The 72,089-nt window shown below is 35.3% G+C and overlaps 3 protein-coding genes across 3 annotated transcripts in view; all 3 read right to left on the minus strand.

Moving 5' to 3' along the window:
- Positions 1-3,216, minus strand: part of LOC143587617 (CBL-interacting serine/threonine-protein kinase 24-like) — a 4,500-nt gene extending 1,284 nt beyond the window's left edge. The window contains exons 1-11 of the mRNA XM_077068862.1: positions 3,166-3,216; positions 2,908-2,970; positions 2,755-2,828; positions 2,500-2,605; positions 2,324-2,398; positions 2,200-2,253; positions 1,634-1,759; positions 1,446-1,535; positions 1,215-1,337; positions 944-1,060; positions 103-219 (exon numbers count right to left, since the gene is read on the minus strand). Coding sequence (XP_076924977.1) covers positions 103-219; positions 944-1,060; positions 1,215-1,337; positions 1,446-1,535; positions 1,634-1,759; positions 2,200-2,253; positions 2,324-2,398; positions 2,500-2,605; positions 2,755-2,828; positions 2,908-2,970; positions 3,166-3,177 — 957 coding nt within the window. The 5' untranslated portion in view covers positions 3,178-3,216. The remainder of the gene's footprint in view (positions 1-102; positions 220-943; positions 1,061-1,214; positions 1,338-1,445; positions 1,536-1,633; positions 1,760-2,199; positions 2,254-2,323; positions 2,399-2,499; positions 2,606-2,754; positions 2,829-2,907; positions 2,971-3,165) is intronic.
- An 8,536-nt stretch (positions 3,217-11,752) lies between these two features.
- Positions 11,753-13,128, minus strand: LOC143587618 (CBL-interacting serine/threonine-protein kinase 24-like). The gene is made up of 6 exons (XM_077068863.1): positions 12,722-13,128; positions 12,466-12,528; positions 12,313-12,386; positions 12,058-12,163; positions 11,882-11,956; positions 11,753-11,785 (listed from the first exon to the last, which is right to left on the minus strand). The coding sequence occupies exons 1-6, from the start codon at positions 12,911-12,913 to the stop codon at positions 11,753-11,755; spliced, it is 543 nt and encodes a 180-aa protein (XP_076924978.1). The 5' UTR covers positions 12,914-13,128.
- Positions 13,129-65,165: 52,037 nt separating this feature from the next.
- Positions 65,166-65,660, minus strand: LOC143587619 (uncharacterized). The gene has a single exon (XM_077068864.1). It carries the CDS (start codon positions 65,658-65,660, stop codon positions 65,166-65,168), a length of 495 nt encoding a protein of 164 aa, XP_076924979.1.
- Positions 65,661-72,089: the final 6,429 nt, after the last annotated feature.

Genomic DNA, 72,089 nt, shown 5'->3' on the forward strand with positions numbered 1-72,089 from the left:
AAGGGCTTCGGTTCTTGAAGTTACAAGAATGGTTTTTTAAGTTGTTAGGTAAATTGCCCAAATAAATGAAAACTTTTACTATATACAAGAATTCATATGTACCTTGTAGCCACGTGTAAAGACCTTGAAACCCAATAATTCTGCAGCCCTAGAAATCGCTGAAATAATATCTTTAGCTGGCTTGCGGGAAACAAAACGAGTTTGTCGTTTTACATGATCCTATAACAGAAGAAGACCAAACAATTATACATAACCTAAAAACGCTATGCCATAAGTTACAACCATATAATCCAAATTTTTCAAAGTTACATTTAAGTCGCACAAAAAATTACAAAACATGCCCCTCCACTTTAATTAAACCTACAGCTATTTATGCATAAGTTACAAGCACATAATGCAAGTTGTTCAAAGTTACATTTTAGGCCCCCTTAAAATTACAAAACACACCCATCCACTTTAATTAGGCCTACCATTTAACCCTGGAATTTTACAAATGTTTTTATCTTTTTGTTTTGGCAAATCATTGGTTGACAACTGACAAGTGTCCTATTATAAGCTTTTCCTATTTTTGTTTTTGTTTTTTATTTATTTTTCGTTTATACTTTTAACATATAATGTTTTATAAAATTCCGAATATACCGTTGCAACGTGCTTATTTTTATCCATGTTTTGATGTAAGTTTTGTTTAAAACGGAGTTCGTGTGATAATGTACAAGTCTCTACGCACTTATGCACACATCGTTGAGCTGTATACATAGTCGCAACGCAGCGGGGTGAGTTCACATAAGGGTTTTGATTTTATTTTGTGAAGTTTTGGGTACGTTAGTTTTTTCGTAGTTTAGCTCGCCGCAACGCGCGCAGATTTAATACTAGTTCACGTACATTTACAAAGTAAAAGTCATTGATTTGGATATGTAACAGCAAACAGAAAGTGTAGAGATACCTGACGCCTATCAAACAAGGCAGATAAATTTAGTCCTTGAGAAAGGGTAATCATCTCAAATGCATTCATTGTTAAAGGAGCAACTTTCTCCTCGGATCGTTCCGTTACGTATTGATCCTACAAAGTCATGACCACCAAAAACTATATGTTTACTTGTCGAACAGTTTTAGATCATAATACAAGAAAGCGCATCAATGAGCTTGCGGTAATTGCAGTCTGCTTATATAATCTATGAGTAAGATATTTAAGAAATACCAAAAAAGATAACAACCTGAATGTCATCGAACACAGCACAGACATCATCCAAACTCACATCATATTCCTCTCCCTGCCTGGTCGATACATAGTTCATTTGGAACCACGGATGCTCCCTTATCCCATCAATTGTAATACGCTGCATTAATAATCTTTATGAGAAACATGAAACAAACTTCATGTTCGCAATCCAACATGACAATTTACAGATGGCTAAAAAAAGTAACAGTTAAAAACGTATGCTCACAGTTTCAGGGTTGGGATCCAGTAACTTGTCTAATAGTGACTTTGCACCAGAAGGAAACCAGAACGGATATGAGAAATCAGCAGCACTGACCTATGCATTACTTAGAATAATAATGAATCATCAAACATATAATCATTTGATATACATTAATACATGTTTACAGAAGTCATTTACAGATAACAGCTAACCTTTCTATACAAAGTAGGAAGATCTGACTCCTCAAATGGAAGGTATCCGGTCAACAAGACATAAAGGATGACTCCACATGACCAGATATCAGCAGCAGCACCATCATATCCACGCTTCTTTAAAACCTAAAACCATAGAAATTTGATGCCGACAAGGCGACAACCAAAAAATAATTTCAAAGACACTACAACAATATCTTATGACAATTTGAACTTCAACAAGCACACAATTTGAACTTCAACAAGCACCGATAAATTAAGAAACCAAATCTTTGAAATGATAGACATGAGATACATGATATCTCATTTTATTTCCCAGACCAATGGGAATTATGAGAAGGTTATCAACTAGAAAACGATGCCCTTTTAGTATAATCCAAAGAAGTTTCTTATACCGACATTAAATAATTACAAACTGAAGTTGAAGCAACCACTAATTTTGGCCTGGTTCAACTTTATGTGGATAATTTATCTCCATTAGGTATTTATTGCAGAAGCTGGACTAAGCAAATAAAGGAGGCATTATCTCATTAAATGATGAATGGGTTTTCTTCAAGTCGACGTACCTCTGGTGCAATATAATTTGGGGTCCCACAAGTGGTGTAAAGAAGCTCAACACCCTGCATAATAGTTTAAATTAAATACAATAGCACCAAGAATGCTGTTAGCAGAGGAAAAAAACAGACTTACTTCATATGGTAGTGCACTGAGCCCAAAATCAGAAACCTTAAGCCGTTCTCTAGAATCAAGGAGGAGATTTTCAGGCTATATATTACAAGAATACCGTTAGCATATGGAAATGAACATTCTAAATGAATTCACGCACCTTAAATGATTCATTTATGTCTTAGAACTTCATATTTTACCTTTAAATCCCTATGGTATACACCCTTTGAGTGACAATGTGCAACTGCATCAATAAGCTGTTGAAAGTATCCTCTAGCTTCATTCTCTGAGAGCTTTTTCTTGTGAATGAAGCTAGAGGATACTTTCAACAGCTTATGATAGATCAGTGACAGATTGTCAACACACACTTTGAGTGACAATGTGCAACTGCATCAATAATGTAAGTGTGTGTTGACAATCTGTCACTGATCTATCATAAGTATTAAGTAAACCTTACAATTCTGTCAAAAAGCTCTCCTCCAGTGACAAACTCGAGTATTATATATACCTTTGTATGGCTCGACAAAACCTAACAGAAAGAAAGGCTTATGTCAGTAAAAAACTTTTTATCAGTATAAAAGTATATATCTTGAAGATTTCTATTATACCTCATGAAGTCTCACGATATTGGGATGTCTCACTATCTTCATTATTGATATCTCTCTTTTAATCTGCAAATTAACTCAATAACTGAATAACTAATAAGCTACCGAAATAGTAGAAAATAAAAACTGAAAGCTCATAGGTATATAATTATAATCTTTATGATAATGATGATCAAATTTTCCTACAAACTAAAAGCCGAAAAAACCATCATTCATCGAAAAAAATAGGGTTTAATCGAGGACTGCAAGTGAAACTCGAACCTGATCCACCATTTTATGCTTGAGAATTGTGCTTTTAGCCAGGACTTTAACCGCAACCGCCTCACCGGTCTCCGTATTCTTGGCAAATTTGACCTTCGCAAACGTACCCTCGCCAATCGTCAGGCCAATCTCGTACTTGCCGACCTTCTTCGTCACTCTCTTCATCGCTTCTCCTCGAGACTCAAACAGCATAAAGCATCCGCAATTCCTCTAAACAACTAAAAAACAGCAAATCATCCATCAATTACAAGTGCCAGAAATGATCATTCTGATTCCATTACAGGCAACAGTTGTATAGTAACAAGCACTAGAGTTTAGAACCACACGCTGCTATTTATCGACATCAAGAATCAGAATCTAGACCTAATTGAAAACTACTTTCCAGCATATAACCAATTACTGCTACCTCTGAATGGAAGGAATAATAAAAAGTGAAATTACGATTTCAATGTCAAATTCGACCTAATTAATAAAGTAATAATAATAAGTAGGTCTAAAACAAACATATATAATACAACTGAATGTAACTAACATGGAATGGAATAATAACAATAAGCGGTGATCGGGTTCTTCGAGTACGCAACCTTACTTACACCGGGTGTTAATTATAAAGGGAAGTGAATGTGGGCCAATTAATAAGGACCGAAACTGAAAATAATAATAATAAAAGGCAAGTTTTATTAGTTTTCAACATCACGGTGGCTTTCATGTTTAGCTTTGAACAGTTTTTATATTTCAAATCAAGTTACTTTTTTTAATTAACAGTAACTAAAAGCATTTCCATCATATCCTATAAACTCATAGGGGGGTTTGAAAATGATAGGGTAAGGGTTTTAAATGGTTGTGGGCGTAAATTACAGGATGAAGAGAGAAATTGTATGACTTTCTTTAAATTTGAGAAAACAAAGTCGGGTATTGTTTATTTTTTAAAATTTATTATATTGGTTGTGGGTAAATGATAGATCAAACTGTATTAATAAAAATATAAAAAAAATTATTTAATTATACCAGAGAAAAAATATAATATTATTTTAATGTTATTATATAGATGTGGATGGTAGATATGTTGAGAATGCTCTTAGAGCATTCACATTCAATACATCTAATTTTATGAGGGAAATTTTTATAGTATGAGGAGTGATTTAAGGTAGGGATGAGCATACCCGTATTCGTACTCGTACTCGTACCGATTTAGCTTATTTCGGTACGGGTACGGTACGAGTGCATTTGGTGTTTTTTTACCTGTTTGGAGTATATAAAGGTTTAACTGGTATTCTTCATATTTGATATATAAAGTAATTCTCCAACCATGTTATTATTGAACAAGTACCAAACGTTACTTCAAAATTAAATAATATAGCATCCAATACTCGAACCAACAAACAAATAACTTAAAGTCACGACCGAATTAAGGTTCTTCAATACTATCTTATCATAAAATCGATGGCCAATTTGGCACCTGTACTAATTTGGTACCCGTCACGTACATGTGAAAGTACCGATACCTGGACTAATTCAGGTTGTTTGTTACTCATACCGGTATCGGTTTCAAGATCGTTGAAGATTTGAAAATAAAAAAGTAAAGTGGTACAAAAACAGGTACTGTACCGAAATAACCTGTACCCGTACCATCCCGAAAAATTTGGTACGAGTATTGGTACGCGTTTTTATTGATTTTTGGTACGAGTATAATCAGGTACAAGTACGGGTACAGATACATGTACTGTCCCATGCTCATCCCTAGTTTAAGGTGTTGTAAGTGAAGAGAGAGAAATGCAGTGATTTGTCTGTATATTTGAAAAGTTATTGTTCACCTCTTTTAATTTTTTACTATATTTTGAAAGTGAGTGTGAGTGATGGAAAAAAGAAATGGTAATAATAAATATATATAAAAAAAGTATGTTATAAATATATATTATTATGGTTTTTGAGACGTAATTTTCTTTGCTTTAAAAGTTATTGAGTATTGTGAAATTAAGAGAACCTTCAAATTTTTTGATTTTGTAACTGGTTTACTAAAGTATAATTAAAGAAAATATAATCATCGGTTTAGGACTCCAGGTTGGTTGGTATCTCAGAGAGTAACCTATCAATGTTTTTATTTTGATTTTTATCAACTAAATTTTGTTGTTTTGTATTCACATCCATTTTCTTAAAGTCATGACGCATTGAATAAATATTAGTCTAAAGTTGTATGGAAGCCAAGCATAACGTTAATGGGAAATCAGTTTCATCATATTAATAAGTTGTTTAATAAATTTAATGAACTATTATTGTTTGTTCCCACTTTCCCCACGATTTGAGATAACCGAGTTTGACAATCTGTATAATTTTCCATGTGGTTATTTCTTATATCTCGTTAAATTAATTTACTTTTTCTTAGAGCTCAATTCTTTGATAAATATCCGATATAAATATATAAAAGATTACATCATCTAAATTCATAGAGATAAAATGTTATATTAACTGATTATTGAAATTAAATCTGTAAAAGGTTTTTAAGTGAATTTTAATATGATATTTTGGATCATTAATTACTAGCTTTAGAAACCCGTGTATTACACGGGATAAATTAATGTATAAATCACAATGAATAAGTTAATACAAATAAAAAAAAGGTAATTAAGTCTCTTTATATTATGTAAAAAAAAATTATTACAAATCTAGTCGTTTTATATCATCAAATATATTTGAATTTTAAATCGAGAATGGGTTGTTCTACTATTGGTATACAATAATGAACCAATATAACTGGAAGCAACATTTAAAACAATGAGACATTTCAATGTGAAAGATGTAGCTAAAGTATTTCACAAAAATGTTATACGTTTCATACGCGGTCATAGACAAAAAAAGACAACATATTTTCCTTTTTAAACAACTTTCATGATGTTCTTATAAACACATTGTTACTCAACTATCACAATAGTCTTATAATAAATATAAAAAATAGAAAATTTGTCTATGATTTTTAAGACTAAATATTTGTAAAAGAAAATAAAAAAAAATTATAATTGTAGCTTTCTTCAATATGAACATGTCTTAAAAAATTAAATGTTAATGTATACTTTAAACATAAACTCTTTTATATATACACTAGTTCCCCCCCCCCCCCCCCCCCGTATTACGGGGGTTGTTTTATATTGTTTGTTCTAATATTTATTTATTTTTTGAATTTATATTTTTTTATTGTATGAAAGTTAATAATATACTTATGGTTTGATGATAAATTGTTTCACAAATAAATGAGATGTTATAACCTGATTTAAAAGCTATATGGTTTTGATGAGACCCAAGACCCGTTTATTTTTTTTTACTATAAAATTGGTTTTTTAATTATAAATAATATTTATGAAAGTTAATAATATACTTATGGTTTGATGAGACCCAAGACCCGTTTATTTTATACTATCAAATTGGTTTTTTAATTTAAATAATATATATATCTTTTTTAAAATAAATAAGATATTAATTTTAATTATATCCTATTTTATAGGATTTTTACATCAATAATTTGATGAGAATAATTTTTAATTTAATGAGATGTTATAACCCGTTTAAGGAATATCTGGGTTTGGTAAGACCTATACCCATGAATTCGGGTCAAATGCATGAGAAGTCTCCATTTAAAAATCAAGCAAATCTAGTGACTCCAAAAAAAGGGGCAGCGACCACATCGCGACACGTATGATTTTTTTGTTTTCGTTTATATATATTATAGATTTCAATCTTAAAGAACATATATTTATGACACATAATTATTATATTAATATTTTTTAATATTAAGTATGTTTAGAATATAATTTATGATATTAATAATTCAATCAATGGAGATTGACCAATTAATACTGTATATTGAATTTATAATCAATACTATATTTAGAACCAAGATTTTTTTTTCTTTTCCATCAATAGAATAGAATTGATTTTGGAGGGAAATTGATAGTGAGACTTAACCCCAGAATGCCATGTGTTACAATTATTTTCTTTTATTAGTATAGGTAGATGTTTCAACCAACATGTGTTATAGTGGAAGTCATTGTAATATTGCGTTGATTGAAAAAAAAAATAGGGGGGTTACAATATTTGTGTAATACTAATATTGAGTGATTTGTAACTCAATACGAGTAAAATACCATAATTTTCGTGGACTTGATTGATGTATAAAAAATTCCAAAATTATGAAGATATCTTCAAAGGGAAACAAATTAATTGTGTTTCTATTCCTTATTTAACTTAATACGATTTCTATACGTATAATAACAGTTATTATTAAATTATTAATATACATTGTTAACTAAATATTCTTTTTAGAATAAGATATGATCTACCGAAAAATAGTGTTTTCCAAGTCTCACACTATATGTTTACATATTTTGATTGCATATGTACTGCAAAACTAAATGTTCTTATCATTTGTTTATTTTATTTGTCGGCATACCGAAATGTTTAATATAAACTTATCGTAAGTGATGAGATAATGTATTTCCTTAAAGTTAGAATATCATGCATTGTACAATACTTGCTATTATGTATTTGCATAGATGATATTGAATTGCGGGTTATTACCACTATCATGAAGTACTAAAATCATTTTGGGTTATACTAAAGACTCACTTATAAAATATTTGCCTGAAATATTACATAATTTGGTCATGTAATTTGTTCTCATACAATGTTATGCGAAGAGAATATTAGTCATGAGAAAGAATTGGTTAAGACAATTTTATTGTCACTCATTAATTATGCTCTTAAAATAACAATATTATTCATAGAATATGATGTCTTCGAGTTAACTTCATATGAAAGTAATAATGAGTGACATTACTCTATTGTGATCATGGGCATAATTGAGAAGATTGTAAGAGTGGTCACTTAAAAATCAGACTGACCATCAATGATATTCATGTTATTAATGAGATCGACCATCATCAGTGGCAAAGATAGTGATATTACATGAGAACCGTGATACAACATGATCGTTATACATTGTACTCTTGCATTTCTGTATTGCATTTAAACATGCATATATAATAGATATATGATCATAAACAATAGATATATAGATCATGATTATCTAATGGCATGACCGGTTAGACCACACCAAGTCAATGATGTGAAATATATTGAAGAACCAAATGATTCTTCATGATAATTGAACACGCAAAGTTTGATCTCAAGGGAAATTATTTATTTACCAATCGAAGGAGGGTGTGAATCCCTAAATGTTATGGAATTGAGAAAAAGGATACACATATTCTAACATGATACCACTTAGTGTTTTCAAAATCGACGCATCGTCTAAATGATTATCAAGATAACAACTTCATGTTTGCATGATCTATGGCTTAGCTAATAAGATAGCAAACATCTTATTCTAGATTGGTATATTTACATTCGGTTATAATAATGAATTTGATTCCCAAGTTATAATGATCATTGGAATAAGTGTTGAACTTCATAACTTATGTTATTACATAAATTGTTTTGTTAAAGATGTTTACTCAACGCCTATAATTTGTTGCAAAGGAAATATCACAAGAACAAAGGTTTATGTTTGAATTTGAGTACATATGATGTTACATGTTTTAGAAACTAATTCACATCAAGCCAACAAGTTATGATACTTCCTCCCCATTATAATTGGTTCTTGGTCAATAACAAAGCATTTCTCATCTAATATTTCGTGTGTGTTACATACTGAAATTAATCCACCATAAAACACAAAGATGAGGTCACAAAGGAAGTTGGGAATTTATGTCGGTATTAAATATTATTTATGAGCCACTAATGAGATATTTGCTTATGGCTCATTAGTTTTTACTTTAGTGAATCAATATTCCCAACATTAGGGGGGAGATTTAAAGTAGTTGAAAAACAAATTTAGTTGGAATGAATTATCATTGATCCTCAAACTAAATTATATGAACTAAAAGTTCAAAGGATAATTCATGAATAAAGATTAACGAATGAATTACCAGACGATTCACTGACCAAAAGAGAGTGTCTATCTAAGACACCTATACGAACTGCTAATGCTCCAATTAATAAATGTCCCGCTAGGACAAACGCATGTTGATAATAATTTTAATGCACGCTTGTAGCGTGGTAGATTGATCGGTTCCAAAGTTACAATTTCCTCGAAAATTGGAACAAGTAATAAAGATGGTCAAGTCGAGGTGCAGGAAAAAGGTGTCTTAAAAGAAATTAGACATGATGGTTCTTGAAGAACCTTAGGTACCTGAAAACAAAGAGCTCTCAATAATTATATTGTATCATGTCTACAAAGAGATATGGAATCAAAATAAAGTCGACGTCGTTATACTTTTATATATATGTATAATTAGCGCCTAAAATGATGATGATGAGGATCAAGATTCTAAATCTGCCTATAAAATGATTGGCCAAAATGGAAAGACGCAAAAAGGGTATAGTTGAATTCTATGAATAACGGAAAGTTTGTTGGACCGGCAGTCCGTACAACTAAAGTTTTAAAATGTGTTAGATACAAACGGGTATTGTATATGAGTTATGAAAATTCATCAAGTGATATAAGGCCAAATTGATGGCATAAGAATTTTTGCAAAGACCCATGATTAATTATGAGGAGACACATTCTCCAATGGTGGAAGCAATGACTTTCCGATAACTAAACAGTCTGGTAATATAAAGAGAGAATTGATATGCGTCCAATAAATATTGTTATTCAGTTGATACTGAGAGTTTACAAGAAAATCTATGAAGGATTTGAATTATCAAATCATGTAAAGTAAGTTCTCGAGAATGATTGTTGTGTATATAGTCATATTTGATACTTTACGATTATTAAATATGTTGAACATAAATGGAACTCCTGAAAAGTTTCCTAAGGTAATTGAATACTTGAAAGATTAATTGATTCTGTGCATCAATAAGCATACACATAGAAGAGAATGTACATGATGAGTACAATATCTCAATAAACAAAGAAATTGTAAATGTGAATTTTTGATATTTGATATAAAATGATGTGTTAATGAGCAAGTTTATGCAAAAAAAAAAAATCGTGGAAAAATGAATATGTATGCATAATTTGTCAAGTTGAAAAGAAGTCCATGATGGATTGGTAAATGCATGGATTTATGTTTATTACGTATGGACTAAACTATTCGAATTGAGCTTGGCACAAATCAAGAGATATTTTGATAAAGAGGGAGATAAGTTGGATATAATTAGCCATACTTTTATCAAAATTTCACTCTTGAAAGATCATTATAATCACAGTTTACAATGATGATGTACATATCACCGAGAGAAAATTATGAGCTTTTAAAGAGAAAATTCTTTTTGAAAGACCTTGACAAGGTGTGATTATTACTCGACTTATAGTTCGAGTATATGTGTAATTATATATTTATATGTCTATAAATCCATCAAAGATCTATGAAATGTTGAGACATTTTACCATGGTCAAATTTAATTCTTTTAGCACGTTAAAGGATGTCACACGATGACTCTTTATAATTTTCTATCTAAATATGAAATATTATTGGTTCGAAAATACTATAATTAAATGCATATATGTATTATGATGTACTATCAGCTATATATGATTATTATTTTCTTCATTTATGTTTATTGGCATGTGTCTTGCTAGGAGACATCAGAACGGGTTAAAACATGTATTTCAGGTATGAAATATATGTTTTTATATTTTACTAACCCATCAAAACAAGTTTGGTTCGTCTTGTTGATGCAGAGAAACACAACATAATCATAGTGTTTACCAGATGAATCAGTAGAAGTTTTCACGTGAAGATCATACAACATATTCAACTTAAAGATTCAAATGTCAAGGGACGAAGACGCAAATGATTGACTAAAAAAGTTTTGGGTAACTTTCACAGAAGATCGATATTTACCATTTTAAAGGATATATAAATCAGGGGGAGACAATACGTGCTGCACTCTTTTTCCCTTAGCTATGGTTTTGTCCCACTGAGTTTTCCTAGCAAGGTTTTTAATGAGGCAGCATATCCAAGCGTATTGAGTTGATAACCAAGGGGGAGTGTTATAAATATATATTATTATGGTTATCAATACCTAATATAGATTAGGCTTATTCTTCAAGTTATCTTTTTCTATATATACATATCATTATATCTTATTGTAATACACACCTAATTAATGAAATCTTCATTTTTCTCCCTACATGTTCATCTCTTATTGTTTGGCTATTAGGCTTGTTTTACAACAAAGTATTATTTAATTGAGATGAAAGAGAAAATATTATTTAATTGAGATGATAAATGATAGTGATTTTTAGTATAATTTTAAATTTGAAGATAAAGAATTGAATGTGAATACTCTTGCTTGTTTTAATTCACTGTTTGAGCGTAATTATTGTTTATAATAATAATAATAATAATAATAATAATAATAATGATGCATAAACATTGACTGCAATATAAAAAGCCAATCATGCGTGTGTTTGTGTGAACCGATTAATTGTTGTCTGTCGAAGTGAAATATATAAAAGTTACATAATAATAAGGGTATTAAGGGGATGGAGGTCGGGTTGCCATCGGGGTTGTTGGCAATACCGCGCTTACACTTCAGATAGAAAATCAGGTTGATGAAGCTTAAAAGGTTGAGTCATAAAGCAATTAAAAATACTAATAACTAGTGATTTACCCGACGCAAGAATGCTGTTAGCAGAGGAAAAAAACAGACTTACTTCATATGGTAGTGCACTGAGCCCAAAATCAGAAACCTTAAGCCGTTCTCTAGAATCAAGGAGGAGATTTTCAGGCTATATATTACAAGAATACCGTTAGCATATGGAAATGAACATTCTAAATGAATTCACGCACCTTAAATGATTCATTTATGTCTTAGAACTTCATATTTTACCTTTAAATCCCTATGGTATACACCCTTTGAGTGACAATGTGCAACTGCATCAATAAGCTGTTGAAAGTATCCTCTAGCTTCATTCTCTGAGAGCTTTTTCTTGTGAATGAAGCTAGAGGATACTTTCAACAGCTTATGATAGATCAGTGACAGATTGTCAACACACACTTTGAGTGACAATGTGCAACTGCATCAATAATGTAAGTGTGTGTTGACAATCTGTCACTGATCTATCATAAGTATTAAGTAAACCTTACAATTCTGTCAAAAAGCTCTCCTCCAGTGACAAACTCGAGTATTATATATACCTTTGTATGGCTCGACAAAACCTAACAGAAAGAAAGGCTTATGTCAGTAAAAAACTTTTTATCAGTATAAAAGTATATATCTTGAAGATTTCTATTATACCTCATGAAGTCTCACGATATTGGGATGTCTCACTATCTTCATTATTGATATCTCTCTTTTAATCTGCAAATTAACTCAATAACTGAATAACTAATAAGCTACCGAAATAGTAGAAAATAAAAACTGAAAGCTCATGGGTATAATTATAATCTTTATGATAATGATGATCAAATTTTCCTACAAACTAAAAGCCGAAAAAACCATCATTCATCGAAAAAAATAGGGTTTAATCGAGGACTGCAAGTGAAACTCGAACCTGATCCACCATTTTATGCTTGAGAATTGTGCTTTTAGCCAGGACCTTAACCGCAACCGCCTCACCGGTCTCCGTATTCTTGGCAAATTTGACCTTCGCAAACGTACCCTCGCCAATCGTCCGGCCAATCTCGTACTTGCCGACCTTCTTCGTCACTCTCTTCATCGCTTCTCCTCGAGACTCAAACAGCATAAAGCATCCGCAATTCCTCTAAACAACTAAAAAACAGCAAATCATCCATCAATTACAAGTGCCAGAAATGATCATTCTGATTCCATTACAGGCAACAGTTGTATAGTAACAAGCACTAGAGTTTAGAACCACACGCTGCTATTTATCGACATCAAGAATCAGAATCTAGACCTAATTGAAAACTACTTTCCAGCATATAACCAATTACTGCTACCTCTGAATGGAAGGAATAATAAAAAGTGAAATTACGATTTCAATGTCAAATTCGACCTAATTAATAAAGTAATAATAATAAGTAGGTCTAAAACAAACATATATAATACAACTGAATGTAACTAACATGGAATGGAATAATAACAATAAGCGGTGATCGGGTTCTTCGAGTACGCAACCTTACTTACACCGGGTGTTAATTATAAAGGGAAGTGAATGTGGGCCAATTAATAAGGACCGAAACTGAAAATAATAATAATAAAAGGCAAGTTTTATTAGTTTTCAACATCACGGTGGCTTTCATGTTTAGCTTTGAACAGTTTTTATATTTCAAATCAAGTTACTTTTTTTAATTAACAGTAACTAAAAGCATTTCCATCATATCCTATAAACTCATAGGGGGGTTTGAAAATGATAGGGTAAGGGTTTTAAATGGTTGTGGGCGTAAATTACAGGATGAAGAGAGAAATTGTATGACTTTCTTTAAATTTGAGAAAACAAAGTCGGGTATTGTTTATTTTTTAAAATTTATTATATTGGTTGTGAGTAAATGATAGATCAAACTGTATTAATAAAAATATAAAAAAAATTATTTAATTATACCAGAGAAAAAATATAATATTATTTTAATGTTATTATATAGATGTGGATGGTAGATATGTTGAGAATGCTCTTAGAGCATTCACATTCAATACATCTAATTTTATGAGGGAAATTTTTATAGTATGAGGAGTGATTTAAGGTAGGGATGAGCATACCCGTATTCGTACTCGTACTCGTACTCGTACTCGTACCGATTTAGCTTATTTCGGTACGGGTACGGTACGAGTGCATTTGGTGTTTTTTTACCTGTTTGGAGTATATAAAGGTTTAACTGGTATTCTTCATATTTGATATATAAAGTAATTCTCCAACCATGTTATTATTAAACAAGTACCAAACGTTACTTCAAAATTAAATAATATAGCATCCAATACTCGAACCAACAAACAAATAACTTAAAGTCACGACCGAATTAAGGTTCTTCAATACTATCTTATCATAAAATCGATGGCCAATTTGGCACCTGTACTAATTTGGTACCCGTCACGTACATGTGAAAGTACCGATACCTGGACTAATTCAGGTTGTTTGTTACTCATACCGGTATCGGTTTCAAGATCGTTGAAGATTTGAAAATAAAAAAGTAAAGTGGTACAAAAACAGGTACTGTACCGAAATAACCTGTACCCGTACCATCCCGAAAAATTTGGTACGAGTATTGGTACGCGTTTTTATTGATTTTTGGTACGAGTATAATCAGGTACAAGTACGGGTACAGATACATGTACTGTCCCATGCTCATCCCTAGTTTAAGGTGTTGTAAGTGAAGAGAGAGAAATGCAGTGATTTGTCTGTATATTTGAAAAGTTATTGTTCACCTCTTTTAATTTTTTACTATATTTTGAAAGTGAGTGTGAGTGATGGAAAAAAGAAATGGTAATAATAAATATATATAAAAAAAGTATGTTATAAATATATATTATTATGGTTTTTGAGACGTAATTTTCTTTGCTTTAAAAGTTATTGAGTATTGTGAAATTAAGAGAACCTTCAAATTTTTTGATTTTGTAACTGGTTTACTAAAGTATAATTAAAGAAAATATAATCATCGGTTTAGGACTCCAGGTTGGTTGGTATCTCAGAGAGTAACCTATCAATGTTTTTATTTTGATTTTTATCAACTAAATTTTGTTGTTTTGTATTCACATCCATTTTCTTAAAGTCATGACGCATTGAATAAATATTAGTCTAAAGTTGTATGGAAGCCAAGCATAACGTTAATGGGAAATCAGTTTCATCATATTAACAAGTTGTTTAATAAATTTAATGAACTATTATTGTTTGTTCCCACTTTCCCCACGATTTGAGATAACCGAGTTTGACAATCTGTATAATTTTCCATGTGGTTATTTCTTATATCTCGTTAAATTAATTTACTTTTTCTTAGAGCTCAATTCTTTGATAAATATCCGATATAAATATATAAAAGATTACATCATCTAAATTCATAGAGATAAAATGTTATATTAACTGATTATTGAAATTAAATCTGTAAAAGGTTTTTAAGTGAATTTTAATATGATATTTTGGATCATTAATTACTAGCTTTAGAAACCCGTGTATTACACGGGATAAATTAATGTATAAATCACAATGAATAAGTTAATACAAATAAAAAAAAGGTAATTAAGTCTCTTTATATTATGTAAAAAAAAATTATTACAAATCTAGTCGTTTTATATCATCAAATATATTTGAATTTTAAATCGAGAATGGGTTGTTCTACTATCGGTATACAATAATGAACCAATATAACTGGAAGCAACATTTAAAACAATGAGACATTTCAATGTGAAAGATGTAGCTAAAGTCTTTCACAAAAATGTTATACGTTTCATACGCGGTCATAGACAAAAAAAGACAACATATTTTCCTTTTTAAACAACTTTCATGATGTTCTTATAAACACATTGTTGCTCAACTATCACAATAGTCTTATAATAAATATAAAAAATAGAAAATTTGTCTATGATTTTTAAGACTAAATATTTGTAAAAGAAAATAAAAAAAAATTATAATTGTAGCTTTCTTCAATATGAACATGTCTTAAAAAATTAAATGTTAATGTATACTTTAAACATAAACTCTTTTATATATACACTAGTTCCCCCCCCCCCCCCCCCCGGTATTATGGGGGTTGTTTTATATTGTTTGTTCTAATATTTATTTATTTTTTGAATTTATATTTTTTTATTGTATGAAAGTTAATAATATACTTATGGTTTGATGATAAATTGTTTCACAAATAAATGAGATGTTATAACCTGGTTTAAAAGCTATATGGTTTTGATGAGACCCAAGACCCGTTTATTTTTTTACTATAAAATTGGTTTTTTAATTATAAATAATATTTATGAAAGTTAATAATATACTTATGGTTTGATGAGACCCAAGACCCGTTTATTTTATACTATCAAACTGGTTTTTTTAATTTAAATAATATATATATCTTTTTTAAAATAAATAAGATATTAATTTTAATTATATCCTATTTTATAGGATTTTTACATCAATAATTTGATGAGAATAATTTTTAATTTAATGAGATGTTATAACCCGTTTAAGGAATATCTGGGTTTGGTAAGACCTATACCCATGAATTCGGGTCAAATGCATGAGAAGTCTCCATTTAAAAATCAAGCAAATCTAGTGACTCCAAAAAAAGGGGCAGCGACCACATCGCGACACGTATGATTTTTTTGTTTTCGTTTATATATATTATAGATTTCAATCTTAAAGAACATATATTTATGACACATAATTATTATATTAATATTTTTTAATATTAAGTATGTTTAGAATATAATTTATGATATTAATAATTCAATCAATGGAGATTGACCAATTAATACTGTATATTGAATTTATAATCAATACTATATTTAGAACCAAGATTTTTTTTTCTTTTCCATCAATAGAATAGAAGTGATTTTGGAGGGAAATTGATAGTGAGACTTAACCCCAGAATGCCATGTATTACAATTATTTTCTTTTATTAGTATAGGTAGATGTTTCAACCAACATGTGTTATAGTGGAAGTCATTGTAATATTGCGTTGATTGAAAAAAAAAATAGGGGGTTACAATATTTGTGTAATACTAATATTGAGTGATTTGTAACTCAATACGAGTAAAATACCTTAATTTTCGTGGACTTGATTGATGTATAAAAAATTCCAAAATTATGAAGATATCTTCAAAGGGAAACAAATTAATTGTGTTTCTATTCCTTATTTAACTTAATACGATTTCTATACGTATAATAACAGTTATTATTAAATTATTAATATACATTGTTAACTAAATATTCTTTTTAGAATAAGATATGATCTACCGAAAAATAGTGTTTTCCAAGTCTCACACTATATGTTTACAGATTTTGATTGCATATGTACTGCAAAACTAAATGTTCTTATCATTTGTTTATTTTATTTGTCGGCATACCGAAATGTTTAATATAAACTTATCGTAAGTGATGAGATAATGTATTTCCTTAAAGTTAGAATATCATGCATTGTACAATACTTGCTATTATGTATTTGCATAGATGATATTGAATTGCGGGTTATTACCACTATCATGAAGTACTAAAATCATTTTGGGTTATACTAAAGACTCACTTATAAAATATTTGCCTGAAATATTACATAATTTGGTCATGTAATTTGTTCTCATACAATGTTATGCGAAGAGAATATTAGTCATGAGAAAGAATTGGTTAAGACAATTTTATTGTCACTCATTAATTATGCTCTTAAAATAACAATATTATTCATAGAATATGATGTCTTCGAGTTAACTTCATATGAAAGTAATAATGAGTGACATTACTCTATTGTGATCATGGGCATAATTGAGAAGATTGTAAGAGTGGTCACTTAAAAATCAGACTGACCATCAATGATATTCATGTTATTAATGAGATCGACCATCATCAGTGGCAAAGATAGTGATCTTACATGAGAACCGTGATACAACATGATCGTTATACATTGTACTCTTGCATTTCTGTATTGCATTTAAACATGCATATATAATAGATATATGATCATAAACAATAGATATATAGATCATGATTATCTAATGGCATGACCGGTTAGACCACACCAAGTCAATGATGTGAAATATATTGAAGAACCAAATGATTCTTCATGATAATTGAACACGCAAAGTTTGATCTCAAGGGAAATTATTTATTTACCAATCGAAGGAGGGTGTGAATCCCTAAATGTTATGGAATTGAGAAAAAGGATACACATATTCTAACATGATACCACTTAGTGTTTTCAAAATCGACGCATCGTCTAAATGATTATCAAGATAACAACTTCATGTTTGCATGATCTATGGCTTAGCTAATAAGATAGCAAACATCTTATTCTAGATTGGTATATTTACATTCGGTTATAATAATGAATTTGATTCCCAAGTTATAATGATCATTGGAATAAGTGTTGAACTTCATAACTTATGTTATTACATAAATTGTTTTGTTAAAGATGTTTACTCAACGCCTATAATTTGTTGCAAAGGAAATATCACAAGAACAAAGGTTTATGTTTGAATTTGAGTACATATGATGTTACATGTTTTAGAAACTAATTCACATCAAGCCAACAAGTTATGATACTTCCTCCCCATTATAATTGGTTCTTGGTCAATAACCAAGCATTTCTCATCTAATATTTCGTGTGTGTTATATACTGAAATTAATCCACCATAAAACACAAAGATGAGGTCACAAAGGAAGTTGGGAATTTATGTCGGTATTAAATATTATTTATGAGCCACTAATGAGATATTTGCTTATGGCTCATTAGTTTTCACTTTAGTGAATCAATATTCCCAACATTAGGGGGAGATTTAAAGTAGTTGAAAAACAAATTTAGTTGGAATGAATTATCATTGATCATCAAACTAAATTATATGAACTAAAAGTTCAAAGGATAATTCATGAATAAAGATTAACGAATGAATTACCAGACGATTCACTGACCAAAAGAGAGTGTCTATCTAAGACACCTATACGAACTACTAATGCTCCAATTAATAAATGTCCCGCTAGGACAAACGCATATTGATAATAATTTTAATGCACGCTTGTAGCGTGGTAGATTGATCGGTTCCAAAGTTACAATTTCTTCGAAAATTGGAACAAGTAATAAAGATGGTCAAGTAGAGGTGCAGGAAAAGGTCTCTTAAAAGAAATTAGACATGATGGTTCTTGAAGAACCTTAGGTACCTGAAAACAAAGAGCTCTCAATAATTATATTGTATCATGTCTACAAAGAGATATGGAATCAAAATAAAGTCGACGTCGTTATACTTTTATATACATGTATAATTAGCGCCTAAAATGATGATGATGAGGATCAAGATTCTAAATCTGCCTATAAAATGATTGGCCAAAATGGAAAGACGCAAAAAGGGTATAGTTGAATTCTGTGAATAACGGAAAGTTTGTTGGACCAGCAGTCCGTACAACTAAAGTTTTAAAATGTGTTAGATACAAACAGGTATAGTATATGAGTTATGAAAATTCATCAAGTGATATAAGGCCAAATTGATGGCATAAGAATTTTTGCAAAGACCCATGATTAATTATGAGGAGACACATTCTCCAATGGTGGAAGCAATGTAAGGCCCCGTAACCGGTAGCCCTACTTTAGCGTCGAATTTACTCATAAACACAGTTCTAAATATCAGAGTTAATTAAAACATTTACGCGGAATATAAAACTTTCATAAAACATTACATAATTCATAACTTGTCTCAAAACATCCTTTGTCTTTCAACATTAAAGCATTAAAATTTAAACATCATAAGTTTTCAGACGCCAGACTCTTGTTCAATGCCACGTGTCTCCTCAAGCGAGCTGCCTCATCCTACTCACCTGCGTGCATACTAAAAGTCAGCTACGCTGAGTGAGTTCTAGTTAATCATACACTATACAATACACATAAACTTATATTCTTTCATTCATACTTTCATACTTTCATACTTTCTTTTGTATTAACTTACCTTCATATCTTACGTTATAAAGAGCATTACGCCCTACATTCCTCGAGTATTATTAGGGCTCGGTACCCTCCTTCCTCGAGTATTATTAGGGCTCGGTACCCTCCTTCCTCGAGTATTATTAGGGCTCGGTACCCTCCTTCCACGAGTATTATTAGGGCTCTGTTTCCCTCTTTCCACGAGTATTATTAGGGCTCGGTTTCCCTCTTTCCTCGAATATTAGTAGGGTTCGGTTCCCTAGTTCTCGAATATTAGTAGGGTTCGATTCCGTCTTCGTTACCATACAACCATACATCATACCTCGAGTATTATTAGGGCTCGGTACCCTTTTCGTAACCATACAACCATGCAACCGTCATTTCTTTCTTTTATTAACTTTGTCACGTTCAAACACATAAGCATACATATCATACTTACCTTACACATAGCGTTACAACCTGACAGTACGTGCAATATCCGAAGATCGTTCACGTACCATCAAGCAATCATTCATACATTTCACATTATTCACATAAGGCATACACTTATCTCTTAGGATAAGCGTATTAACAAACATATTAAGTATGCACACAGCCCCGAAAACATAACACATAAATGGGGCTAGAAACTCACCTGAACACGGTTACGTTCACCGTTAATCGTAATCCCTTTCTTCAGTTGTGCACGGCTGACTGTATAACAAGTATACGTATCAATTAACTATCACTTCTCATAATGTATTTCTATCTTTATATGACCCACAACGAACGGGGGTCCGGGGGCAGCGCCCCTGGCAGCGGGGTCTAGGGGCGGCAGCCCCTAGCAGGGTCCAAGGGGCAGAGCCCCTGGCTGGGGTCGAGCTGCCAGGTCAGCTTGGAAAAATTTTATTTCCATTAACTGTCTTAACACATTTTTCATTAGATTTTTAATTTATTTTCTAATCGAACTTGACTTTAGGCGAAGTTAACCCTCGGGCGAACTTAGCTCTAGGCGAAGTTAACCTTAGGCGAACTTAGCTTTAGGCGAAGTTACCAGCTAGGCGAACTTAGCTTTACAGCGAAGTTGCCATCAGGCGAACTTGGCTTCAGGCGAAGTTGTCATCAGGCGAACTTGGCCTCAGGCGAAGTTACCAGTTAGGCGAACTTAACTTTACAGCGAAGTTGCCATCAGGCGAACTTAGCTTGCAGGCGAAGTTCATCAGGCGAACTTAGCTTGCAGGCGAAGTTCATCGCTTTGAAGGCGAAGTTGCCCAGTTGCAGGCGAAGTTGTCCAGATCAGCCGCTGTTCGGTTTCTGACCAGCATTTCGAGCGATTTTAAAACCCTTGCTATGGTTCAACATCACCCACTACGCTTCCCGACCATTTTCGGTCGCTTATACACTAAAAAGCTTGGATCTTTAAACTTCAAAGATCAAGAATCATACCTTTTTGAGCTTGTTAGGATCTCGTTTAACTTGTTAACACACTAATCGCTCTCTCTCTCTCTTGGATCTGCCCGGTTCTTCCCTTGGTCCGGCCGGCGAAGTGTGGTGTGTGGTGTGTGTGTTTTTCTTTTTGGAGTATTAGAAAATGAAAGGAATGAAAGATATCTTGGGTTTAGGGGATATTTATATCCCTTAGATCCCATTCTCATTTAACCCATCTCAATTAATCTAAGTCCATGATCCGCTCCTTACCCGATTTAATTAATAACGCGAAATCACTAAACATAGCTTTCTTTATTCATCATTAAAATTTTAGGATGTTACAAGTCTCCCCTCCTTAAAGAGGTTTCGTCCCCGAAACCTAACTATTACATAAACAAACTAGGGTAAAACTTGCGCATCTCATCCTCGGCTTCCCAGGTAGCATCTGATCCCTTGCGGTGTTTCCATATCACTTTTACCAGAGGTATAATCTTGTGACGAAGCTGCTTCTCCTTGCGATCAACGATTTCTATCGGTTGCTCGATATAGTTCAATTGTTCATCAACCTCAATGTCCATCAACGGCACGTGAGACGTGTCATCAGCTAGACACTTCCTCAAATGAGAAACATGGAAGGTCGAATGAATTCCTTCTAACTCATCGGGTAAATCCAGTTTATAAGCTACTTCACCCACACGATATACAATCTTGAACGGTCCAATGTACCTCGGACTCAACTTTCCTCTTTTCCTAAAACGGATAATCCCCTTCCAAGGCGAGACCTTGAGCATCACATAGTCACCCACGTTAAACTCAATTGGTCGTCGCCGCTTATCTGCATAAGACTTTTGTCTGTCTTGCGCGGCTTTCAATCTTGCTTTGATCAGATCGAACTTTGAAGACGTTTCCTGAACCACTTCTAGGCTTCCCATTTCTTTCTGACCAATCTCACACCAACACACCGGGGTTCTACATCGTCTACCGTAAAGCATCTCAAACGGTGGCATACCAATACTTGAATGGTAACTGTTGTTATAGGAGAACTCTGCCAGATGCAGATGATCATCCCAACTTCCACCAAAATCTAAAACATAAGCACGTAGCATATCCTCAAGGGTTTGGATCATCCTTTCAGACTGTCCATCAGTTTGAGGATGATACGCCGTACCGATGTTCAACCTCGTCCCCATAGCTTCATGGAATTTCTTCCAGAACCTCGAAGTAAACCGTGTATCTCTATCAGACACGATCGATAACGGTACCCCATGCTTGGTTACAACTTCTTTGATGAACAAGATTGCTAACGTTTCTGACGAGATGGCCTCTCGTATGGGCAGAAAGTGAGCACTCTTGGTCAAACGGTCCACAATCACCCAGATGGTATCATGTTGCTTAGCTGTACGAGGTAGCTTAGTTATGAAATCCATGGTGATGTGTTCCCATTTCCATTCAGGTATCTCTAGCGGTTGCATCTTCCCATAAGGCTTTTGGTGCTCGGCTTTGACTTGTAAGCAAGTTAAGCACTTACTAACATAATCCACTACATCATTCTTCATTCCTGGCCACCAGTAATCTCTTTTCAAGTCTTGGTACATCTTTGTAGCTCCAGGATGGATTGAGTACCTTGACTTATGAGCTTCATCTAAGATTCGACTTCTAAGATCACCATAGCGTGGGATCCACATACGGTCGAACCTAGTTTTAACTCAATGAGTGTTTTCCATCAACTCGTCTTGCTGGCCATAAATCCTTTCTTTCTTTACTAACCCTTCATCTACTAACACCTCCGACTGCACCTTGACGATTTCTTCAAAAAGACTCGGGTTCATGATCAACTTGTATGACTTCACTGCTGCAATGACTTCCTCATTCTTACGACTTAGCGCATCAGCGACCACGTTAGCTTTACCGGGGTAATACTTAATCTCACAGTCGTAATCCTTTATCAATTCTAACCATCTTCTCTGCCTCATGTTCAATTCTTTCTGTTCGAAGAAGTACTTTAAACTCTTATGATCTGTATAGATAGTACACTTAGTACCGTACAGATAATGCCTCCATATCTTGAGAGCATGCACTACAGCTGCTAACTCCAAATCATGCGTCGGATAAGTACTCTCATGGACCTTCAACTGCCTAGACGCATAGGCTATCACCTTCCCTCGTTGCATCAACACGCAATCTAACCCTTGATGCGAGGCATCAGCACAAACAACGAAATCCTCGTCGCCATCGGGTAAAGTAAGGATTGGAGCTTGCGTGAGTCTCTTCTTCAATTCTTCAAAGGCTTCCTCCTGAAACTTCCCCCAACTGAATACTATCGACTTTCGGGTCATACCGATCAGCGGTGCGGCTATCTTGGAGAAACCTTCGATGAACCTCCTATAGTAGCCAGCTAACCCTAGGAAGCTTCGTATATCAGTCGGATTTTGCGGAGTCTTCCAATTCGTTATCGCTTCAATCTTAGCTGGGTCCACGGTTATCCCCTCCGGATTAATCACGTGACCTAAAAATTGCACTTCTCTTAACCAGAACGCGCACTTCGAAAACTTGGCATACAACTTCTCTTTCTTCAGAGTCTCCAATACCTCTCTCAGATGCTCAGCATGTTCAGACTCGTTCTTTGAATAAATCAATATATCGTCAATGAAGACGATAACCGACTTATCCAACATCGGTCGACACACCCTATTCATCATGTCCATAAATGCTGCAGGAGCATTGGTTAGACCGAATGACATTACGAGGAACTCGTAGTGTCCATACCGCGTTCAGAACGCTGTCTTAGGGATGTCTACCTCTTTCACCTTCAGCTGATGGTAGCCTGATCTGAGATCTATTCGTGAGAACCAACTTGAACCTTGCAGTTGGTCAAACAGATCATCAATCCTTGGCAACGGATATCTATTCTTTACCGTAAGCTTATTCAACTAACGATAGTCTATGCACATATACCGATCAGCGGTGCGGCTATCTTGGAGAAACCTTCGATGAACCTCCTATAGTAGCCAGCTAACCCTAGGAAGCTTCGTATATCAGTCGGATTCTGCGGAGTCTTCCAATTCGTTATCGCTTCAATCTTAGCTGGGTCCACGGTTATCCCCTCCGGATTAATCACGTGACCTAAAAATTGCACTTCTCTTAACCAGAACGCGCACTTCGAAAACTTGGCATACAACTTCTCTTTCTTCAGAGTCTCCAATACCTCTCTCAGATGCTCAGCATGTTCAGACTCGTTCTTTGAATAAATCAATATATCGTCAATGAAGACGATAACCGACTTATCCAACATCGGTCGACACACCCTATTCATCATGTCCATAAATGCTGCAGGAGCATTGGTTAGACCGAATGACATTACGAGGAACTCGTAGTGTCCATACCGCGTTCAGAACGCTGTCTTAGGGATGTCTACCTCTTTCACCTTCAGCTGATGGTAGCCTGATCTGAGATCTATTCGTGAGAACCAACTTGAACCTTGCAGTTGGTCAAACAGATCATCAATCCTTGGCAACGGATATCTATTCTTTACCGTAAGCTTATTCAACTAACGATAGTCTATGCACATTCTCATACTTCCATCATTCTTTTTCACAAACAAAACCGGTGCGCCCCACGGAGAAACACTCGGTCTGATAAAACCCTTGTCTAGGAGTTCTTACAGTTGGGACATCAATTCTCTCATCTCAGACGGTGCTAGACGGTAAGGCGCTTTCGTGACAGGTTGGGCTCCTGGTATTAAATCTATCTGAAATTCTATCTCTCGCTCCGGTGGCAACCCCGGAAGATCCTCAGGGAATACTTCTGGGTAGTCGCGCACAATAGGAACATCTTTCATTTCTTTCGTCTCGGCCGTAGCGTTGACAACATACGCCAGGTAGGCACCACACCCTCGCCTTAGCAAACCCTCAGCTTTTATCATCGAAATGACATTAAGCCCAGAACTTTCCTTATCACCATAAACTGTCACCGCACTACCATCCAATGACTTTAACCTTATCATCCTACTCTTACACACTATCTGAGCTTCAAACTCAGACAACCAATCCATACCCAAAACCACATCGAACCCTCCCAAGGTCATAACGTTCAAGGTAACCGGGAACTCATGTCCTTCCAATTCTATCTTACAGTTCTTAACCATCTTTGTTATTTTAACCGAAGTGTCACTGGCGGTTTCTACTACAAAAGTTTCAGACACTCGGCAGCCTTTCATTTTAGCTAGTTTACTAAATGGTGTGGCTACAAAACTTTTGTTTGCGCCCGAATCAAATAATACAGTAGCGGAAACACCGTTCACTAGAAACGTACCTGTGACAACATCCGGAATCTGCTTGGCTTGTTCTTGGGTCAACATGTAGGCTCTAGTTCTTGGCCTAGCTTGATCGGCATCCTTCCTTCTACTAACTCCAGCTTCACTCTCGGTACACTCCCTAGCAAAATGACCTGTCTTACCACACTTGTAGCATGCAGGCTTAGAACTGCACTCATGAGCGTAATGACCTGCCTTCCCACACTTGTAGCAAACATTCGACCCAAATCTACATTCTCCGGCATGAATCTTTCCACACTTATGACATGTATCCGAACCCTTTCCCCACCTACACTCACCACTGTGTGCCTTGCCACAAGTCTTGCACGACCTGTTCTCCCAAACTCTCGGCTGCTTGTTCTTAGGGTTCCACATCTGGGTACCGGGTCGTTTAGTAGGAGCGACCCATTTCTTCTCTTTCTTCTCGTCTCCCACCACCACATCATCCGCAGCCAAGTCTGCATAGACCATTTCTGCGAGTTCGACAGCAGAATCGAAAGTTGCAGGTTTACTTGTCCTGACTAACATGCGGACTCTCTGTGGTAATCCCCTCACGTATCACTTGATCCTTTTAGCCTCAGTGTTGACCATATCGGGCACCAACCTAGACATTCGATTGAACTCGGTGGTGTACTCACGATGTGTCATTGTCCCAGCTTTCAAGTTTAGGAACTTCATCTCCGCCCTTTCAACCTCGGCGTCAGCACAGAACTTCATCATCACTAACTCCTTCAGATCGTCCCACTTCTCTCCTTGATCTCTTCACGGGTCTTCCTCTGCTCCACACTCTCCCACAAATACATAGCCTCATCCTCGAATGATTGAGTAGCATAACCTACCGCTTGATCGGGACGGCACTCGCTAATGCGGATAACCTTATCCTAAACCAGTCAGCTTAGGCGGGTCACAACCTTTGAAGGACTTATAGTTGCAACCGCCTCGGCCCCTCTTCCTATCATCATCTTTCACAGACCTTACCTCACTTGAGTCACCCCTCTCCCTCTCGTCATCCTTTCTACCATTACCACCTGCCCCTTCAACAGTTCTTTCACGGCTTCCAGCAGACCTTCCCGGGGTAATATTCTTCACAGCAGTGGCCACAGCTTGAACAATAGCTGCTTGAATGGCGGGATCCAGTTGAACTCCTTCATTGTTTTCCGGGTTTCTTCCCGCTGTGCTTCCTTCAGCTTCGGTGTTGGAAGCTGTCTCAACCGAAGGTTGCTGGACACGACGAGGCCTGCCGCGTCGTCCAGTGCGACCTCCAGCTCCAACAATGTCTCCAGCTCCAGCCATTGTATTCTAAGGGAAACACAAACATCATCACTCAAGGAACTATTTAGTACAAGGATAGTAAGGCTAACAGGTAATAACAGTGGCCAGTTGTGATTAGCTGATCACGTTACTTTCCGTGTCCTATACACTTCCCTTTATGAGTCTATTTGTGCTGGTTCTACTTAAGCAGTTTGTCAAATCAAACAATCAATTATTCCTATCCCTGTCGTTCACGTATCTTTTCTTTCTCATTAACATATAACATTTAATCATACACCTTACCTGTACTGATCTTGCTTGAGCGACACATGGCATTCTTGAACTGGCATCTTCTTTCCTTTCTTACTTAAATCCCATTCTCTGTTCGAGTCTAAGCATGTAGGATGCTTAAATCTCTCGAACTTTGCTCTGATACCAACTTGTAAGGCCCCGTTACCGGTAGCCCTACTTTAGCGTCGGATTTACTCATAAACACAGTTCTAAATATCAGAGTTAATTAAAACATTTACGCGGAATATAAAACTTTCATAAAACATTACATAATTCATAACTTGTCTCAAAACATCCTTTGTCTTTCAACATTAAAGCATTAAAATTTAAACATCATAAGTTTTCAGACGCCAGACTCTTGTTCAATGCCACGTGTCTCCTCAAGCGAGCTGCCTCATCCTACTCACCTGCGTGAATACTAAAAGTCAGCTACGCTGAGTGAGTTCTAGTTAATCATACACTATACAATACACATAAACTTATATTCTTTCATTCATACTTTCATACTTTCATACTTTCTTTTGTATTAACTTACCTTCATATCTTACGTTATAAAGAGCATTACGCCCTACATTCCTCGAGTATTATTAGGGCTCGGTACCCTCCTTCCTCGAGTATTATTAGGGCTCGGTACCCTCCTTCCTCGAGTATTATTAGGGCTCGGTACCCTCCTTCCACGAGTATTATTAGGGCTCGGTTTCACTCTTTCCACGAGTATTATTAGGGCTCGGTTTCCCTCTTTCCTCGAATATTAGTAGGGTTCGGTTCCCTAGTTCTCGAATATTAGTAGGGTTCGATTCCGTCTTCGTTACCATACAACCATACATCATACCTCGAGTATTATTAGGGCTCGGTACCCTTTTCGTAACCATACAACCATGCAACCGTCATTTCTTTCTTTTATTAACTTTATCACGTTCAAACACATAAGCATACATATCATACTTACCTTACACATAGCGTTACAACCTGACAGTACGTGCAATATCCGAAGATCGTTCACGTACCATCAAGCAATCATTCATACATTTCACATTATTCACATAAGGCATACACTTATCTCTTAGGATAAGCGTATTAACAAACATATTAAGTATGCACACAGCCCCGAAAACATAACACATAAATGGGGCTAGAAACTCACCTGAACACGGTTACGTTCACCGTTAATCGTAATCCCTTTCTTCAGTTGTGCACGGCTGACTGTATAACAAGTATACGTATCAATTAACTATCACTTCTCATAATGTATTTCTATCTTTATATGACCCACAACGAACGGGGGTCCGGGGGCAGCGCCCCTGGCAGCGGGGTCTAGGGGCGGCAGCCCCTAGCAGGGTCCAAGGGGCAGAGCCCCTGGCTGGGGTCGTTAGATTTTTAATTTATTTTCTAATCGAACTTGACTTTAGGCGAAGTTAACCCTCGGGCGAACTTAGCTCTAGGCGAAGTTAACCTTAGGCGAACTTAGCTTTAGGCGAAGTTACCAGCTAGGCGAACTTAGCTTTACAGCGAAGTTGCCATCAGGCGAACTTGGCTTCAGGCGAAGTTGTCATCAGGCGAACTTGGCCTCAGGCGAAGTTACCAGTTAGGCGAACTTAACTTTACAGCGAAGTTGCCATCAGGCGAACTTAGCTTGCAGGCGAAGTTCATCAGGCGAACTTAGCTTGCAGGCGAAGTTCATCGCTTTGAAGGCGAAGTTGCCCAGTTGCAGGCGAAGTTGTCCAGATCAGCCGCTGTTCGGTTTCTGACCAGCATTTCGAGCGATTTTAACACCCTTGCTATGGTTCAACATCACCCACTACGCTTCCCGACCATTTTCGGTCGCTTATACACTAAAAAGCTTGGATCTTTAAACTTCAAAGATCAAGAATCATACATTTTTCAGCTTGTTAGGATCTCGTTTAACTTGTTAACACACTAATCGCTCTCTCTCTCTCTTGGATCTGCCCAGTTCTTCCCTTGGTCCGGCCGGCGAAGTGTGGTGTGTGGTGTGTGTGTTTTTCTTTTTGGAGTATTAGAAAATGAAAGGAATGAAAGATATATTGGGTTTAGGGGACATTTATATCCCTTAGATCCCATTCTCATTTAACCCATCTCAATTAATCTAAGTCCATGATCCGCTCCTTACCCGATATTAATTAATAACGCAAAATCACTAAAAATAGCTTTCTTTATTCATCATTAAAATTTTTGGATGTTACAAGCAATGACTTTCCGATAACTAAACAGTCTGGTAATATAAAGAGAGAATTGATATGCGTCCAATAAATATTGTTATTCAGTTGATACTGAGAGTTTACAAGAAAATCTATGAAGGATTTGAATTATCAAATCATGTAAAGTAAGTTCTCGAGAATGATTGTTGTGTATATAGTCATATTTGATACTTTACGATTATTAAATATGTTGAACATAAATGGAACTCCTGAAAAGTTTCCTAAGGTAATTGAATACTTGAAAGATTAATTGATTCTGTGCATCAATAAGCATACACATAGAAGAGAATGTACATGATGAGTACAATATCTCAATAAACAAAGAAATTGTACAATGTGAATTTTTGATATGTGATATAAAATGACGTGTTAATGAGCACGTTTATAAAAAAAAAAAATCGTGGAAAAATGAATATGTATGCATAATTTGTCAAGTTGAAAAGAAGTCCATGATGGATTGGTAAATGCATGGATTTATGCTTATTACGTATGGACTAAACTATTCGAATTGAGCTTGGCACAAATCAAGAGATATTTTGATAAAGAGGGAGATAAGTTGGATATAATTAGCCATACTTTTATCAAAATTTCACTCTTAAAAGATCATTATAATCACAGTTTACAATGATGATGTACATATCACCGAGAGAAAATTATGAGCTTTTAAAGAGAAAATTCTTTTTGAAAGACCTTGACAAGGTGTGATTATTACTCGACTTATAGTTTGAGTATATGTGTAATTATATATTTATATGTCTATAAATCCATCAAAGATCTATGAAATGTTGAGACATTTTACCATGGTCAAATTTAATTCTTTTAGCACGTTAAAGGATGTCACACGATGACTCTTTATAATTTTCTATCTAAATATGAAATATTATTGGTTCGAAAATACTATAATTAAATGCATATATGTATTATGATGTACTATCAGCTATATATGATTATTATTTTCTTCATTTATGTTTATTGGCATGTGTCTTGCTAGGAGACATCAGAATGGGTTAAAACATGTATTTCAGGTATGAAAGATATGTTTTTATATTTTACTAACCCATCAAAACAAGTTTGGTTCGTCTTGTTGATGCAGAGAAACACAACATAATCATAGTGTTTACCAGATGAATCAGTAGAAGTTTTCACGTGAAGATCATACAACATATTCAACTTAAAGATTCAAATGTCAAGGGACGAAGACGCAAATGATTGACTAAAAAAGTTTTGGGTAACTTTCACAGAAGATCGATATTTACCATTTTAAAGGATATATAAATCAGGGGGAGACAATACGTGCTGCACTCTTTTTCCCTTAGCTATGGTTTTGTCCCACTGAGTTTTCCTTGCAAGGTTTTTAATGAGGCAGCATATCCAAGCGTATTGAGTTGATAACCAAGGGGGAGTGTTATAAATATATATTATTATGGTTATCAATACCTAATATAGATTAGGCTTATTCTTCAAGTTATCTTTTTCTATATATACATATCATTATATCTTATTGTAATACACACCTAATTAATGAAATCTTCATTTTTCTCCCTACATGTTCATCTCTTATTGTTTGGCTATTAGGCTTGTTTTACAACAAAGTATTATTTAATTGAGATGAAAGAGAAAATATTATTTAATTGAGATGATAAATGATAGTGATTTTTAGTATAATTTTAAATTTGAAGATAAAGAATTGAATGTGAATACTCTTGCTTGTTTTAATTTACTGTTTGAGCGTAATTATTGTTTATAATAATAATAATAATTATAATAATAATAATAATAATAATAATGATGATGCATAAACATTGACTGCAATATAAAAAGCCAATCATGCGTGTGTTTGTGTGAACCGATTAATTGTTGTCTGTCGAAGTGAAATATATAAAAGTTACATAATAATAAGGGTATTAAGGGGATGGAGGTCGGGTTGCCATCGGGGTTGTTGGCAATACCGCGCTTACACTTCAGATAGAAAATCAGGTTGATGAAGCTTAAAAGGTTGAGTCATAAAGCAATTAAAAATACTAATAACTAGTGATTTACCCGACGCAACTTCCGTCGCGTTGTAGCGTACACTAATGTGAGTTTAGTTGGCATGAGTGAAGTTTGTTAAGATACTTACACTAAATTTAATATATTTATTTGTCAACGCTGAAAACAGTATTACGATAGCGAGACTCATATAACTTATAATAATAGTACACAAAAATTAGCATATTTAAAAGATCGTAACTGTAAGGACACTAATTTCCCACATACGTACGTAGAGAATTAGGTGATAAAACCCGACGTTGCAACAATGGGTCAACGCGAATTGGGATGGTATTGTCTACATTCGTTACAGTACCGGAACAAAACCTAAAAAAAAACTTAGTCAAATTAACGAATTTAAAATAAAAAAACAAATAAAAGTCGTGACAATCGTATTACATATTATAAAAACATGTTAATATATTTAAACAATGTTTATTCAGTTGGTAAAACCCGGATGTGAGTAAAACCTGAGCATTGCAGCGGTGACTCAACGTATTCAATCAATAAAGGTTACGTTCGTAATGGAAATTTAACCCAAATGAATTAACATATATAAAAATAAAAGTATTTAAAACGATGTTTATTCGGACAGTAAATTCAGGTGTTTCTAAACCGACGCATTGAAACTAGGGTGTTGGTAAAACCCTGCCTGGTAAAAACTAAGCATTACGACGACGATCCGATGCTAATTCAATCATATCGATTATGTACGTTACGGTATAAAAAACGTTGGCAAAACCCAAGCATTACAACCTATAAAATAAATTCGTCAAAAAACTAAAATGTTGTTTAATCGGTCGGAAGGTCTAGGCATTGGTAAAACCCGAGAGTTCTCAGTCACGAGCGTTGCGACGATGTATTGTAAAACCTGCGTTTTAGTATAACCTAAGCGTTGATGGTCCTAGGCGTTGGGATCGTGAGACGTCACGAATTCGGTCGGTTCCAGTACATTTGCTACGGTACATGACCTTAAACCAAAGGTCGGTAAAACCAGAATGTTGGTAAACCCTAAGCATTGCCAATCCTGGGGTTTGCAGCAACAAGTCGATATAAATTTGATCGGTTTCGGTTACGTTCGTTACGTTAACAAAACATAAAAAATATAATTTGATGTGGCCCAATAATAGGCCGCCACTTAGGCTAATGAGGGTCTTGCGCCACAAAATTGTGTTTTAGTCTTATTAGATAACTAGTGTTTTACCCAGCACATTGCGCCAGGCAGGTTGGTAAAACTCAGGTCGTAAAACGACGCGAATTTGGTCGGTTTCTGTTACGTGTGTTATGACATGAAACGAAAAAAAAAATAAAACAAAAAAATTATAAAATTTAGGTGGACCGATGTGGTAACGTCGGTCGGTAGATTCCAAATGTTGTCGATCCCAGGTGTTGAGACGATGGGTCTACGCAAATTTAGTCGGTTTCCGTCAAGTTTGTTACGATACCCTTCCAAGATCTAGCCGCTAACCCGATGCACCAATTACAAGAAACACAAGATCGATCAATACGTTAAATACATAATTTATTGATAATTAGGATGAATACATTATGGTGGAAATAACTTAGATCTAGAGAGGATCCGGCATGGTGAGAGTATAATAACTTATGCCTCGGATCTCTACTAAATTATGAACATATGATACCAATTTATAGGCCAAAGCTCCATTCGTTAAGTTAAGCCTAATTCGTTATAATTCCATAACGAATGGTAATAACTTAACGAACTAGCCTCCATTCGTTATATTTCATAACGAATGGGCTTATAAACTTAACGAACTAGCCTAGTCAACTAACGAATGGACCCATTCGCTATACAATCCATAACGAATGGCCATTTTACAATAAATATACATTAAATACACAAACTAGACTATCTATAACTTATTCGATTGCTACGGACACCAAAACCGTGCACTAACAAACTCCCCCTTTTCCGTAGCTCTCGAATACTTTAACTGCAAATCACCAGTCACAAATCATGCACTAATAGACTCCCCCATGATTGATGATTCTCGGGCTTGTGCGGATGGACAAATCTTTAATTCTTCTCAGCAAACCAATAACTTGTAGCTTCTCATATCAGATCTCCCCCTCAAAGTGAGCAACTCTTGGAGATCATCCCGATCATCCACTGGCGTATGATATGGTTCAATCTTTCAACAATCAGCAGCAAGTCATCAGCTATACGTCAGAACCGGTAACGAAAAACATATCTTTACGTTTAACCTCATCACACATCTTCATGAAAAACCCGATCATTCAACATCTTTCACTTCATTTTCCCTCTCTTGATAACGTGTATCCCAAATATACTCTTTGAAGCTCTTCCACATCCCATTCGCAAAGATGCACTAATGTTTGGCCATAAGATTCAGAGTTCCAACCTCTATTAAAAAACCCTGAATGATCAAATTCTTCAATCCAATGACAAGACTCGTATATTTTTCAATAAGATCAGCCCGTTCGAGAATCGTCCCCCTCAATAGAAGTAATTCGTCGTATACTCATAGCCAACATAGTCAGGATCAAAGTCCCTCAGAAAGAAGTAAATGGACAGACACTCGTATCCCACATAGTCAGGTTTCAATCTTGAACAAATCAATCACCAATCGAAAAACAATTGCAGTCTTGAACTCCGACAAACGTAGCTTTGCAATCATGAATTACCACCCGAATTGCATTATTTTTTCAAGAAACCTTGCAAACGTAGGAAGATACATGCTAAATAAACTCAAATGAAAGTTTCATCTCCCCATTTTCTTGACAAATTCGGCAAGGTCTTGAACAATCTTCAAAAATCTCAAACAAACTCCTCCTTAAATTACACGTGGTCTCCCCCTCGGCCAGTCAAAATGCGTAAACAGTCGGGCGGAAAATATGTCACCAAAATTTGAGAGAAGAGTACCCAATACATTTGGAACATCCTAGAAAAAATTCGTTTAAGAAAATTTTTTCCGATTTTCCTGCCAAAAAATCACCGAAAATTGTTGAAAAATAAATATTTTCGCCAAAATTTTCAAGAACGAAATCTCAATCACGAGGAGTATTCAGGAAAATAATCGTCCAAGAAAAATTTTCCTGCCAAATAACTTTTTTTTAACGAATCGCCTCTCCATTCGTTATAAATTAACAACTCCAATTCGTTATAAATATCCACCATTCGTCAACCAGTCACTCATTCATTACACACTTAACGAATCTACTCAATTCGTTATAAATTACCATATTAATTCGTTATAACAATCCTCATTCGTTATAACAGTTACACGAATGGCTTTCGATTTGTTAATATTTCCACACTTTGTCATACATATTAACGAATTACCTTAATTCGTTACCAATGCCTTAACGACTTAACTTAACAAATTGCCTTAATTCGTTACCTTTAACTTAACGAATTACCTTGACGAATTAACTTAACGAATTACCTTAATTCGTTAAATTTTCCATTCGTTAAGATTCAATAACGAATTGCTACAGTAACATAACGAATTAGGTTGTTGGATCTGAACTGTTCACCAGAAAAGCGCATTTCGCCAGAAAAATCAGTTACAGTGGCCGGAAAAACGTAGATCTGGCCGGAATTAACTTAACGAATTACCTTAATTCGTTAAATTTTCCATTCTTTAAGATTCAATAACGAATTGCTACAGTAACATAACGAATTTGGTTGTTGGATCTGAACTGTTCACCAGAAAAGCACATTTCGCCAGAAAAATCAGTTACAGTGGCCGGAAAAACGTAGATCTGGCCGGAATCTGCACTTTCAAGCTTCATCCATGGCAGATCCATCAAAACACCATAATTAACCAACATAATTACACACGAAGACTCGGATTTTCATCCTAAAAACGAATCCATCGTCCAATTAACATAACAACCACTGATTTGATCCAAATCTGATCAAACAGTAACCATGCTCTTCCATGGTGAATCACTCAATTCACCATAATTTAAGACCAAATTATATAGGAAGCTTTGTCTTCCATCAATAAACACGAATTTACCATCAATTCGACCAATAACACTAATTTAATCCAGATCTGATCAAAACTCGTTGAACACGAAGAACACGAATTCCGTCCAGATTTAATACCTTAATCGATGCAACGAGAGAGAGCAGCCGTCTGCTCTGATACCAACTGAGAGAACCTTCCAAGATATAGCCGCTAACCCTATGCAACAATTACAAGAAACACAAGATCGATCAATACGTTAAATACATAGTTTATTGATAATTAGGATGAATACATTATGGTGGAAATAACTTAGATCTAGAGAGGATCCGACATGGTGAGAGTATAATAACTTATGGCTCGGATCTCTACTAAATTATGAACATATGATACCAATTTATAGGCCAAAGCTCCATTCGTTAAGTTAAGCCTAATTCGTTAAATCTTCATAACGAATTAGACACAATTCGTTATGATTCCATAACGAATGGTAATAACTTAACGAACCAGCCTCCATTCGTTATATTTCATAACGAATGGGCTTATAAACTTAAAGAACTAGCCTAGTCAACTAACGAATGGACCCATTCGCTATACAATCCATAGCGAATGACCATTATACAATAAATATACATTAAATACACAGACTAGACTATCTATAACTTATTTGATTGCTACGGACACCAAAACCGTGCACTAACACTAAAAAAACAAACTGGCATCCGGTCGGTTTTCGTTATGTTCGTTATGGTACCGGAACTAAAACAAATGGCGTCAAAACCCAAGCCTTATAGGTCCCAGTCATTGATGCTTTGAGTTTATGCAAATTTAGTCGGTTTACGTCACATAAGAAAACAAAATTGGCGTTTGGTCGGTTTCCGTTACATTCGTCATTGATGCGTGGTGGGTGTAGTATGAAAACGTGTTAATTTTTTAAAAGGTTAGTTCACACAATGTTGAGTTTTAAATTTATATAAATGATTATTATCTTAACTAAACCACACACAAATAAGCATGTGTACCTATCGTATATGTAGTAAGTATAGGTAAGAACCAAGAATCGATCAACGAATACACTTATAGATTTTTACTACTAAATCGTCGTATTTATTTAAACGAAAGTGAAAATCATTTGGGTTTTGGTAAATGAGTTTAAAGAAACGTATATTTAAATTAAAATACAATATTTTTGGGTTTTTATATTTTTAGATAGAAAAAAGACCAAAGATAAAAGTGTATCATCTTGATTAAAACTCCTCTTAACTTGGTTTAATAGTTGATTAGTAAACATGTGATTTGAGCCTGCTATGGTGATTAAATATGAAAATAACATCGTTAGTCATGTTATTCCATGATAATTAAAGAAAGAGATAACTCTTGATCCCTTTTACAAAAACATAATTATTTGTAAGCAAATGGTTTTTGATAAAGATAAGTTAACTCACTTTAAAAATGAGACAATCCCTTAAATTACTAAGTGAATTGTCATTAATACTTTAATAGAAATAACATTTGTATTATAAATAGAATACCAATTAAGATTAGTTGAGTTGTAAAGGATTAACCTTGAATTACAAAGTATTAACCCACACAACTCTTGAGCAATTATAGAACTTATGTGATAACCACTAAAGAGTTTCTTGAAATAGGTTATGTTGCACACTCACTTAACGAGTAAGCAATCGATTCAGTGGATGAACACCAACAATCCGTTTTCACAACATTGTTGATAATTCCCATTTAAAAATGGTCAATCACTACTAATATTCCATTTGGTCCATGTTAATATTCGGATTCACGTTTCCCCCCCAACCAAGCCCTTACAAGAATGGTGATTTCTCGACTTATCATCAAGCTTGGAATCTTGGCGGCCCTTTAAAAGATTATTAAGTTATTCCATAAAACCTCACAAGAGTGGCAGTTCCCTGGCTTATCGTCAATCTTGGTATTTGGGGGTTCATTTTAAAGATTCTTAATTTATCAACCAAGTCCTCACAAGAAAGCAATTTCTTGACTTATCATCAAGTCCGGGGTCTTGGTGTCTATTTAAGGTTCGCCAAGGCTTCGCAAGACTAGCAATTTCTCGCCTTATCGTCAAGCTTAGCACTTGGGGTATATTTTAAGAGTATTTTAACATTTCTCATCAAGTGATAATTGCAAAATAACCATTAATTATTAAAAACCTATCACATGTTTTACTATCATTATTAAACTTTAATTAAGATTCATTATAAACCAAGATGATATTATGGAAGCTTAGCCACTAATAAGCATAATGATAATTATACAAGTAGTAGATACAAACATGATCAAATTGAAACAATCTAAACAATTTGAATGACTAATCTTTGATGCAAATGACTTCTCCTAAAAGCTTAATCTCTTTAATCTTCAAGGGTTGGATGGATGAGATTAATTCCCTTATTAATGGTGGTGAAAAGAGGTGGTTGGTGAGGAGTAAATGAAATGGAATGTGTTTTTAATGCCTCTTCAAGGTGTGTTGAATGAAGAAGATGGGCATTCAATTTGTAGGCTGATCAGACCCTCAAGGCACAACCGTGTTGAGTTCGGCACACCCGCGTCTTCATTTTTGTCTTGCAACATTTATTGCTCATGCCAGATCGTACGGCTCAAGGTCAACACGACCGTGTTAAGCAAGGCACGACCATGTTGAGTTCCACAACAGTCCAAACTTCTCCAGTTTTGTCTTTTTCTTTTGTACTTGAAGGCATGGCCGTGTCTTGGAAGACACAACCGTGTTTTGCTTCAAAACCTTCGATTTTGTCTTTTCTTCTTTCTTTTGTTAACATGGGGTGTGATTTGGTTAACGTGGCAATGTCTTGATTTTTTTGATTTTGTCTTTATTTCATATGCTCTAGGCATGACCATGTCTTGATTCATCATGTGGTGTGTTGAGTTGGTTTTCACCGTTTCTCTTTATATGTCGGCTTGTTTTATTCTTTAGGACTATATTTACCTATATATAGAAATTATAAACATTAGCAGTTATTTATTCTAATATAGTTTTCGAAATTACGCTTATTTGGAGATATTTTAGTGTGGAAAAGATGTATAATTTTTTATACTTCAAATCTCCCCACACTTGAACTTTGCTTGTCCTCAAGCAAGCTTTGAACAAACTCTTCGAAACAGCACGTCAACCGAAGCTAAACATTCATAGAAATTTCTGATGATCCTGGTAATCCATAAGAGAAAAATGTGTTAGTATATGATTCTTAAAACTATGGTTTGCTTTTATGAGCTTTATCTTATGCAAAACGTCAAGTGCAAATGTTCACACACACTCGACTTTATATCTGGACATACATGTATTGTTGTATGTATAAACACTCTTAGCCAAGATATGACTTACAGAAAATATGCTTGTCGAGAGATCAATTCTTCACCCACTTTGTGAAGCGCTACACATGTCAAAAGAAATTATATTTCCAAAAGTTTTGGTGGGTGATAGGTTTTTGTAAGGTGTTTTGGCAAAGGTGTTTTTCGGAGGGATACGATTAATCGTGCTCTTTCTTCTATATTTTTCTTCTTTTATTGGTATTGCTCTATTCTTCGTCCTGGAGTGTGGTGAATCAGCAAATAAATAATTTATTTATTTTTTTTACAATCCTAATTACTCTTTTAAGGTCAGATCGTCAAGCCTGTTTTATCCAAGATGCGCATAAGCTCCTCCTCAATCTTATGCTGAAATAACTCCCAAATCTAATGGATCGTTCGGCTTTAAGCCTAATAGCCCCCACCCTCATTAGTTCGATATATTCGTATTGGGATTGACTTTGACTTACTCTACATCTTCCTTCGTGGGGGTAATTTCTGCAGCCTAAACATCGTTCATATCTTTTTGCTCGTCTTTACATTGCGCTTTTGGAAATCCCACAAAATTGTGGTCTTTGTTCCTATTGGCGCCACTTTTTCCTCACCTCATTTCTAAAAAGAAAAATTCTCTCCCTAAGTTATGGAGTCAACCTAGGATTTGCGAATTGTAGCTAGCAAAGTAAATTGAAATCGAAAGAATGCATTTAAGCTCTTTAAGGTCTGCCAACAAATGACCAATGTTGAATTCTACCGGTTAAAGGGTAATTTGGTAGGATAGGTTTTGGTAGGTTTGGTGTTTCTCTAATAAGTATAGGGTTTATGGGGTTGTTTGTACTTTATGGAAATATATTGCATTTCTATTTATGCAACATTTCGTCTGATCTTGAATAGAATACGCGATATGGGTTATAATCCGCAAAAGTACCTGACTCACTTAAAAGTATCCAATATATGAGTATTTTTCAAAAATATTTCCATGAAGGCTTAATTCTCACAAACCGAAAGATTGGGTGAAAACGCCATATTTTGGATAAAGTTAATCTCAATATTATAAACCATATTTTATCAAATTTTGAAGTAAATTAATCTTGCTCAAATGTTTCTCGTTGTAACTTAGTTTTTAGTTTGTCAAAAATATTTAAAAAGCTTAAGGTTTTGTGGCTACAAAAACTGAAATTTGAAATATTTGTTCAAAAGTTTCGCTTGTTATACTTGGTTTGGTCAAGTGTAAATCTCCTCCCCACACTTATATCTCACGTTGTCCTCAGTGTGAAATGATTTAAAGTAAATGGGAAAGAGGCGAAAAAGGAATTTAACTTCCTTACGAGCCGAGACAAAATTTTTGTCATCTGTTGTGTTCATAGCTGTTTGGAAGTTTTGGTAGTAAAATAAATCCTACTTGCATAAAAGTTACAACACAATCCCAAATATAATACACAAAATATATAAAGACACAATATTACCTATACTGCCCTACAAACGGGCACCCTACATAATAATAGTAATATTGTCTAAAACATCCACACAAAGCAACAGAAATAAACATTGTTCACAACCATCATCAACACAAACAAACCATAAAAGTATATCATAAAACATCCATTAACTAACGTGGGGGTCATTGGTCACTAGTGTTGGGGCTCCTAAAGTGTCATATCTTACCTAGTGGTTCTCTGGTGGCTAGTGTCTGTCCATCTGCTCCCTAATGTATCTCACATATCCCTCAAGGTGATCAAAACGTGTGGCCATAAGATGGTGCATGCCCGCAAAGGAGTATGGGCCAGGCTGTGATGAGCATGTACCATAATCGGTATATTGTGTACCAGGGCGACGACGTGTACGACATACCTGAGCTAATGGCATATCATCATCCTCATCAGCAGTAGCCTCTGAATCCCACACCCTACCACGGGAGTCCACAAAACGAAAGTTTTTAGTTTCCGGCACTCGCACCACCATCTTAAGCGTCATGCACATATGGAGATCCGTGGGAATAGGCTATGTTGCCTCGGTACCATGAGGATCCAAACTGTATGCCTCATGAAGCTTTACAATCCATCGTACCCCAAACGTCTTTGTTTCATTGACTTTTGCACATTTCCCCACATCTTACATAACATGTAGACGATGTTACAATTTCCCCCCGTTTTCATGCAATAGAGGGACCAAAAATCCCTAAGGCTAACGACCCCTATGCTTTCACCACGGATGTCATGGTTTGGCTAAGGATACGATGAATATACCTAAACAGTGGGTCCCTCAACTCAGTACTCCTAGAAACACTCAGGTTGTACACTGCCTCTGAGTTACATGTTAACAATCTCCACGCATCTGCTCTTTCAGTGTTGTCAGTTGTTTGTCTTATTTTTCTTCCCTCTTCACCCTCAAATGTGTAGACTGTTGTAAGACACATCTCTGTCTGAGTCTCTGCATGTGCGTAGATCCCAAAGTCACACCTAACTCTGTGAACGAGGTCCTGAACCACCGAACTCCTAGCCTAAAGGTTACCATGTCTTCCTCAAAATGATCTCCTGGTATATTGGATTTTCTTTGAGTTTGAACGAAGCTAAGAATTCTATGGTCAGTTCCCTATATGATTTTGTCTGGTTTCCTAGGAAGCGTTGCCACGATCCACAAATTATTTCCTTATACCTTTTGTATTGATTCACCTTCCTAAGTGTAGCCTTGCATGCATAATAAAGCGGGTCTTCCACCCTCGCTTTCATTATCTCGACTTTTTCACTAGCTTAAATCTTCATTCGAGAGTTACCCGCAAATGATAATGATGGGTGCTCTATTTCATCAAACTCCTCATCGTCATATCCGGCCATCCTAAATAATAAAAACGAGTCAAGAAGATGAATTTGAAAAATTAATATTTTGTTCCATAGGCAAGGCACGACCGTGCCTTGGGAAGGCACGACCAGTGCTAAGTTGGGCGATAATCTGGTTGACTTTCTTGGTTGATCACGACTGTGGTGTGAAACATGACCCGTATTTTGCACGAATTCGGAGTTATGAAGTCACGAACATGCGTATCAACCCGATGCATCAAACTTATTAAATGGTTTTAGACATGGGTAGGTCATTAGGGTGAAACCCGACCCGAACCGTAAGTTAACCAAAGTGAACTCAAAATCATGTTTAAACTAGTTACAACCAACTTTTTCAAACCAGTTCATGTTGTAAACTAAGTTTAGACATGTTAAGTAAACCTAATCGATCCCATATTTGGTGGAACTTGAATCTAGGGTTCGGATTATACCCGGATTGAAAGTGAAGTGGGTCTAATCGAGCCATAGAACGAGATTGAAACGAGTAAATGGCATACCTTGATGATTGAAACAAGTAATTAGTGGGATAGTGGCCGGAAAATCGTCTGAAATCGCCTAGGGTTTGAAGGGGTGTGGTTGAAAGTGAAAAATGGTAGGTTTCAAAATATAAAAACTACAGGCCAACCCGACACGGCCGTTGTCAGCAAGGCACGACCGTGCTGACCCGACATGTTACCGTATTTTCGTTCTTTAGCTGTTTTCAAACACTCGATTCGTTTATCGACCATTTTGGACTAAATGAGTTAGGTTTGTCAATTTAAAAACACAGGAAATGAGATTTCATTGATCGGAACACGAGTACACGAAGTTAAAGCAATGGACACGAAAAATACAAGTGACAAAGGAATAGAATCCTAAACCTATAGGAAACTACTTGAATAACCCCGGTCCTCCTCCGAATAAGGGCTGCATGTTGGTAGGCCCTGGAATGAAGTTGGTTTGGGTTGCCCATTCGTCCTGGTTCCGATTAAAACGAGCGAGCTCAGCCATTATCCGCTCTAGGTAGTCTTCTAGCTTTACCATCCTTCGGTTCACATGATAATGTTCGAAACATAGTGTTTCAACCTTATCATGCAGCTCTTGGTTTCTTTGCTCCGACACCACGTTAATGGTCACCAACTTGTCAACCCTCTCGCATAAATATATTAACTCCCTAACTACATCTATAGGCACCTCTCCTTGTCTTCCATTGATTGGTATCCATCCTCTCCTCTCCATGGTAATTTCTTGGTGGAAATGTGTGAAAAGGGGTATGTTAAAAGAATGGGAAGTAATAGCCATCTATTAACATATAGGATGGCAAAACAAGGCCATGGTGACACAAACACGGCCATGTTAGGTTATCGTCATGAATGTCAATTCAGAGTTTTGCATTTATTGAGGAGATGAAAAATTATGACTTGGCATGGCCCGTTGTTAGTACATGCTTTTGTCGTCTTGGTCTTTGTTTATCTATTGTAATTATTTATTATTAATGTAAAGGGCTTTTTGGGGATTTTTTAATGCCATTCTTATGTAACTGACCATTCGTTATGTGACGTATAACGAAGGTGTCCATCCGTTAATGTAAGGGTCATTCATTATGGAATGTATAACGAATGAGCCCATTCGTAATGTTATTAGACCATTCGTTTAGGATGTTTAACGAATGAGGTACAATGAATGAGTCATTCGTTGTACTTTAAGTTATAGATAGGGGATGAAGATGAATGGTCCCTATTTGTTATGTACTGTATAACGAATGGGGTCATCTTCTATATATATATATATATATATATATGGTGTACCCTGTTCATAACTTAATAAGTGTGTTATTATTATTCTTGATATCTCGTAACTCTGCCTGATTGTTCACTCACACACACTTCCTTAACATAATTACTAAATCGTATTATCACCCGTTTATATCAAGAACTAGATCGTAAAGTATGAACTGAAATCAATTTTTTACACAGTGGTTTCTCAAGTGGTATTAGAGCCATTGTTCGATTATTCAGGTGATATTGAGCTTAATTGAAATTAATTGATGTTGATTTAAGTTTTAACTGTATGTATGAATTCTGAAACTGTACGGCTTATATTTGAATCAATTACTCAGTATTTGGTTTGGCTGTTAATTGATGTCAATTTAAGGTGTAATAAGTTCTTAATAAGATTCATCAGCTTCGGTTGTGATTAATTGGATTATTGTTCGTCAATTCAATAGAATTGATAGTGTAATTGAGTTTTGGCGGGAACAAAGGTTATCGGTGTAACAACTCAGACTTTTCAAATTTTGTATTTTTATGTTCGCATTTATCGAAAAAAATTAATTATTTTTATATCCCTATTTAATTTATTATATATTATATAGTAATAACTTTCAAGTTATGGCAATATTAGCCCCAAACAAAACCTTTGTCCAACTTTATTTGAGTTTTTTCAAACTCTAGGGACTAAAATGCAAATACCATATATTAATATAATATAACTCATCAGATCCAATAACCCGTTTCCATATCCAAATCATAAACCTGGTGACCCGTTTTGTAGCTTGGACAATAATTTTCGTCTCAACTTGGAAATCGAATCTTCCAGTTTGTTAATCTTACCTTAATCGGCCAACCGACACACTTAATTATGTAAAATCGATATATTTGATACAAATTTCTTATACACGAGCCGGACCTAACTCATAAAGGATTACACACCAAAACGACCATGATAATCCAATTAAACGTGTTTATACAATCCTCATGGTGTCGCCTACTGTAACCCATAATGAATTAGATTATTATTGTTTGATGCTTGTTCTTGATCTTCGTTCTGCCGGCCCGGCTCGTTTATGATAATCCATCTTACAACATGTTTTGAGGTAATTAATTCATAGGTTTTGATCGTCTGTTAACCCTCTTCAATAACCCCAAGATCAATTGGATTAACCTTAGCAGATTAAGCCAATTGATCTTGCTAGGGTTCTTATGGTTTATAGGTTATTTTCTTTACTGGTTATATTTTTGCTTTTTGAATCATAACATGAGTTAGACACCAGCCTCGTGGCTGGTGCACTTATTGTTAAGGCTTGGAGACGGCTGGGGACGCAGGTTCGTTTCCCCCAGCCCATCTTTTTAGTTGATTTTTTATAAGCTATTTAATCTTTTTATTAACTTATTTAATTTCTTAATCAATATTACTATATAATAAATATAATAATTAATTTATATATTTGTTAAAAACCGACTTTAACTAATCACTTTTGCCAAACTTTGGTTAAAATAATATATATGTATATATTTATATAAATATATGTATATATATATATATAGTTATTAAAAATTGCTAAAGGGTTTAATTTAAAATATATATTTAAAATTTATCTCGTATATTCATGAATTAAAAATATGGTTTACGTATTTATTAAAAGAACATATTTTGTATAAATATTATTATTTATTATTTGTATATATTATTTACAACATTAACATAAAGGAAATATTTATTTATACTAAGAATATATATAAATACATTTAACGTATTTTTTAGACTGAAATCTCTTTATATAAACTATAAAGTTTTATAAATATTTATTTAGGTATTTTTAAGTATTTTATATAATTAACTCATAATCATTACTATAAAACTTTGATAATATAATTGATACTAAATTAGAAGGAATTGTTATTGATAGTAGAAATATACATATATGTATATATACATTAAATGTATTTTTAAAACAAATCTCTTTGAAAATTATTACAAATTATTATTTATTTAAGTATTTTGTTTATAATTATTCAAGAGACGTTATTTATTATAAAATTGATAACTAGGAGTAATAAAATTGGTAATAAATTTAAGTAGTATTTAACCTTCGTAAGAACATACTAGATAGCTTCGTTTTTCCATCCATATTCATTTCCTCAATTATTGTAATTAGGATTCTCGTCGGTAAATCCCAAAGAGCTTGACTTACCACATTCATTTACTTCTTGCTTAATCGCTAAGGTGAGTAATCACTCCCCTTTTTTACTTATTTTAAATCCTTTTCGGGACATATGCGTATTTACAGTATTTATCTATTATCTAGTATCCAAAACCGCAACTGTTTAATTCTTGTGTGTATATTTGTTTATGCCTAACTTGCTATTTGCTTACTTGCTTTATTTGAATACATTTCGGAGAGGTCCAACATATTCTCAGTCTAGTATGATCATATGGCCGTCGTAGTGGCCAGCGTCCGACGCATGGAAAATGGTTTCACCGACACCTCATTCTTGGTAACCAATGCCCATTCGCATGGCAACAGTTTAGCCCTTTCTGTATGGTTTGATTGATTGTTTATGTGATATGGCTTAACTGTTTATTCTCACATGAACAGTTTGCATCTTTCTTTATCTATTATATATTATTATTGTTGTGTCTTAAACTGGTGTTTTACTCACTCAACCTGTGTTGTTGACAAACCTTTATATTTTATAGGCATATGCAGGTTATTGTTTGACTAGTTGCAAGATTTGATGAAGATTTATTGAAGAATTATATTATAAGAGATATAATTAGGATTTAAACTTGTATTTATTGTTTGTTTAATGAGTTGTATTTTGTATTTGATTATTTAATTAAATTAAATAGATATGGTCACTTTTAAATATTGCATAATAGCACCTTGAGAGCTCTGAGCAATCAACTCACGCCCCGACATTTCTGCCTTAGGTTAGGGTGTGACAATCGGACTGGTTGTGTGTAAGTTTGGACAAGTTTGAGTTGGAATTGGTAGTCTGGATTGGTCAGGGGTTGTTCGGATTGTTGTGACGAGTAAAGTGATAGTTTACTTGTTGAAATTGGGGTTGATTTGGACGAGTAATCCAAGTTGAAGATTTTCACACCCTAAACCACGGCCTAGGCGTGCGACGCATATGTTGGTACAACATTTGTAAATAAATCAGAGTTACGATTTAAAAGCGGAAGTCTTATATTTATGTGGATTTAAAGTATAATATTTACATTACAAAAGACGGGATTATAAAATACCCGTTTAAAGTATTACTTGTTTATACAAAAGATTAGTTGTTATAATAAACCACCATTTATATTTTAAAGTTTAACAAAACAATCCGAGCCATCGGATATCTTGAGCACTTCGAGCATTCCAAGCTCCTAATCTTGATTACCTGCAAAATGTTTAGAAAATACGTCAGTAACACATGCTGGTGAATATGCTGACGCTAAAAATATTTTCTTTTAATTGATTAACCCTTCGAGACATAACTTTGGTCCGGCCCATCGTGGCTTAGAAATAATCAAGCTTTAAAACAAACACAATTATAAACTCAAGTCTCTACACAAAACACCCCAGCAAACACCGCAGCGTTTGACATTACTTAGGTACCATACGTATACACATGGTCAGTCTCACTCGGACGTAACTTAGGTCCGGCCCATCGTAGCGGAGGTCATGACCAAGTGTGGTGTGGTGTGCCCACGGACTTATTTACCACATATGTAAGGATCCAAACAAACGTACACGACATCCTGAGGGCTAGTTCTTACTTTTGTTTATAATGTTTTAGAGACACGTAGTCCCATTTAATTCTTTTCATTTAATTCTTTTGACTCGATTAAACAAGTTTGTAAAGTTGGGGCGTATTCACCTTTTTCTTTTGGATCTGCTTCAATAAACTGTCCGAGGGTCTTTCCCTTTTCTTGCTATCTCGCACCTATAGTACGAGTATAACCTTTTGTTAGTCGGATATTCAATCCGGCTTAAGACCTATAGTTTCTTTTTATAATATTTACCTCGATTAAATTTTCTTTACTTTAAAACCTTTAGTTAAAAAGTATTCTTTCTTTCTTTTCTTTTATAAGTTAAAACTCTTTCTTTTTAGCTTATTTTCTTTTCTTTTCTTTTATAAGATAAACCTTTAGTAAATCTTATTTTACTTTTGTTAAAAACCCTACGTTTCTTCTTCTTTAATAAACGTTTACTTTCTTTTACTTATTATCTAAGAATAATAATATTAAACTTAAATAATATTTATAACAAAGAATTATATAATAATCACTTTTCTTTCCTTTCTTTTCTTTGTTATGATTTCTTTTGTTATTTATCGAGGTATCGAGTATATCATCGACTTTGGGTTTTAAGCCTTTTAATAATTTATTATTATTTTATTCGGGCATTACGCCTACCTTCATTGGCTTAGAAAACCCTACATAATTGAGCAGCACTTCGATGTCGCTTCGTTTTTCCAATGCTTCTTGATCAACACCTTCCTTGCGACAACTTTTCCTTTACACGCAAAACGAGGCACCACCGCTTCTTAAAACATTAGCACGCTTTACGAGGCGAGTCATCGTGACATCTCTTGGAAGCACCTTCTTTGAGATAACGTCGTTAGAGTGTCGGGATGTTGTCTGTTTAATGGCACGAATTACGAGGAATCAGGCACAGAAATCGAGGAAACTTTGCACGTACTACGAGGTAGTAAGAGAGAGTATTCTAGAGAGAGAAAGAGCTGTGATGTTTGGTGTGAGGAGTGAGAAAACCCAAAGCCATCTGTTTATAAGTTGTTCAGGAAGGCCATCGTGATACGCGATGGCCCTTTGGCTCTGGCGTCGCGTATCGCGACGTAGAGTGATGACTCGCCAGTAGGCTTGCCACGTGGCGACACGTGGCAGAAGTGATGCCACATGGTGACACGTGGCGGATGATGTTCCACGTGTGGACACGTGGCACGCCACGTGCCTTGCTTGTCAGACAACCCATCGAGATACGCGATGGATTTTCCTTCTAATCCATCCCGTATCGCGATGGGTCAGGAAAATTAGAATTTTCATTATTAACCCTTGAGTTTAGAATTTGTCATTTTTGGTCCTTTATCTTTTGAAACTTGGTATTTTAAACTCGAAACTTTCACGATGTTTCAAAGATTGTTTGAATTTGTGTTTGGATCTGGAAATATGGAAATCGTTTGAAGGTTTGAAGAACTGATTCGTTATGTTGAATGCTCATTCGTTACGTTATAACTGCTCATTCGCATGAACAGTGGTAACCGCTTATGCCACGTGTCAGTTTGTTATAACTGATCATACGCTGCAGTTGCCCATTCGTGATACAAACCTCATTCGTGATACTATCATTCGTATACTCATTCGTCATGCCATTCGTCATGTCATTCATCTACTCATTTTCTGATCATTCGTATCATCATTCATTACGTTGTCATTCATTTGAGCAGTAGCTGATTCGTGATACTTATTGAACAATTCGTTGCTTAAACCATATTCCATTCGTTATACCATTCGTTACTAGAATCAGAACCACATTCGTCAATATTATTACTAATTCGTTAGAGAATTTAGAAATTTAACCCTTAACTTTTATATTTGGAAAATTTATACCCATAATTTTCAAAGATGATTGTTTGAACCCATATTTATGAAAAATGGTTAACTACTATGCATTAGCTTCTTATAATTTGATGATGCAGCAAATGCTTCATCTGGACTCAAATATTGGTTCACATTCAAAATGTCCACGACTTATGAAGTTAAGCGATTTTGCTAAATGGGAGCCAAGGTTTAGAGCTCATCTAGGATACGTGCATCCTGACTGCTCTCGAACCGTTGATAATGTTTATAGTCCTCCTATGCTTGGTGATCCGAGCACCAAGTATGAAGAAAAACCTTTTGAATCATATACTCAAGACTAGAAGAAGGCTTTGGAAGTTGAAAATAAAATATATTCCACTTTAACTATGGCCTTACCTGATAATATTTTCCACCAGGTTAGAAGTATTAAAATATGTGTTTCTCTATTACAACATATTAGAATGAGAAGTATGCGTAACACACTGGAGAGTAAGAAGGTTATGCTATAGTTTCAATACCGAACTTTTGTTTATTAAAGTGAGACACTGTTGAAGAGATGCTGGCAATATTCAACCATTTGATTGCTGAAATGATCAAACAAAAGATGGAACCAACTCAATTTGATCAAATTGACACGGTTAAGAGTTCACTGCCGAATTCATATTTCACCTTTTTACTTGTGTTGAAAGAAAATGGTGTCTTTAAAAATGATAATTTGACTACACTAGAATTTATGAAGAAGATAGAAGAGAGAGAATATGACATGAAATGTCAGAACTCTTCAAATGATAATTAAGATCCTACATTATATGGTGGGTCATTACCATTAAACAGCAGCTCAGCTCCAATCAATTCTTTCTATTCTGAACTTCTCAAGAGACTCCACAATTAGTTAATAGGCCTATGCCAAATGTTTGTTTGATGGCATCTGGTTCAAATACAAATATTGGTGGGTCAAGTACTGCATTTGCTAGTACTAGTAATACTTCTTCAGCTCAACCACTGAATGTCAACATGAAGGAAGCCGAACAACACTTTGCTTTCCTTAGTGTTTTTATGAGCTCGTACTAGCAATTGATGGGGTGGTAAAATTGCCACAAGTGAGCTAACTGATGAAGATTATGACCAAATCAATCCAGATGATTTTTTCTTGTGCTTATTGTGAAGAATTAACGTCCAAGTTTGACTTAATTCATGACCATAATGAAACATTACTGAAAGATCTTGCTATAGTTCGAGATAACTATAGACAATCCCCAGATCTTGAGAAAAGATCAAAAGATAAAATTGAAGGATTGTCAAACAGTAATTATGATCTGAAAGCAGAACTTTTAGGCAAGTTAATTATAATTGATCAATAGTTTCAAGAGATACTCAAATCAAGAACAAAAATAAATGAGCTTGAAAATGAAATTCTCGAGTTGAAGAATAAGTTGGGAAAATTTAGAAATTCATCTTTTATGCTAAATGAAATAATTGAAGTATCTGGTAAGCAGAAATGATTGAAAACTGGTTTAAGCTTCGTTGAAGTACCTCCACCATTTCATGATGACTATTCAAACAATTCATTTTCTGGGAAAGAAGAGAATGTTAGTAATAACAATTCTTCAACTATTAATTTTTATAAAAAGAATGAATCAGTAATTATGTGGAAAAACCAATACACATTAATCAAGAAAAACCAACTCATTCTTTATGAACTCAAGGATCTCATATTAAGAGTAATAAATCTGTTGAGGAAGTTGTCATTGAAGATGATTGAACCACAAAACATACACAAAGAAAAGAATATTCCACATTCTAATCACATTTTATGTCAACCTCATGAATTTGAGACGACGGCGTAAGGTTCAAATACATCTAAAATTAACAAGCCAAGTGTCAAAACCAAGAAATCAGAAAAGCCCACAGTTTCTGTTAAGGATCTAATGAAGTTCATTAATCCTTCAATTGGTAAAGTATACACTCGAAGAGTGTTTAAGTTAAAAGGTGTAAACAAGGTATGTAAGGAGAAAGACATTTCGTTACACTTGATTAAACCAGAACTGATCGAGAGTGTTTTTCAAAATGAAACCTCATGTTTAAATGACCTTGAATGAGCTTTTGCAAGATCCAAGTTATTAAACAAGCTTGCCATTAAACCAATTTTGATACATAAATTAAAATCTGTTAAACCTGTGAAGTTTGTCAGTTCGACTGGAACTAATACTTTACAAAGTTTCTCGAACTGTTCTAATTTGGACTTTTGTAAGAAAAAGAAGGCTTCCACTTTTGATAATTTGGATGAGGTGAAAGTTTCAGGTGCATCTTGTCAAACCGATGTTTCACATACAACTGGTAAACCAAAACACACTTTCGTTGATACGAGAACTTGTTTCTCGCGTGGCGAATGTGGTCAGGTTGCTGGAAAATGTGGAACGAGGGGACTTAAGAATGTAAAGCCTGTAACAAAGGAACAACCATCAAAGGTTCCAATGGTTAAGGAATTTCTTAAGAGACAACCGTCTCAAGTTCAACTTGACGAGACTAACATTATGTTTCATGATGTGAATCCACGCAAGGTGGTTCATGTTAATGACATCTGTTAACTTAAAGAAAAATTGTTTGTACCCTCTCAACCAATTTGTCAGAATTATGACACAAATGTGATCAAAGATGCGTATCTTAGACGAAAGTCTAAGAGACATGTGACTTATTTTCAGGTGCATAGATCACAATTGGAATCTAATGCGATTAAAATTCAAGATGAAAAGAAATAGGTGCCAAGAATGAGGCCTGAGCTGCCTTTTTGGTCTTATTATTTTTCTTGATTGTGTAGAGTTCATACCAGACTATATCTGGAAATAAATGAATTATGGATAGTGGATGCTGTCGACACATCCCCGACAACCTTAACCTTCTATCAAATGTCAAAAATATTCAAGGGGGTTATGTGGCGTGGTTTCTCATATTTTTGATAAAAAGTACACCACCGTATTCACCAACAAGGAGTGTATAATCCTCGAACCGAGTTATGTCTTTTATAAGAATATGGTTGTCAGGCGATTTCCACGATTGAATAATATTTATGTACTTAACATGAGTACTAAAGTATCGACTTCAACTTCTATGGAAACATGTTTTATCTCTAAAGCAACTGAAAAAAGACTCGATTCTGTGGCACAAGTGCATAGGTCATATTTATGTTAGAAAGATGAATCATTTGATTGCAAATGATTTAATGGACGGTGTGTCACTAAAGCATTTCAAATTGACCGATCATTGTGTTTCTTGCAAGAAATGCAAACAAAAAAGAAGTATCACCCAACGAAGTTATTTAACTCTATTGATACTCCACTTGAACGACTTCACATGGATTTGTTTGGTCCAGTGAATTGTGCGAGTATTGCTGGGGATTGGTACTGTTTAGTTGTGACTGACGACTATTTGAGGTACTTTGGGTGTTATTTTTGAGTTCGAAAGATCAGACACTGGTTCTTGTGCAAAACTTGATCACTAAGATCGAATCACTTTACAAACAAAAAGTGAGACGAATTCAAAGTGATAATGGTACGAAGTTCAAAAACACTATATTGAACTTTTTCTGTATTTAAAAAGGTATTCATCGAGAATATGGTGCTCTTATGTACCACAGCAGAACGGTGTGAATGAGAGGAAGAACCGAACTTTGATTGAAGCTGTAAGAACAATGCTAGCAGATTCAAAGCTTCTTGTTCAATTTTGGAACGAAGCTGTGAACACTGCTTGTTATACGCTCAATCGTGTTCTGATGGTTAAGAAGCTTCAAAAGACAAGTTATGAGCTTCTCAATAACATTAAACATAATTTAAAGTTTCTTTAACCATTCGGGTGTCCTTGTACTATGATGAAATGTGATGCGGGTAAATTCAATGAAAAAGTTATAACGCGTTGGCTAAGAAACGAGTCTTTAACTTCTCTTTGGGTTGGGTAGAAAAATGGTACCATGTAGATTGTCAAAGCTACACTACACCACATGCCGGCAAGGGGCCTAATTAGATGTTTGACTATGAGGAATTATTTAAGTCTTTCACTCCCTTAGTTGAAATACCAAACGAAGACTTGGTGCGTGCTTACTTGGAAGAACAACTGTTTTCCACACTGGTTTCTTCTAATTATGATGATATTGTTGAAAATGATCATCCTAAGACTTCCGTTACTGTTTCTGTGTCTTCGGATGATGGCCATTTTGAAGAATCTTCTTCAGCTCCATTTGTTGAGAATCCAGAAGTATCTGAGTTACTTGCTGATAAATCTTCTCATTCAATGGATGATTCTACAACTGATATCAATGAAGAAAATCTTACTAATTTATCTGACAATGTGGTTGTCTATGAGAATCCGACTCTTCGGACTAATACTTATCATCATCAAGAGAACATCAATGGTGTTCTTGATGTAGGCGTTCGTACACAACATCAAGTTGCTAATGTCAGTGAAGATAATGTATTGTGTGCATACGCTGACATGCTTACTTTGGGAATCATGATTATTGCCCGATACACTTTCTTTTTATCTCAAGTTGAGCCGATGAGTGTTCCTATGGCACTTCTGTAACATCCGGCCCCTCCCACCACCAATACTGTCCGCTTTATCCACGAAGAACTCACGGATTTGTTTTTGGTTGCCCAGGTGAAGACTTCCCAGGAGGTCACCCATCCTGCTACTACTTCCAGCTGAGCACGCTTAACTATGAAACTCTCCTCTCGTTCACTACCATTAAGCCCAAAACATGTTGGTGATTTAAGAGGCGGGGCATTTACTTATGAACCAAGGATCTCTCTTGTCCATGGCCGATGTGGGATTTTCCTATGATGTTACAAACACCCCCCCTTTGGACTCATCATCCCCGATGAGGTTTGCCCCACCATCCCATCCAGGATGTGGGATTTGCTTAAGGTGTACCTCACGACACCCCCAGAGACTCACCGTCTCTGATGAGGTTTTCCCCCCACCATCCCGAACAGCACAATAGTGGTTCTGATACACTTGTAACATCCGGCCCTCTCACCCACCAATATTGTTCGCTTTGTCCACGAAGAGCTCACGAATTTGTTTTTAGTTGCCCAGGTGAAGACTTCCCAGGAGGTCACCCATCCTGCTACTTCTTCCAGCTGAGCATGCTTAACTTTGGAACTCTCCTCACGTCTAGTACCATTAAGCCCAAAATGCGTTGGTGATTTAAGAGGCGGGGCATTTACTTATGAACCAATGATCTCTCTTATCCACGGCCGATATGGATTTGCCTAGGATTTTACAACTTCAAGATTCTTCATTGTTTGAAGCAATGCAAAAGGAGTTTCAACATTTTATGCGACTGGGTGTATGGGATCTCATTGATAAGCATGAACAGGTTAAGAAGCCTACCTCGAAAAAATGGCTGTTTAAGTGTAAGAAAGATGATCGTAGGGTTATTGTGAGAAACAAAGCACGTTTAGTTGTGCAAGGTTTTCAATCAGTAAGAAGGAGTAGATTACACTAAAGTATATGGTCTCGTTGCAAGATTGGAAGCTATACGTATATTTTGTTGCCTGTGTTGCCTCCATGAACCTTAAAGTATATCAAATTGACATAAAAATGTGTTTCATAATGGGGAACTTAGTGAAGAAGTGTTTGTGAAGCAACCTCCTGGTTTTGAAAATCCAGACTATCCAGACCGTGTCCCGAGAGCTTGGTACAACACGCTTGCTGACCATTTAACTGATAGTGGCTTCAAACGAGGAACTGTGGATTGTACTCTCTTTTATAAAACTGTCGGAGATGATTTGCTCCTTGTCCAGATTTATGTTGATGACATCATATTTGCTACACAAACGACAAATTAAGCACGGACTTCGAGAAGTCGATGAATACCTAGTTGAGATGAGCTCAATGGGGGAAATGAGTTTCTTTTTAGGGTTGCAGATTCAACAGTCTGAAGGCAAAATTTTTATTCATCAGACGAAGTATGTGAACGATGTCCTGAGCCGATTCAAGATAACTGCCCGGAAAAGTCCTTTCTAATCCTCTTCCCGTGGGTCACAATTTGTAACCCGGACGAATTGGAAAATACTGTTGATTAGACCCTTTTACCGAGCTATGATTGGTTCTTAATGTACTTAACGGCATCGCGTCCTGATATAATGTTTGATGTTTGTTTATGTTCCAGGTATCAAGCGAGTCCCCGAGTGACTCATCTGGCGGCGGTTAAGCCTATTTTCACTATCTGAGGAGTAATCCTGACATCGGGTTATGGTATTCCAAGGATGATAGTTTCGATCTTACTGGTTTTCCGATTCCGACTATGGAGGATACAAGATCAACTTCAAGTCTACGACGGTGGGTTGCCAATTCTTAGGAAACCGGCTTGTTTCATGGAAGTTTAAGAAGCAAACAACGGTCTCTACTTCAACAGCTGAAGACGAATACGTGGCAGCCACGAGTTGCTGTTCACAGGTTTTATGGATCCAGTAACACTTGTGGGATTACGGTTTGAAGTTTCCTACTACTCCCATCTTTATTGATAACTCTGCTGCCATATGTATCACGAAGAACCCTGTGCACCATTCCAAAACGAAACATATTGATATTCGTTATCCTTTTATCCGTAACTGCTATGAAAAGAAACTAGTTGACATTGAAGGTGCACACAGACTATCAAAAAGCAGACATTTTTACCAAACCATTTGATAAAACAAGACTTAAATTTTTTATTGGTTTAAATGATTTTAAATCTATTGCTGATATCCCTAAGCTCGAGTAATCATTTTTTGGTTTGTACAGTTTTGTTTTATTATTTAATTCTTTAATATTTTGGTGTTTAGGGGGGAGAAAATGGGAAATATAAAAATATTGTGTTTTATGTTTGTACATATAAAATCAAAAAACATTCAAATATTTCAAAAAATACAAAAACATTAAAAAATTGTGCTCCTCAAAATCAGTTTTGAAGCAAAAGAGAATATGATAGTACATTGATCATTTTATTCTGAAATTTCAGTATAAAATATACTAAAAAGACTGTGTGCTTAATTGCAGTGGTGCATTGATAGGTCTTAAACAAACAACTAGAGTAAAGTATGTGATATAAACATAAATATTGCCAAATTGAAAGAGGTGTTAGTCTCTTCCAAAAGTCTTGGTAATGAAGGTAGAAATGTAATAGCTTGTTATACTCAAGCCTTATGTCTGTTTGATCACCAAATATAAAAAACATTCGAAATAAAAGTGTTTAGTTAATTGTTAAAAATTCAATGGTGTATGGTCTTATGGCCTCAAATCCTGTATGGATGGGATGCCTCAAATTTCTGTACACTGTGAGTTTTTATGCGGTTTATCATCTGGGTATTCATAAATATGAATATTAAGAATGCTTTAAGAAGGAACCCTTATAAGTCAATAAACTTGATCACTGTTGTACTTCATACAAATTCACTATTGACTTGATCAAACACGTTATTAGTCATACATTGTACATCCCTTGCGTGCGTCTTAATACCAATAAGAAACAGAACCCAGGGGATACATTGTCTTCAAGCCAAACAGATGAACTCATGCATACTCACTCATAGTAAAGAAAACTCGGTGTATTGCTTGATAACAAGGGTATACCTTGTAGTGGGGATTATTTGCTAAGATTACTTAAAACTATAAATCATATATTTTGATTAACAGGCTTAATGGTTTAAGTCAAGTTTGGGTGACATGGTGAAAGTCAAATTAAGTCAGAACTGAGATTAGAGGCTGATAGTTTATGATATTGTGTGCTTTAATTGAAACTTAATCATATCACAGAAACACTTGAAAAATTGCTATAAGACTTATGTGGATATCAATATCAGTAACCGACTTAACGCCATTCATAATAAAGCCGAAGAATAAACATGTTATAAAGGATTTCTTGAGCAATATGGTTCTCTGCTCAACTCACAAAAACATGTACTGCTTTCATAGATTACATTTATATTTGTCTTAGTTTTAATTTTTGTTCTTGTTTCTATATCAAAAATATTAAAAATTCAAAATATTTGTTTCTCTGCTATATTTTAGATTTTCGAGCTAAGGGGTAATTTTTGAAAAGAAAAATATAAAACGAGTTTCCCACGATTTAAGTTAATGTGTTTTAACGTAAAACACGTTAAAGTGTGAATTTTTACCAAGAGAGGTAAATTTTTAAGTTATTTGTCATCAAAACATGGGTTTTTGATGCTTATTTATGGCTTGGAATGGTAAAATGGTAAAATTTTCCATTTTTATTTAAAGAAACACATGCGTTACACTTTATAACGAATGGGAACACATTCTTTAAACGTAAATGACGAATGATAGTCATTTGTTGCGTAATTGATAGCGAATGGAACCCCTTTGTTATTATGACATTCGCTTCTGCTCATCTGATAACGAATGAACATCAATCGTTATGTATGGATAACGAATGGCTAAGGAATTGATGGCTATTTGTTGGTTTATAGCGTTTGAGTTGATTCGTTAATATTTATTAACGAATGAACCAGTGAATGGATGCTTATTCGTTAGTTTAACCCTAACAAATGGACTCATTCGTACACTTTGGTTTGCGTGCAAAGTTGTAAACGTATAAGAACCCAGATTGAACGAATGGACTTAATTGGTTCAGATCTGCAAACATTGAAAAGAGCAAAATACAAAGAGACACCCTGCCCGATTTTTCCAAATATCGAAACCTCACAAAATCAAGTTTTTGTTGTCTGAACGGTGATTAGAAGGTATTTACGAGTTTAATAATATACAATTCATCGGTGTTGAACAACATCCGATAGGTTAATTAGGTCATGAACTTAACGGATATAAACTTAGCATAATCAAGGATTTAAAAGGTCATATTTAATGAATTAGATGATTAGGTTTAATCGTCGACATTAATCCGCCTCTAATGGTAAAACGATTGAATCAAGATGTATTAAGCTTAATTGAATTTCAATATGCTTGTTTAACTATTAGATGTTCAATCTAATTTTGACTTTGACTACTTAAAGTCAAGTTGTCTATTCGTCTTTCCACATTCGTGTCCTATAACGAATGGGATATCCATTCGTGTATAATGATGACGAATGATATCATTCACATGCTTTGATGACGAATGAGACCATTTGTGAACTTATATGACGAATGCAACTATTCATATATATTCATAACGAATGAAATCATTCGTTAATATTAACAAATGAGATCATTCGTTATGATTTCATATAACGAATGGAGCCATTTGTTACTTAAAATATAATGAATGGATAGCGAATGAGAATTGGAGGTTTTAGACAGATTCTATAATTCAACAAAGTGTTTGGTGAAATTTTATGATTTTTAGTGTATTGTTATTGTTTTCTAATGCTCGTTTTTCACTGAATTGGTAGATGAACAAAACGTTGATGCTCCGGCTCAAGAGAATCCAGTAGATCAGGTACAACAGGAACCTCATGTACAAGATGCCCCTCAACAAGTATAAGTTGCTGAGGAGGTTCAGATTGTGGAATTGACATACGACAAGAAACACAATATTTATGCGTTCTTGCTCCATGATTTTGTTGGACGAGACTTATTCTGTGATATGATTTCATTTATTCGCCGTTCAAGGATCCATCATTCTATATCTACTGACGTACCTGTTAACTTTAGCATTATCCGTCCATTATAGGATAGTGCTAAATACATAGATGCCGAGAAGCATATTGAAGCTGAAGTTTAGAACAAAAAGATCATTGTAGATGTGGACGTGATACGCAAGGTACTAAGGTTATCTGATACCGTAGATGATCCTTGTGAGTTTGATAAAGCGTTGCATAGAGGCTTATTCCATAGGCTGAAATACAAGGGCGAATTGGACAAGTCACAGTATAACAAGGCATATCTCTGTGAACAATATAACTACTTGCTACACGTACTTAATCACTTCCTTGGGGGAAGGAAGGGTGGATACGATGAATGTAGTATCATGATGCAATCTGCTTTTGTGGCTCTCGTTCTCAAAAAGCCATTAAACTTTTTGGAGTTGGTGTTTTATCATCTGAAAGAGAACTGCACCACACGCCACCACTAGAACAAGTTCCTTACGTTTCCAAGGTTCTTGCAGTTAATTATCGATCATTTGGAGCCTGACTGGTATGTGGTACATAATTGGTGGACGATGTAATGGTTTTGGAGCATATGTCTGAAGAAACGATGAAACGGTTGAAAACATATCGTAATCAAACACTAGAGAACATGCCCCAGTACAAGATATTAATAGGTCAATTGGCGAAACCTGAATATGAATGTCCACCTAATGATCGTTGGATTCACGAAGATTCAGATTTGGAACGTGAAGGTGGACTAGGGAATAATGATGGTGGTGATGGAGAAAATAGTGGGGATATGGTGAAGCAGCTCGTGCTGATGCTGCTTTACGCAAAAGAAAGGGCAAAGCAAATATGTCAGACAAGCCTAAGAAGACAAGAACCCGTAGTGGTGATGGAGTGGAGATTGAAATTTTTGTACCAAGGTCAACTGCACCACAATAAACACCGGTGGCTACTACTACCATTAGTACCCTAGTTGTTACATTGATGACAACGGCGCCGTTTGATCCGAGGTTTGCATCTATTCCACAATTGATGCTATCTCCGATGCTGACGGCTCCTGTTACTACAGTTGCCGCAATTCCTACTTCAATGCTAATGCCCATGCAATCAATGGACTTCTCTTAAATGGAATTCAACCGTCCTCAAAGACCGATGTAGTTAGCTCCTCCATCGTTCTTTACTATGCCTATTCCTCAACAAATGAATATGTTGTTGAATCTGATTCATCTTCAAGAGAATCAGATGGTCGTTGGCCGCCAATTTCAAGAAAAAATGTTGTTGGATCAAAGGAAGATGCTAAGCCACATCTAATACTGTCAGTGTGAGAATCAACAGATACGGGATATTGTTACTGCTCAGGGGGGAGAAGTTGAAAGAACAAGAAGACATCATCCTTCAGCTAATATGTAAAGACGATATGTTGAAGAAGCTGAAAGGAAATGATGATGATCAAGACCCTAATGTAGGTGTTGGTAGTAATGAGCAGCAACTAAAGACCGGCGCGTCTGGTAGCTCTGTTGGTGTTGAGGTTGAGGGTGGTGATAAGCAATTAGTGGTGTACCGTGACACTACTAATGTGCAACCTATTGAGTCTGTGAAGGCCAATAAGGTTTTATTTATGGATAACAATAAAGGGGTTGTTATGAGTATGGTAAACGTTGACGAGATCAAGGAAGGATAATTCATTAATCAATCATTATCTAGAGATCAGATCGCGTTACTACTTGGGTTAAACGATGAGGAGTTAGACAGGTTGGAGAATGAGGAAGACATTGAGGTGATTGATGATGATGAAGTCAGATTCGATACGAGTATTCCATCTCGGGATAAGTCATTTAATTATGATGAGGTAGAGGTGGAAGATGTGACGACCGAGGAATATCCTGATATGTACACTCGTACGAATACAGATTAAGGCATTCCATTCTTCACTACAGAACACATTAAAGCGGCTGAAGAACGTCTTGGGAAGAAGAAAAAGAAGGTTAAAGTAAGTGAAGCTGGTTCGGGTTCACATAATCAAGCTGGTAATGTATTTGAAGGGATGGTTGGACATAATGAAGCTCGTTTCTTAAAGCTCATTGATGTATTAAGGTACGTAGAGCAAGAACTTGATAGGCATATTAAAGCTCGTGCCATTGCCACCAAGTGACATCGTTTAAAGCTTCAAAGATTGTTAAAGGTGATATCGTCTCTTGGCTCTATGATTCTGAGCACAAAGTATGTGTAATCAAGTGGGAACACGATGTACACTATTATGAACATATTTCCGAGGTTCTTACTTTGCGAGGAGGGACGTGCATACGTTGGCAAATAGGCCGTTCGTTAATCGTGCTAAAAGAGAAATAGCGGATTGGTTCTATCAAAACTTGCAGTATGAGGTACGTCATCGTTTCAAATTATTTAAAGCTCAGTTCCCGACACGTAAATATATTAATGAGATTGATCCAAGAAACGGTTGGAGGAAACTGGTACTTAAGGTAAAGCCGCCACGAACGTTGAAGCGAGTCCCTGTAAAGACTTTTCCCCAAAGTCTCTGCAAGACTTTAAATCTATGGTATTACGACAACAGGTTTGAAAACGGTGAAGCCGTCATTGTTCTTGGAACAGGGTTGAAGACGGAGTTCATCCGAGTGATCGACCCGATGTGGTTGGTTAATTTATCCGAGTCTGATAACGACACGTTATTTAATAATCGAATCAGATGGGCTGAACAGAAAGATTATGATCTTGCTATGCAATTTCGAAGTGTGGTGCGTGCTTCCATGCATTTGGAGTTCATAGTTGTTCTGATTGGAAGACAGAAAGATTCAAGTAATCGAAGACAAAGAGCACAAGACGGGGGGGAGTTTGTTAGTACATGGTTTTGTCGTCTCGGTCTTTGTTTATCTATTTTAATTATTTATTATTAATGTAAATGGCATTTTGGGGATTTTGTTAGACGAGGGGGAGTTTGTTAGTACATGGTTTTGTCGTCTCGGTCTTTGTTTATCTATTGCAATTATTTATTATTAGTGAAAAGGGCATTTGAAGATTTTGTAAATGCCATTCGTTATGTTGTATAGCGAACGTGTCCATCCGTTAATGTAAGAGTCATTAGTTATGGAATGTATAACGAATGAGCTCCTTCATAAAGTTATTAGACCATTTGTTAAGGATGTTTAACGAATGATTCATTCGTTGTACTTTAATTTATTGATAGGGAATGAAGACGAATGTTCCCCATTCGTTATGTAATGTATAACGAATGGGGTTGTCTTCTATATATAAGGTGTACCATGTTCATTACATAATAAGTGTGTTATTATTATTGCTGAGAGCCCGTTACTCTGCCCGATTGTTCACTCACATACACTTCCTTAACGTAATTACTTAACCGTATCATCACCTGTTCATATCAAGAACTAGATCAAAGAGTATTAAACTAAAATCAATCTTTTACACTGTGGTTTCTCAAGATATTTCCGATGTTCTTACTTTGCTGTGGTGGAATGTGCGTATGTTAGCAAATAGGCCATTCATTAATCGTGCTAAAAGAGATATCACGGATTGGTTCTATCGACACTTGAAGTATGAGGTACGTCATGGTTTCAAATTCTTTAAACCTCAGGTCCTGACACGTAAATATATTGACGAGATTGATCCGAGAAACGGTTTAAGGAAACTTGCACTTAAGGTAAAGCCGCTGCGAACGTTGAAGCGAGTGCCTGTAAAGATTTTCCCCCAACATTTCTACAAGACTCTAAATAGGTGGTATTACGAGAACCGCGTTGGTGAAGCTGTCATTGTTCTTGGAGCAGGTTTGAAGACGGTGTTCAACCGAGTGATCGACCTGATGTGGTTGGTTATTATATCTGAGTCTGATAACGACGCATTATTTATTAATAAGATAAGATGGGCTGAACAGAAAGATTACGATCTTGTTATGCAATTTCAACGTGTGGTGCGTGTTTGCCATGCGTTTGGATTTCATAGTTGTGCTGATTGGAAGACAAAAACAAGTAATAGAAGACAAGGAACACGAGATAAGGGGGAGTTTGTTAGTACATGGTTTTGTCTTCTCGGTCTTTGTTTATCTATTGTAATTATTTATTACTAATTTAAAGGGCCTTTTAGGGATTTTGTTAATGCCATTCGTTATGTAACTGACCATTTGTTATGTGATGTATAACGAACGTGTCCATCCGTTAATGTAAGGGTCATTCATTATGGAATGTATAACGAATGAGCTCATTCGTAATGTTATTAGACCATTCGTTAAGGATGTTTAATGATTGAGGTACAACGTATGAGTCATTCATTATAGATGGGAAATGTAGACGAATGGTCCTCATTTGTTATGTAATGTATAACGAATGGGGTCGTCTTCTATATATAAGGCGTACCCTGCTCATAACTTAATAAGTGTGTTATTATAATTGCTGAGATCTCGTTACTCTGCTTGATTGTTCACTCACATACACTTCCTTATCGTAAGTTTATCACTTGTTTATATCAAGAACTAGATCGTAAAGTATGAACTGAAATCAATCGTTTACACAGTGATTTCTCACCTGTGCTTAGGGAAGACACGACCATGCCTTGGTATTTTCCATGATTTTTCTAAATTTTTATCTTATATCTCAGTCATGGTACGGACGGTCGGTTAAGTGTGTGCAAATGTTATCCTTAAAACATAATTAACTTCATTACATTAAAAAGTCCTAAAATTACATTACTTGTCCTAAAAACACATAAAATAAAGTCACTTATAATAAAGATAACACGTAATCGGGTTAAGCCCGATAGATCCTAACAACTACCTCCGAGAACCATTCCTCACACCATCAATGAGCATATGATAAAAGGTTAGAGAAAGGGTCTCCAAAACCTCCTCTTGAGAGGTCTCCAGCAAAACCATCATCTCCACCGAAATGTGGTGGTGGCGGCGGCGGGGGAAATAACCCCAACCGAATGGTCTGGATTAGAATTTGTTTGTTAATTTCACGAAGCTCAGATTTAATTTCCTCCACCGTTTCTGTCAGAGCTAGGACTCGTTGTTCATTGAGAACGACCATGTTCGTGAGCTCTTTCGTCATTTCCTGGAGTTGAAGGATCATCTCCAGGTTCATGTTCTTCTTCTTAAGTGGAGTGGTGGCAAGGTTTCCTGCATTAGGATGTTCCATCAGCATCTTTGGAGGCTGTTTAGTTTCAAGAAATGTGTTTAGAAGGTGTGCAAAACTCTCAAGGAGGTGATGCATATTTATAATCTACCAGACATTCTCAGAACGACCATGCCTTTCAAGACACTATGTTGACAAGTTTTCTCTAAAGCTGCAAAGTCTAAGCCGGGAACAGTGCCAAAAACTATCATTGCAAGGAATTTGTACCAGGAATGGTCGTGTCTTCCTAAATTACTTTTTATAACTTATCCCTACAAAGTAGAAAACTTTAACCTAAACATGCTAAATCTTTGTCGGAGACGATAGCTTGACTCCTAGTTTTATCATTTTAATTTATGGGATGAAGGTGAAGTACCTCCATCGTGGTTTCTACGGGTTCTCCTAAGGTGAAGTACCTCCATCTTTGAAAAGTCTTTGATGAAACAACGATAAAAACAAACATGGCCAGGAAAACTTCGAATAGTTTTAACAAATATGGGCGGTGGAAGTTTGGAAAAGGTATTTACTTTGGCTCTATTCACCTCTAATCCGTATTGATATATCTTGTGATCGAGAACGATGCTTTCTTTAACCATAAAGTGACATTTCACCCAATTTAACACAAGATTGACTTCCTCACATCGTGTTAACATCCTTTTGCAGATTTTCGTGACATAAATTGAAGGAGTCGCCAAAGACGATAAAGTCGTCCATGAAAACTTCCATTGAATCCTCAATCATGTCGTGAAATATAGCTACCATATAACGTTGAAATGTAGTTGGAGCATTACATAGTCTAAAAGGCATTCTTCGGTAAGCGAATATGCCATAGAAACATGTAAATGTTGTTTTCTCTTAGTCTTCAGGGAAATTGGAATTTGAAAATAGCTAAAGAATCCGTCTAGAAAGGAGTAGTACATCTTTCCTCATAGGCGCACAAGCATATGATCAATGAACGGGACAGGAAAGTGATCTTTCCTAGTGGCATCGTTGAGATTGCGATAGTCGATGCAAACTCGCCATCCCGTGACGGTTCTCATAGGAATAAGATAATTCTTATCATTGGTGACCACTGTCATTCCTCATTTCTTTGGAACTACTTGAATAGGACTTACCCAAGGAGAATCGGAAATAGGGTAAATTAATCCTGCATCAAGTAGTTTGAGTACTTCCTTTTTCACCCCGTCTTGCATATTTGTATTTAGTTGTCTCTGGTGTTGCACTACGGGTTTAAAAATTTCTTCCATTAAAATCTTGTGATTACAGAATGATTGGATGATACCTTTGATGTCCATAATTTTCCAGTGATAACTTTCTTGTAAGATTTAAGAACTTGAAGGAGTCTTTCTTTCTCATCACTTGAAAGGTCGGAGGAAATGATGATTGACAATTGAGATTTTCCTTCGAGGAAAACATACTCAAGGTGTTTGGGTAATTCCTTAAGCTCTAAAGTTGTTGAAACTTGAACAGAAGGTTTGGCTTTAGGTTCTAGATCTCTATCTACATCTTCAAATGTCTACTTAGAGTTGCTTTCTTCAACCTCTACAACTTGATTTTCTAAATTGATGGCATGCGCTTTCTCCATGATCAGTTGTGTATCACATGCTTCTTTATCAATTGGTTTCCTTAAATTACAGCTCACTATTGATTCATAAATATCTAGGAAGTATGCAGAATCATCAGTGTACTGCGGATGTTTCATAGATTTGTCTATGCCAAAAGTTACCTACTCATCCTTTACCCTAAGAGTGAGTTTGCCAGTGCAAACATCTATGAGTGCTCTAGCGGTAGCTAAGAATGGTCTTCTTAGGATAAGGGGTATATAAGTGTCTTCATCCATGGACAGAATAACGAAATCGATTGGAAAGAAAAATTTGTCGATTTTGACTAACTTGTTCTCAACTATGCCTCTTGGGTAACTAACTGATATATCGGCTAGCTGAATGCTCATAGGTGTTGGAGTAGGTTCTCCTAGTCCTAACTTGGAGAAAACCATATTAGGAATTAGGTTGATGCTAGCACCTAGGTCGGCTAAAACATTGTTGACAAGCAAGTTTCTTATCAAATAGGGGATAATGAAAATTCCAGGGTCAATCATTTTCTTTGGTAGCTTGTTCTGGAGAATGGCATAGAATTCTTCATTGGGTATTATGTGGGACAACTCTTCTAGCTTCCTTTTGTTGGATAGAACCTCTTTCAAGAATTTTGCATACTTTGGCATTTGGGAAATGGCTTCTATGAAGAAGGTTAATATGCAGTTGTTTAAAGAGTTCTAGGAATTTACCATATTATGCCTCCATCTTTTCTTGATTTAGGCGAGCTGGATAAGGGATTGGTAGAACATATGGTTTCACAGGTTCCTTGACAGGTTTAGGAATGATTGGAATGGGTTGAGTGCCAGATGTGTCAAGAACCTCAGTCTCACCTTCAGATTGGATAGATGTGACTTGTGAGTTGTTTTTGGCATTTTGCCACTTCTTAGGGTTATGGCATTGGCTTGAGCATTGGAACTGGTAACAGTGTTACTAGGGAGTCCTCTGGGTGGTCTTTCTGGAAGTAGATGGGCTAATTGAATTACTTGGTTTCGATGTTTTGCAAAGAATCCTTCAGATTTCCTAGCTCCACTTCATTTTTCAAGAATTGATCTTCGGTCAATTTGTTTAAGGTGTCAGTACTTGTGATGAGTTGTGTTTGCAGAGTCTCCATTGTAGATCGACCATTTGGTTGTTGGCTGGTACTTGCACCTTGGTTCTGGTATGGAGGTTTAGATTGAGAGGTTTGGTTTTGATTTAATGGTCTTATTTCAAACCCAGAAGGAGCTTGATCGTTGTCTCCATCCCTCCAGTTGAAATTAGGATGGTTTCTCCAACCAGGGTTGTAAGTATTGGCATGCATGTTATTTTGTTGCCTTACAAAATCACATTCTTCGATGGTCATGCGTTGGCAGTATTTGACCTTGTGATCTCCCCTACACCTATCACACTTTACCTTTTCCTTGGCCAGCTCAGACTGAAGCTGTTCAAATTTCTTCAAGAGGGACTCGAACTTTACATAGATAAAGATGTTGTTATCGACATGGTGTATGCCTTTGTGTGATGGGGTTAATCGAGGTGGATTATAAGAAAAGATTTTTTTGGCAGATTTTTCTAAGATCTCGAATGTCTTATTCGGTGATTTGGTTCCAAGATCTCCACCAGCTACATAATCTATTACTTGTTTATTTTGACTAGTTTGAGCGTCGAAGAAGGCATTTGTTCAATCCATGGTGTGGGCATCGTCAAAGAAGGCATTTGTATCTTTCCCATGTTACGTGTAGTGACTCGTCTTCATCTGTCCGGAATCCGGTGATGCTTTCGTGATACTTGGCAGTTTTATCTAGTGGAAACTATTTTAGAAGGAACTGCTCGACCATCTGATCCCAATCGGTGATGGTACCAGATGGAAAGGGTTAAATCCATTCCAAAGCATTGCCTTGGAGCGAAGATGGAAAACGTTTAAGCCTAACTTGATCTTCTGAGCAATGTTGACTTTTGAAAGATACACATATTCGAAGGAATCGGGAGATATGAGACAAGGGATCTTCATCGAGAAGGCCATGAAATTGGACAGAATTTTCGATCATGTGAATGATACTGGATTTGATTTCGAAGTTAAGAAGTACTTCGGGTGGTTCAACGCTATTGCCATAGTCGTCGAGTATCGGCTTACCATATAGTCTCATGTTTAGCTCATTGTTTAGCTCTGCCATCATAGGTTCTTCTTGGTTCTCCCTAGTTGATGTACCTTCCTTCGGTTCGTCCTTAACTCCTTTGGTTGCTTTACGCACCTGAGTGCGTTTTCTTTGTTGAAAGTGGCGTTCAGGTTCGGAAAGTGGTGAAATAAGATCAGGAGTGGATGTAGAGGACATGCGCTAACTAAGAAAGTAAAGATCTAAAGGCACAGCTAAAGCAAAGCTAACGTAAGCAACTTATCAACTAAAAAGATAAAAATTAAAAACTACAACTATAATAAAATTCAAAACAAAGAAGATAGAAAAATATTTCGGTCTTTTTGATAGGTTATAATAAAGACACTAGAAACAAGGTTTAATAAATACTCGGATTGTTCGTAAAAATTCACAGTGTGTCCCTGGCAACAGTGATGAGCGAGTAAAAGGACATGTTTATAATGTTTAATATCGTGCATTTTAACTGTTAATAGGCATCAAACGCGATTACTTTGAGTTCTTTTATGTTTGCAGGTAATTGGAGCTTGAAAGAGCTATTTCGGAAGCTTGAAGATGAAGAGAAATCAATTAGTATGAAGGAGCAAGCATGCTTAAGTATTGGATGGAAGATATAATGAAATATGAAGAGAATGAGCATTTTATCACATGAGAGCAAGGTTACTCTATAAGGGCGTAATGTTGCTCAGTTCTTGGATAACCAAACAGACTTCAAACATAGTGGGCTTGGAAGAGGGAGTAACCTTATGCCAGTTTACCCAGATAGGGCGTAGCACTACTCACTAAGGGCGTAACCTTACGCCCTTGACGAGATTTTTATACTTAATCCATTTTAGCAACCTATTAAAGGAAAAACTAACCCTAATTCGAAAATACATCTCTCCACAGCCGTTTTGGACGATTTTGGAGCAATCTTTAACTATCATAACACCTCCCGATCATCATCATCACCGATGCAATCATCCTTTCAACCAAGAATCGAGACATCCATGATCAATATGCAAGGATAAACCGTTCGTGACCATCTCCGAGAGTAGGGTTGTATTTGTAAGCAAGTATTTTTGTATTTTGAGCCTTTACATTGGAACTAGAGTTGATTAATCATTCAGTTGATCAATCTTTTACGTTTGTCTGTGTATTCAACAATTTTTCGTAACTGAATGTTTCGTGATTTTATCAGTTAATTGATTTGTGGTCATCCACTTTTAGGATTAGGTTTAGAGTCATTGACTCATTTATCTTTAGCCATTAAATCACTTATATTTATCAAACCCTAAAACTGATAATCAACTAAATTATTATTCATCCAAACCTTCATCCAAACCAATTGCTCGGATTACGTTCTGTCAATCAGTCTGGTCAAATATCTAGTCATTTGATTATAGGCGTTATAAAACGAGTCTTCCAAGTAAGTTTAATCAATTGGTCTAGTCTTCTTCACAACCCGAATCCTAGAGTTTGGTTATTTTTCTCCTCATTGTTTTACAATCAAATCAACTTTCAAATCGCTTGACATCCATATCCACCTAGTATAATTAGTTAGTAATTATTGACTTGATTAGCACTTTCCACTGATTCCATGTGGATTCGACACCTTACTCGCCCTTGCTATTAAAGGTATTTTATAAATGTTTTTTATTGACCTTTAGACATCGATCAAACGGTGCCAAAAACTTGATGTGTGGTGGTGTAGTATGCAAATGGTGTTAATTTTTTCAAATGTTAGTTCACACAATGTCGAGTTTTAACTTTATAAAAATGATTATTATATTAACTAAACCACACACTAATAGGAAAGTGTACCTATCATATATGTAGTAAAATGTAGGTAAGAACCAAGTATCGATCTACGGACACACTTATAGATTTTTATTACTAAATCAAAGTATTTATTTAACCGGAAATGAAAATCATTTTGGTTTTGGTTTTAGTAAATGAGTTTAAAGAAACATATATTAAAATTAAAAGACAATATTTTTGGGTTTTTATATTTTTAGATATAAAGAAGATCAAAGATAAAAGTGTATTATCTTGATCAAAACTCCCCTTAACTTGGTTTAATATTTGATTAGTAAACTTGTGATTTGAGCTTGCTATGGTGATTAAATATGAAAAAATTAAATCGTTATTCATGTTATTCCATGATAATTAAAGAAAGTGATAACTTTTGATCCCTTTTACAAAAACATCATTTTATGTAAGCAAGTGGTTTTTGATAAAGATAAGTTAACTCACTTTAAAGATGAGACAGTCCCTTAAATTACTAAGTGAATTGTCCTTTATACTTTAATAAAAATAACATTTGTTTTATACATAGAATACCAATTAAGATTAATTGAGTTTTAAAGGATTAACCTTGAATTATCAATTATTAACTCACACAACTCTTGAACAATTATAAAACTCATGTGATAACCACTCTAGAGTTGCTTGAAATAGGTTATGTTGCACACTCACTTAACGAGTAAGTAATCGATTCAGATGAACACCAACAATCCGTTTTCACAACATAGTTGATAATTCTCATTTTAAAATGATCAATCACTACTAATATTCCATTTTGGTCCATGTTAAAATTGGGATTCATGATTTTCCCCAACCAAACCCATACATGAATGGCAATTTCTCGCCTTATCATCAAGCTCGGAATCTTGGCGCCCCTTTAAAAGATTCTTAAGTTATTCCCTAAAACCTCACAAGAGTGGCAGTTCCCTGACTTATCGTCAATCTTGGTATTTGGGGGTTCATTTTAAGGATTATTAATTTATCAACCAAGTCCTCACAAGAATAGTGATTTCTCGATTTATCATCAAGTTCTAGGTCATGGTGTCTATTTAAGGTTCACCAAGGCTTCTCAAGACTAGCAATTCTCGCCTTATCGTTAAGCTTAGCACTTGGGGTATCTTTTTAGAGTATTTTAATATTCCTCATCAAGTGATAATTTAAAAATAACCATTAATTATTATAAACCAAGATGAGACTATGGAAGCTTAGCCATTTATAAGCATAATGGTAATTATCAAAGTAGTAGATACAAACATGATCAAATTGAAACAATCTAACCAATTTGGATGATTAATCTTTGATGTTAATGACTTCTTCTAAGAGCTTAATCCCCTTAATCTTCAAGGGTTGGAAGAATGAGATTAATTCTCTTATTAAATGGTCGTGAAAAGAGGTGGTTGGAGAGAGTAAATGAAATGGAATGTGCATTTAATGCCTCTCCAATGTGAGTTGAATGAAGAAGATGAGCATTCAATTTTAGGCTGATCAGACCCTCAAGGCACGACTGTGTTGAGTTCGGCACGACCTTGTCTTCATTTTTGTCTTGTAGCATTTATTGTTCATGTCAGATCTTACAGCTGAATGTTAACACAGCCGTGTTATGCAAGTCACGGCCGTGATGAGTTCCACAACTGAACAAACTTCTCCAGTTAGTCTTTTTCTTTTGTACTTGAAGTCATGGACGTGTCTTGGGAAGGCACGACTGTATTTTGCTTCAGAACCTTCTATTTTGTCTTTTCTCCTTTTTTTTGATAACATGGGGTGTGTTTTGTTTAACCTGGCCATGTCTTGATTTCCTGATTTTTGTCTTTACTTCGTATGCTCTAGGCATGACCATGTCTTGATTCATCATGGGGTGTGTTGAGTCGGTTTTCAATGCTTATCTTCGTTTCTCTTCGTATTTCGGCCTGTTTTATTCTTTTGGACTATATTTACCTATAGATATAAATTAAAAACATTATTGGTTATTTATTCTAATATAGTTTCCGAAATTACGCTTATTTAGAGATATTTTAGTGCTGAAAAGATGTATAATTTCTTATACATCAGTCATGTCCCAATACTAAAACACAAAAAATATCAAAATGACATGGACTAGTTTGGTGCCGCTACTTGGCCTTTAAAACACCAAACTCCTCTTTTACTATCTATATAATATAATAATAACATAATATAATAATATATAATACATAATGACTAATCTAACTTTAATTTTTTACTATACAAACACCGTTTATGGTTTGGTGTTTTTTAACTATATAACTATGTTATTTCGTAGATTTGAACTTAAAATCTTTTAACCTTTGGTGTTTTAAAGATTTTGTCTTTGCAAATAATCTATTAAAACTCTATGTGTAACACAGATTGGAACGACATAATAAGAAATACAAAATTGTTTATATATATATATATTGTAGGTTCCTAGCCGGATCTTCACAGGAGTATCTCGTAATACGTAGGTGCGGAATCCCTACGTAACACGATACGAGCGTAAGATGTATAATACGTTAAAACAGAACACGAACACACGTTGCAATACTAATAAGAAACGTTGTATTGCAACACTTCAACACGTGATATTCAATCACAAAAACACGTTCTGGCAATCTTAGAAAACAAGCCGCAAGCTGAGGTTAAATACACCTCGACAACTTCGCCTAACATGTTAGGCGAAGTTGTCCTAACTTCACTTGTCCACAAGTTCGCCTACATCCCAGGCGAACTTGTGTGACACAATATCTAAAACCAAATCAAACAATCTAACTCGATTACAGACACATACAAAACACTAGATACTGAACTACTGACATCATGCACCAACAGACTCCCCCTTGGCAGTAGCTTCATATCTCTATCTTCATTCACGTGTCTAGTAATCCCAAAATCTCGTGTCACCAGTCTTCAAGCATGAACGCCTTCTCTAACACAAACAGAAACCACTCTCTGATATTTCTTGGCTTCATCTTTCCATGCAGGAATATAGAAAATCATTTTATCTTTTAGCACCTGCAGGTCAGCTTGAGACAAATTTACCAAGTGCATCGGATCATACACTGTCAGAACTTCTTGTTCATCTTCATCTTCCATAACTGCTTCAGCTGTTTGGCTATCAACATACCACCACTTTAGATTCTTTAAAAC

Source organism: Bidens hawaiensis, unplaced genomic scaffold (assembly GCF_021521415.1).
Source record: "Bidens hawaiensis isolate Kalapana, Puna unplaced genomic scaffold, B.hawaiensis_p1.1 tig00035626_1, whole genome shotgun sequence".
Taxonomy (NCBI): Eukaryota; Viridiplantae; Streptophyta; class Magnoliopsida; order Asterales; family Asteraceae; genus Bidens; species Bidens hawaiensis.

What these genes read in the sequence shown, in the direction of transcription:
- LOC143587618 (XM_077068863.1), bottom strand. Translation starts at nt 12,913, where the DNA reads ATGCTGTTTGAGTCTCGAGGAGAAGCGATGAAGAGAGTGACGAAGAAG. An exon ending in ATATCGTGAGACTTCATGAG is followed by an intron (nt 12,387 to 12,465) that starts GTATAATAGAAA and finishes TCTTTCTGTTAG; the next exon opens with GTTTTGTCGAGCCATACAAA. An exon ending in TATACCATAGGGATTTAAAG is followed by an intron (nt 11,957 to 12,057) that starts GTAAAATATGAA and finishes TGTAATATATAG; the next exon opens with CCTGAAAATCTCCTCCTTGA.
- LOC143587619 (XM_077068864.1), bottom strand. Translation starts at nt 65,660, where the DNA reads ATGCCAAAGTATGCAAAATTCTTGAAAGAGGTTCTATCCAACAAAAGG.